Consider the following 72,089-nt stretch of genomic DNA (forward strand, 5'->3'; position numbering starts at 1 on the left):
TTATTCGGAAAATGGTTTTATAAAAGTTTTGCTGAAAAAGTTTTAGTTTGTTTAAAAACTTATGAACTCGACTAGTCTTGACCCGTCGGTAGCCTAAACCCGAACCCGAGTCACCCGAGTATTTAAGCGGAAAATCAAGTATTCTTACACCATCTCTTTCATTTCCACCAACACTTCCCACCCAAACACTCTCATTCTAGAGAGAGAAAGTCTTCAAACTTCAAATCCGAGTCCACAAATCTGTTTGTTGTTATTCTTGGTAAGATCTTCTTGAAAATCATCCATTTTCATAACCATTTTCGGCCTCAAATCGAGCAAAAACACCCATTTTCGTTTCTAGAGTTTTCGGGTCAAAAACCGTCTTGTTTTGGTGTCAAAATGCAGGCTTTTGTGTTTAAAATCACTAGGAATCGATAGCCCTTTCAATCCCGAGCATTTCCATGTCAAAAACTTCGATTTTGGGTCAAAAATCTGGAAAATCTGAAAAACCCGTAGGTTTCTCCGTCGCCCAGCTTGAAGGAGTCGAATCAGACTCATTCGATCGAACCAGTCGATCGAATCAGTCCAGTCGATCGAATAGGAAAGCAACCGAATGGTCTCCAACTCATTCGACCGAATGAGTTTCGTATTCGATCGAACGAGTGTCTATTCGATCGAACAAGTTCCATGTTCGACCGAACGAGTTTTTCCAACTGGTTCGACCAAATGTGTTTCTAGTTCGATCGAGTGTGCCACAGATTCGACCGAATGTGTGTCTATTCGATCGAACGTGTTCCTATTCGATCGAATCAAGCCAGAACCAAGCTGTTTTCGTCTTTAAAACCCAGTTTTTGCTCGAGGCCGCGTAAGCTCGTTTTCTTAGACTTATAGCACGTTGTTAACCTTATATATATGTTCAACTCTAGGCTAAGGAGATCTATTGTAGCACCATCCTAACCCGAGATCAAGGTGAGTTCATAGCCCCTATTTAAGCTTTTCAAAACTATGGGGTGGAAACATGGTAACTTTACACGTTTGGATAAAATCATTTATGCAAACACTCTTTAAACTATAAACTTTTGGATTTCTACACACGTGCGGAAATCCACAAGCTTTTTAAGAATCTATAAACTTTGGAAATCTATGAACATGGGGAAAACCCATCAACTTATGGAGATCTAAGAACATTGGAAATCAATGAGTATGGGAAATTCTATGAACATTGACATCATGGGAATGGGAATCATATTCATATCATCATAGTCATTGTGTCAGCATGGAAATCTAGAGATCAAAGCATCATGAGTTGAATTGGACGCGAGAGTCTATTCTACTCTCGGTAGAACTCGCGACCATGAGTGGCATTCTATTCTCGGTGGCACTCGTAACTCATGGGATTTCATACTAGTCTCGGTGAAATCCATAACTCTTGAGGACCTATACTAGTCTCGGTAGGGACCAAGGGAACCCAGGATTCTTTGGGGAGTCTATCCTACTCTCGGTAGAACCTAGCTGAGTCCTGGATGACAAGAACGAGGTAGTCTTGGTTTAAGTCTTGCGTGGGATCAATCAAGTCTTGTGTGATCATTGAGTTTCATCATCATTCATCATCATCATCATTTATTCACCATCATCTTGGATACTAGTAAACAGTGGGATCTTGGTGTTGGTTTATCTAGTAAACTTAGCATGCTCAAATCTATATGTCCTTATTTATGCTTAACTGCTATGTGCTACATGTACCGTTGGGAGACCACAAATCTTTGAGTAATCTTATCACAAACGACTCTAATGGGAGAATAATAAGCCCGCTGAGAGTCCAGGAGAACATTTCATGTTTTACTTACTACAAAAACCTCTTTGGGAAAACCAAGAGACCTTTTCTTACAAACCATCTTAAAACCGGGTATTATATCCAAACATAGTAGTATAAGTTGTAGGAGTGGTGGGTTAGCCGCAGGTACACCCTATATATAAACCCCTACAACCTATACTAGTATGTTTGTGTATAAACTCTTTTTCTTTAAACCTATGAATTCACTCATCTACTTTATGTAGTTGACAGTTTGTTACATGTTTTCAGGAAATAATGCAGCAAGAAATCCCTAGCAAGTTTAGAGGCCTTAGAGAGATGAAGGCTAGTCTAGGAGTTGTTTGGAAACTTGATATTTTGTATTAAAACAATTTGTTTCATGTTACCTGGATGGTGTAATATTTGACATTTTGGTTATGTTTATGCATTTAGACTTTTATACTATTGTGCTCAACAATCACGACTTAGTCGCCGCGCCTCGATTATTCCGCCATCACGATCGGGGTGTGACATCACGTATTTAATATTTTTTTCTTTTTGAGTTTGTTATTTGTAATTATTCGTAGCGGGACTGATTCTTTCCATATATTTCATCTACAGCTGAATGGAGAGATGGAGCATAATAGTGAAATAAAATCTCGTGTTCATAAACTTGTATGGAACGTCTTCATAAAACATGAAACCTTTGAACACTAATAGCATGAATTGATAAACGATTTCGATTTACCCAAGTGGTTGACTGACATGTATGTTATACGTCATCAATGAGTCATTGCTTACTTCAGAGATTTACCCATGTGTTGTTTAATGAACACGACATCTCGATGTAGAGTTCTAACTCACTTGTCAAAGTAATCAGTAAAGAGTGTGACATTATGCTTGGAAGTTTTAATTGTCAGTCGCCAATTTCAACGATTCTATCAACTACAAAATTACTACACTACCTTTTATTTTTGTTAGGATGTCATAAAATTATTGACCCATTAATTATCAATATGCCATAATATATGTAGGCCATTGATCTATCTTGATCAGGGGCTATAAATAACTTATCGCAATAAAATAATTTCTCACATGAACCATCCTCTCTCTCTCTATATATACACACACACACACATGGTTTGGATCAAATACAAATAAAATTGACGTGCAAAACATGAGAATAAAGTAGAGTAATTATGTAATTACATCATAGAGTAATTATATAATTATTCTACTTGATTCTCACGTTTAGCACGTTAATTTCATTTATACGTTAACTTTTCCTTATATATATATATGGAGAGGATAAAGAGAGAACTCCTTCTTATAGAGATAACTAAAGAACTAATATGATAGAAAAATATTTTTAATTTAATTAAAAAAATATTTTTTATTTTTTTTCTTTCGTATTTCTTATATATTGTTACTCTTCACTAGAAAAAATATGAAAATAATAAAAAAAACTCATTGTAGTACACATATGCGATACATAGACCTTTTTTTATTGCATATGTGCACTAGTGTGTTTTTTATTTGTGCAATAGTGTTGAATATCATATATGCAATTGTTTGTATTGTATAAGTGCAATAGTATTATTTTATATGCAAAAAAAAATAAAAAATTAATATATTGCATATATGAATTAGTGTTGTATTACATATACGCAATAGTGTGTATTGCATACAAGTAATAGTGTTGTATTTGCATATATTCAATACTATGTATTGTATAATGTAGTTGTGCTATATTATATGCGATAAAAAACTATTGTATATATAAAACGCACACTATTATACATATTGTAACACCCCGGCTTTAAGCGGAATACGCCCGGGTGCAACGTACAGATCACTCATAAGCTCGTACACTATTAATAGTGACAATATATTTATTTTATTACATAATTTCACAAGTACACAAATAGTTTGATAACGAGACAAAAAAAACATCACATCTAGTGAAGCAATTATTCATTGAAATAATCCTAAGGTATAACTAATTTTCTTGTCCTGACACTTCATCGTATCAACCTGCAGCACATGTAAAATAATATATTTTGTCAACAACACATGTTGGTGAGTTTCTATAAGTTTTTGCGTATATAAATATACATAAAATGTGTGATTCAACAATCGTCATGCAATAAACATTCAAACATAATGTAAATGAAATCAAGTAGTGTCGTCCTCCCGTTCATTTAGCTGAAGCCGCAGAAGTAAGGGAAATGAGAACCACCTTACGTAAACAACCGAAGTCGTAACGTTAGACGGCGCAGGTACGTCCCGTCGGACCCTCCCACTATGTGTATGCGTTTGCGTAACTTCCACCATAAAAACAGTAAACACGTTTCAAGCAAGTTCACGTATAATCATAAACAATATGCAAGAATAATATTAACACGTACGATAAATGTGAATCGTTTTCTAAATAAGTGCATAACTAACGAAATAAAAACTTGTGACATGCTACACCCCAAAAATATTAAAAGAGTTAAAAAGGGGTTATGAAAAACTCACATGTTAAGTAAGCGAGTCGAGAGCGAAACATGCCTTTAAGCAAGTGAACCGACAAAGTTCGGTTCAACGAACAACCCTAGATAAATAAATAGCTAGGCTTAAAAAGAATTTGTGAAAAGAAATTAATTTGGCGAGGACGTTCGGTTTATGACAAAGCAATTTATAAAGAAAAATATATATTTTGGGTTTATTAAAAAAAGATTTTGGTTATTTGATTTTGTTATGTTAATTTATTTTAGTCTTAGAAAAATAAATGGGTTATAATAATTATTAATTAATTTAGATGAGTCCGGTTTGTTCCAACCGAACAATTAATTAAGAACTAGTTTAACGAGCGGTTCATTTTTTTGTCGGACACGAACCCGGTTATTGGGTCGTGTTTGTGAGCAACATAATTTGAAAAAGATGAAGTAGTACGTTAAAAAAATGTTTGTTCTTGATTATTTCTTTGTAAAAATAAAAGTTGACTTTTAAAGATAAAATTCATAAACCGAACATAAGCAAGCCGATTACGAAGAATGATATGTCTCCATGAATGTCGTTTGGGCTGTCATCATGGAAACAATAGTTATGCGTAATGACAAGAAATAAACATTACCCGGGGATTGGATCACAAAAGAAAAAGAAAATGATAATTCTTGAGAAGTTGTCTTTTGAAAATCAAACTTGAGTCTTGAGAGAAATTGACAAGCTTGAATGATTTTGAGTGTAAATTAGTTGTGCAAAGATTGTAGAGAATGAGTGGGCTTTATATAGGCTCAAAATCGTTAATAACAAGGTCAAAATGAGTTAATTTGATTGCTAGTCAAGAGGCTAGTCATAAGGCTTGAAATATGGTTTTGACTAGTTGAATCCCTTTTATGACCAATTAAATTTATTTTACTCAATTTATAAAATAAAGTTGATATAATACTTATGATTAAATTTGTGACATCATAAATAACAAAACAACATAAAAAAACATAAACAACATCATGAACATAAATACAAAAACAATTCACCATTTTCTTAATAAATAAAGATCGGATAGGTGTCGAAAATTTATAATGGGTCGGGTTTTCGGGTTTCAAAAATGATGAATGTCACAGGATTCACAACTTTGGAAATTTCGTCCCGAAATTAAATTAAAAATAATTTAAAAAAAAACAACTATAAGGAGTTGTTAAAACTTTTAACAAAATTTATATATATATGAAAAAAAATCGATCAATAAATAAATTAATAACAATGATCTTTGAATGACCTGAAAAATGCCAAAAATGGGATGTATGGCAAGAGCACTTATATATAGGATATACCAGCGGCGTATCCACCATGCACTTATCATACTGAATTTGTCCCGATTCCCAAAATCATTCCAAGTTCAGAGTTACTCCACACAACCGAACTTATTATGTTTTCCATGCGAGGACTTTGATAATTACGTGTCGACCCATAATTACCTTTGTCGTCGGATGGTCTACATAATCCGTCCCAATGTGTGGGTTTTAAGATAAATAGACAAATTCTTATATGAAAACTTGGAAATCAAGAACAATAAACTATAAGGATCAAAACTAACAAAAATTATAAACAAACCCTTGAGGTCAAGGATTACGCGAAAATATTTCGGTAAAAAATAATAAATTAAACTATTGAAGTTTAACAAAATAAACGATTCTATTGGGGTTTAAAACGAAATAAACAATGTTATTAAGCTTAAAAAGATATAAACGATGTTATTGAGGTTTAAAACGAAAACGAAACTATTGAAGTTAAAATGAAATAAGCGAATCTCTAGAGTAACACAAAATGATAGAGATAATGAATGAAACATTAAAGCCATGAACATCGCAATAAATAAATGGAATATTGTGGGTCGAGAATAGCTGGGTGACTAACAACATATAACCAAATAAGTCGATACAACGTTGATTTCAAGAATAAGCGACACTTTTGTTGTCAAAATATCAAAATAGATAAAGTTTTTTTTTTTGTCAATAATGACACCCTAAACAAGTGAAAATTTCATATAAGATAAAGTGTCCACGTGAATAAATGCAACATTGAGATTATGAATAACAAAGTGAACAGTTGAAACTTCGAGATTGAGAATAACAAAGTAAAACATTGGACTCAATTTGATTAAGATCAAGAATAACAAGATAGTTCGATAAAACATTGAGCGGGAAAACAAAAAAACAGATATCCAAAACAATTCATATGAAGTAAATATAAAATGAACATGTGACTTTTACTAGATAACTATAATCATAGTCCTGGTTATAAAAAAAGAATCCGTTTAGAGCTAACCGGTAATGGATAGCCAAAGGTAGAAATACGGGTTCTATTAGATAAATACGTACGCAACCATGTTCATAGTCCCAACTTCCACTAAACAGTTACGTTTATGGGAAATCGATCATAGACCACGAGATTGAGGTAACAAAAGTATACCAATTCGACAAAGCGACTATATGTATTATAAATGATGCATGTACTTGTGTGTTTCGTGCTTGAGAGAAAACATGAACGAAAATATGTCAACAATCAATAAATAACCAAACTCAAACACAAATTTCATAAAAACCTTCGAAGAAATTAGATACATAATATTACTTCGATTATATCCAGATAGAATTATATAAAATAAAATTATGCATGAAGAGGAAGTTAAAGAAAAACAAAACGAAGCTTGCGATCTTGTCTTCTCAAAGGTAGGTGGGTTTGAGGTATGAAGGCTAGGGTGAGGGCGGTGCAATGATTTGTTAACTGAAACTCGTTGGCGTTGAGGAAGAGGGGAAGAAAAATGATTTTTAGTATTCATTTTAATTCGTGAAAATCGGTTGCAAAACGTGATGCTTTTATAATTCAAAGTTATAATTTCTTTATGATAAATGAAAGTCCTTAATTAGTAATAAGGCTTGCGAACTTTATGAATTTTTTTTATGTAAATAAAGGATTCCCTTTTGGTGGTGTCCTATGAAAACTTCAGAGAGAATCGCCAAATAAAATGTCTCGTTTTGATAGAAATGTTATAGCGATAATATAATAGTCTCATGAGCTTAGGACTTGTTTGAAACAAAAGATTTTATTTAAAGATTTTATTTAACTTTGGAAAAATATTATATAGATATATATATATAATGGTAATAGTAATAATTATAGTGATAATAATAATAATAATAATAATAATAATAATAATAATAAACATTTGATTTGACTAAAAGTCTTTTTTGTTTTTTTTTTTTTTTTGTAGAAAATCAACTTAATAAATACCTGTGAATTAGCTATTTTAAAATAGCTGATGATTTGAAATTTTAAGTGCAATGTGTTCATAAAATAAATGAATACGGAGAAACATGTGTGGTCTAAAAAAATAATAAGTGTTTGATGAGTAGGAAAATGAATAAGTGTTGGCGCAAGGCTAAGAGTGAGCTTCAAATGGCTAGGGAATGCGGTTTAGAGTGTTGCATGGCAAAACACAAGTTAGGCATTCCTGAGCATTGTTGGTGTGTTTGGGTCAATATAATGTAGTAGGCTTGCAACATTAGCAAATGGTAAAACATAACGTGCGGTAAATGGTTGAGTAATGGGTCGTGGGAAGCATTTCGATATTGTGAGGCGATTGAGTGGTGACGTATAAATGAGCTATACAAAGGCTGTGTGTTCCGTGTAGGGCTATTTTTTCTTTTTTTTGGGTATGTTGGTTTGTGTTGGGTTTTAGATTGGTTAGGGCATATATTTGGTGTTTGTGCTTGTTGTTGTGGTTGGTGTTGATGAGTTTTGATGCATTTGGGTCATCATGGTCAAGATAACGAATGTCTGTTTGAAATTTTGGGTTGTCACTTTACGGGTTGAGTTTCGAGGGCGAAGTCAAGGAAAATGAGAAGACATGTTGCGAAGCGGAAATGGTTACCGTGGCATGGGACGTAAATATGAAATTCGAATTACCAACCAAAATAAACACTACATGAAACATTCGTGAAATCTTAATTACTTTATATAAATCATAAAAATAAATAAATAAAATCACATGAAACAAAATTTGAATTCGAGATTGAAATGTCCGTGACCCAACATGGGTTTTCGCATTTCAATAAGAATATCATAAATAATCAAATTAAAACCATATCAAATTTGAAATCAGAATATCCATGAACCACGATGGATTTTCATATCCCAATACGCACTTAATATAAACAGTAAAATCAAATTGAAAATCGAGTGTTCATGTATCACCATGACATTTCGAATTTTCAGTTAAACCAAGATAATAACTGAATAAAGAAAACAAATTGAAACTCGACTATTCATGTATCACAATGACCTTTTGAATTTCAATTAAAACCATAATAATAAATGAATATATAAATAAAGAAAATGAATTGAAACTCGACTATTCATGTATCACCATGACTTTTCGAACTTTCAATTAAAACAATAATAATAAATAAATAAGTAAGTAAGGAAAACGAATTAAAAACTCGACTATTCATGTATCACAATGACTTTTCGAATTTTCAATTAAAACCATGAATATATAACTAAAGAAAACGAAATGAAAACTCGACTATTCATGTATCACCATGACTTTTTGAATTTCCAATTAAAACCGTAATATAAACAATTGAGTCTTTGAAATCTTACATTGCATGTACCACCATGACTTGTATGCAATTTTTAAGAGTAAGAATGAAACCACTTTCTATTCACAAAGGAAAACAATCACGTTTGATAACTTAAAGTAGTGGTTCTTAGGACGTTTGGTATTATATGTTTTGGCCTAATAAGTTTCAGCATCCTTTCCGTAAGCAACCAGGTCTCGCGGTTGATTGTGATTTATACGCATTGCTTATCCTTAAGTATAATCCTACGGTGTCAAGGATTCGAAAAAAAAACAAGTGTATCCTTCTTCCAGTTACTACATACTCGTCGAGTAAACCATCATTAATGACAACGAAGCATCGAAATATCGAAACATGAATTATTACATTAAACATCACAAATTCGTTGAAAAATATAAAAGATTACAAAATTGCTTAGGCATAATAAGCCTTAGAGTTTGTTTGTGAGTATGTGTAGATGCGGCGTTATAAAATATTATAAATATACTTGAAGCATATGAACAATCTTAAAAGATGCGGGCACATAGCACATAGGGTATACAAGCAATTGGGGCCCTAAAAATAAACTATAACTATTCTAGGTCGTTACGTCTAACCACCGATCTTATAGTTATGACTCTGATACCAATCTATAACACCCTGGCTTAAAGCGGAATACGCCCGGGTGCAACGTACAGATCACTCATAAGCTCGTACACTATTAATAGTGACAATATATTTATTTTATTACATAATTTCACAAGTACACAAATAGTTTGATAACGAGACAAAAAAAAACATCACATCTAATGAAGCAATTATTCATTGAAATAATCCTAAGGTATAACTAATTTTCTTGTCCTGACACTTCATCGTATCAACCTGCAGCACATGTAAAATAATATATTTTGTCAACAACACATGTTGGTGAGTTTCCATAAGTTTTTGCGTATATAAATATATATAAAATGTGTGATTCAACAATCGTCTTGCAATAAACATTCAAACATAATGTAAATGAAATCAAGTAGTGTCGTCCTCCCGTTCATTTAGCTGAAGCCACAGAAGTAAGGGAAATGAGAACCACCTTACGTAAACAACCGAAGTCGTAACGTTAGACGGCGCAGGTACGTCCCGTCGGACCCTCCCACTATGTGTATGCGTTTGCGTAACTTCCACCATAAAAACAGTAAACACGTTTCAAGCAAGTTCACGTATAATCATAAACAATATGCAAGAATAATATTAACACGTACGATAAATGTGAAACGTTTTCTAAATAAGTGCATAACTAACGAAATAAAAACTTGTGACATGCTACACCCCAAAAATATTAAAAGAGTTAAAAAGGGGTTATGAAAAACTCACATGTTAAGTAAGCGAGTCGAGAGCGAAACATGCCTTTAAGCAAGTGAACCAACAAAGTTCGGTTCAACGAACAACCCTAGATAAATAAATAGCTAGGCTTAAAAAGAATTTGCGAAAAGAAATTAATTTGGCGAGGACGTTCGGTTTTTGACAAAGCAATTTATAAAGAAAAATATATATTTTGGGTTTATTAAAAAAAGATTTTGGTTATTTGATTTTGTTATGTTAATTTATTTTAGTCTTAGAAAAATAAATGGGTTATAATAATTATTAATTAATTTAGATGAGTCCGGTTTGTTCCAACCGAACAATTAATTAAGAAAACTAGTTTAACGAGCGGTTCATTTTTTTGTCGGACTCGAACCCGGTTATTGGGTCGTGTTTGTGAGCAACATAATTTGAAAAAGATGAAGTAGTACGTTAAAAAAAATGTTTGTTCTTGATTATTACTTTGTAAAAATAAAAGTTGACTTTTAAAGATAAAATTCATAAACCGAACATAAGCAAGCCGATTACGAAGAATGATATGTCTCCATGAATGTCGTTTGGGCTGTCATCATGGAAACAATAGTTATGCGTAATGACAAGAAATAAACATTACCCGGGGATTGGATCACAAAAGAAAAAGAAAATGATAATTCTTGAGAAGTTGTCTTTTGAAAATCAAACTTGAGTCTTGAGAGAAATTGACAAGCTTGAATGATTTTGAGTGTAAATTAGTTGTGCAAAGATTGTAGAGAATGAGTGGGCTTTATATAGGCTCAAAATCGTAAATAACAAGGTCAAAATGAGTTAATTTGATTGCTAGTCAAGAGGCTAGTCATAAGGCTTGAAATATGGTTTTGACTAGTTGAATCCCTTTTATGACCAATTAAATTTATTTGACTCTATTTATAAAATAAAGTTGATATAATACTTATGATTAAATTTGTGACATCATAAATAACAAAACAACATAAAAAAACATAAACAACATCATGAACATAAATACAAAAACAATTCACCATTTTCTTAATAAATAAAGATCGGATAGGTGTTGAAAATTTATAATGGGTCGGGTTTTCGAGTTTTAAAAATGATGAATGTCACAGGATTCACAACTTTTGGAAATTTCGTCCCGAAATTAAATTAAAAATAATTTAAAAAAAACAACTATAAGGAGTTGTTAAAACTTTTAACAAAATTTATATATATATGAAAAAAAAATCGATCAATAAATAAATTAATAACAATGATCTTTGAATGACCTGAAAAATGCCAAAAATGGGATGTATGGCAAGAGCACTTATATATAGGATGTACCAGCGGCGTATCCACCTTGCACTTATCATACTGAATTTATCCCGATTCCCAAAATCATTCCAAGTTCAGAGTTACTCCACACAACCGAACTTATTATGTTTTCCATGCGAGGACTTTGATAATTACGTGTCGACCCATAATTACCTTTGTCGTCGGATGGTCTACATAATCCGTCCCAATGTGTGGGTTTTAAGATAAATAGACAAATTCTTATATGAAAACTTGGAAATCAAGAACAATAAACTATAAGGATCAAAACTAACAAAAATTATAAACAAACCCTTGAGGTCAAGGATTACGCGATAATAGTTCGGTAAAAAATAATAAATTAAACTATTGAAGTTTAACAAAATAAACTATTCTATTGGGGTTTAAAACGAAATAAACAATGTTATTAAGCTTAAAAAGATATAAACGATGTTATTGAGGTTTAAAACGAAAACGAAACTATTGAAGTTAAAATGAAATAAGCGAATCTCTAGAGTAACACAAAATGATAGAGATAATGACTGAAACATTAAAGCCATGAACATCGCAATAAATAAATGGAATATTGTGGGTCGAGAATAGCTGGGTGACTAACAACATATAACCAAATAAGTCGATACAACGTTGATTTCAAGAATAAACGACTCTTTTGTTGTCAAAATATCAAAATAGATAAAGTTTTTTTTTTTTGTCAATAATGACACCCTAAACAAGTGAAAATTTCATATAAGATAAAGTGTCCACATGAATAAATGCAACATTTAGATTATGAATAACAAAGTGAACAGTTGAAACTTCGAGATTGAGAATAACAAAGTAAAACATTGGACTCAATTTGATTAAGATCAAGAATAACAAGATAGTTCGATAAAACATTGAGCGGGAAAACAAACAAACAGATATCCAAAACAATTCATATGAAGTAAATATAAAATGAACATGTGACTTTTACTAGATAACTATAATCATAGTCCTGGTTATAAAAAACGAATCCGTTTAGAGGTAACCGGTAATGGATAGCCAAAGGTAGAAATACGGTTTCTATTAGATAAATATGTACACAACCATGTTCATAGTCCCAACTTCCACTAAACAGTTACGTTCATGGGAAATCGATCATAGACCACGAGATTGAGGTAACAAAAGTATACCAATTCGACAAAGCGACTATATGTATTATAAATGATGCATGTACTTGTGTGTTTCGTGCTTGAGAGAAAACATGAACGAAAATATGTCAACAATCAATAAATAACCAAACTCAAACATAAATTTCATAAAAACCTTTGAAGAAATTAGATACATAATATTATTTCGATTATATCCAGATAGAATTATATATAATAAAAATATGCATGAAGAGGAAGTTAAAGAAAAACAAAACGAAGCTTGCGATCTTGTCTTCTCAAAGGTAGGTGGGTTTGAGGTATGAAGGCTAGGGTGAGGGCGGTGCAATGATTTGTTAACTGAAACTCGTTGGCGTTGAGGAAGAGGGGAAGAAAAAAGATTTTTAGTATTCATTTTAATTTGTGAAAATCGGTTGCAAAACGTGATGCTTTTATAATTCAAAGTTATAATTTTTTTATGATAAATGAAAGTCCTTAATTAGTAATAAGGCTTGCGAACTTTATGAATTTTTTTTATGTAAATAAAGGATTCCCTTTTGGTGGTGTCCTATGAAAACTTCAGAGAGAATCGCCAAATAAAATGTCTCGTTTTGATAGAAATGTTATAGCGATAATATAATAGTCTCATGAGCTTAGGACTTGTTTGAAACAAAAGATTTTATTTAAAGATTTTATTTAACTTTGGAAAAATATTATATAGATATATATATATAATGGTAATAGTAATAATTATAGTGATAATAATAATAATAATAATAATAATAATAATAATAAACATTTGATTTGACTAAAAGTCTTTTTTTGTTTTTTTTTTTTTTTGTAGAAAATCAACTTAATAAATACCTGTGAATTAGCTATTTTAAAATAGCTGATGATTTGAAATTTTAAGTGCAATGTGTTCATAAAATAAATGAATACGGAGAAACATGTGTGGTCTAAAAAAATAATAAGTGTTTGATGAGTAGGAAAATGAATAAGTGTTGGCGCAAGGCTAAGAGTGAGCTTCAAATGGCTAGGGAATGCGGTTTAGAGTGTTGCATGGCAAAACACAAGTTAGGCATTCCTGAGCATTGTTGGTGTGTTTGGGTCAATATAATGTAGTAGGCTTGCAACATTAGCAAATGGTAAAACATAACGTGCGGTAAATGGTTGAGTAATGGGTCGTGGGAAGCATTTCGATATTGTGAGGCGATTGAGTGGTGACGTATAAATGAGCTATACAAAGGCTGTGTGTTCCGTGTAGGGCTATTTTTTCTTTTTTTTGGGTATGTTGGTTTGTGTTGGGTTTTAGATTGGTTAGGGCATATATTTGGTGTTTGTGCTTGTTGTTGTGGTTGGTGTTGATGAGTTTTGATGCATTTGGGTCATCATGGTCGAGATAACGAATGTCTGTTTGAAATTTTGGGCTGTCACTTTACGGGTTGAGTTTCGAGGGCGAAGTCAAGGAAAATGAGAAGACATGTTACGTCTAACCACCGATCTTATAGTTATGACTCTGATACCAATCTATAACACCCTGGCTTGAAGCGGAATACGCCCGGGTGCAACGTACAGATCACTCATAAGCTCGTACACTATTAATAGTGACAATATATTTATTTTATTACATAATTTCACAAGTACACAAATAGTTTGATAACGAGACAAAAAAAAACATCACATCTAATGAAGCAATTATTCATTGAAATAATCCTAAGGTATAACTAATTTTCTTGTCCTGACACTTCATCGTATCAACCTGCAGCACATGTAAAATAATATATTTTGTCAACAACACATGTTGGTGAGTTTCCATAAGTTTTTGCGTATATAAATATATATAAAATGTGTGATTCAACAATCGTCATGCAATAAACATTCAAACATAATGTAAATGAAATCAAGTAGTGTCGTCCTCCCGTTCATTTAGCTGAAGCCACAGAAGTAAGGGAAATGAGAACCACCTTACGTAAACAACCGAAGTCGTAACGTTAGACGGCGCAGGTACGTCCCGTCGGACCCTCCCACTATGTGTATGCGTTTGCGTAACTTCCACCATAAAAACAGTAAACACGTTTCAAGCAAGTTCACGTATAATCATAAACAATATGCAAGAATAATATTAACGCGTACGATAAATGTGAATCGTTTTCTAAATAAGTGCATAACTAACGAAATAAAAACTTGTGACATGCTACACCCCAAAAATATTAAAAGAGTTAAAAAGGGGTTATGAAAAACTCACATGTTAAGTAAGCGAGTCGAGAGCGAAACATGCCTTTAAGCAAGTGAACCAATAAAGTTCGGTTCAACGAACAACCCTAGATAAATAAATAGCTAGGCTTAAAAAGAATTTGCGAAAAGAAATTAATTTGGCGAGGACGTTCGGTTTATGACAAAGCAATTTATAAAGAAAAATATATATTTTGGGTTTATTAAAAAAAGATTTTGGTTATTTGATTTTGTTATGTTAATTTATTTTAGTCTTAGAAAAATAAATGGGTTATAATAATTATTAATTAATTTAGATGAGTCCGGTTTGTTCCAACCGAACAATTAATTAAGAAAACTAGTTTAACGAGCGGTTCATTTTTTTGTCGGACTCGAACCCGGTTATTGGGTCGTGTTTGCGAGCAACATAATTTGAAAAAGATGAAGTAGTACGTTAAAAAAAATGTTTGTTCTTGATTATTACTTTGTAAAAATAAAAGTTGACTTTTAAAGATAAAATTCATAAACCGAACATAAGCAAGCCGATTACGAAGAATGATATGTCTCCATGAATGTCGTTTGGGCTGTCATCATGGAAACAATAGTTATGCGTAATGACAAGAAATAAACATTACCCGGGATTGGATCACAAAAGAAAAAGAAAATGATAATTCTTGAGAAGTTGTCTTTTGAAAGTCAAACTTGATTCTTGAGAGAAATTGACAAGCTTGAATGATTTTGAGTGTAAATTAGTTGTGCAAAGATTGTAGAGAATGAGTGGGCTTTATATAGGCTCAAAATCGTTAATAACAAAGTCAAAATGAGTTAATTTGATTGCCAGTCAAGAGGCTAGTCATAAGACCGTCCGTAGTGGCACGTTGTGCCTAACGTTATGGGCTATAACGCCGGGGGCACACCGCCCCCCGCGGCATTTTGGGAATTGTTTTTTTTCCAGCGTTTCTATAAAACGCGAGAATGGCTCAAAAATCAAAAACAAATCCGTTATATTACCGTTGAGATTGAACAGAAGCTTCGAAGCCGCCGGAGAAGTTAACGGAGATGATGACATCAGATGCTTCGAAGCCGCCGGAGAATTTAACTGAGGATCTGTTTGACGGTGAAGTTAACGAAGCCGCCAGCGATGGTGGGATTGACGGTGGTGGTTTGTGTTTGTGCTTCATCGCCGCTGAACCTGTTTCTCGATCTTCCGATTTGCTTCATCGCCGCTGAACCTGTGATTGAGATCTGGGTGGGATTGACGGTGTTGACGGCGGGATTGTTTTGTGATTGTGTTTGAGGTTTTGTGATTGAGGTGGGTATATAAAAGTATTTTATATAAAAGTATATAAAAGTATTTTATATATAAGAAGTTTGTGATTGGGATTGTTTTGTGATGGTATTGTAAAAAAAACAAAAAAGTGTCCAAGTGGGTTTCGTGGGTTTTCACTTCGGCCGGAATAATTGGATCCGGTGGGTTTCGTGGTGGTCGGAATAATTGGATCCGGTGGTGGGTGCAAAAAAGTGTAAACGTGACTGGACGCCACGTGGCGCATAATGCCTGGGGGTGGAGAGTTATGACTACAGCCTGTTTTTGTAAAAAATCATAACTCTGACTGGGCGCCACGTGGCGCATAATGCCTGGAGGTGGAGAGTTATGACTACACATGATCTAAGGCTTGAAACATGGTTTTGACTAGTTGAATCCCTTTTATGACCAATTAAATTTCTTTGACTCAATTTATAAAATAAAGTTGATATAATACTTATGATTAAATTTGTGACATCATAAATAACAAAACAACATAAAAAAACATAAATAACATCTTGAACATAAATACAAAAACAATTCACCATTTTCTTAAAAAATAAAGATCGGAAAGGTGTCGAAAATTTAAAATGGGTCGGGTTTTCGGGTTTTAAAAATGACGAATGTCACACATATGCACTACATCGACAATTTTAATAAGGAATAATATCAACTTATTAGAAAAAAATTACAAACTTTTTTTAATAAAAAGTAAAAAATAATTATTTATTAGTTCTTTAGTTCACTCTTTAAAATGAGTTATATCTGCATCTTAGGGTTAAGTTATCGTTCAATAATCGTTTAACGTATGTTTTCTTAGCGTGTGTTATTTTTTAAATTGATGGGTAGTGTAGTTGCGTACTTTTTGTACGATTTGGGATTATTGTAATATATATATATAAATTTTAAAGCAATAGGATATTATAATCAATTAATAATTAAGTATATTAGGGTTTTTTTAACATTTAAGTATACTATGAAGTAATAACATAAAAGAAAAAGCAGGGTGGTGGATTCAGTTAAGAAAGAAAACATAAACATGGAATGGAATGGAAAAATCCACCTCCATGAACTAACTAACTTCTACATATACTCTCCATCATACAATCTATCTGTCGTTTTCTTTTCATATTTCACCAAAATCTTGAATCCAATTCACAAAAATGCCCCTAATTCCTTCTCTCTCTCCTTCCCCCGATTCGCATTGTCTCCTTATTATTCCAGTTTTAATTTAAGGAGACGACGAAAACACAGGGGAGGTGGAGGCCATATTCTTTCTCTAAATTCATCAATCAATCATAACAAACACAAATACAAATACCCACCAAATTTATTTTTTCTCATTCAGGTCCAACAGGTGGTTATCTGCATGCACCCCATTTTAGATTTTATTCAATTCATTACAGGGTTTTTTTTTTTAGTTTTTTTGTTTCAATCATCGCCTTCAAATTGGTGATGTAATTTAGGAGAATCCCATAGTATAATGTATGCTGTAGGGAGGTTAGGTAGTTATATAACCCGAGGGGTTTCCACCGTCTCCGGCCCCTTCCACCCCTTCGGTGGGGCCATAGACATCATCGTGGTCCAGCAACAAGACGGTACCTTGAAATCCTCTCCTTGGTACGTTAGATTCGGCAAGTTTCAAGGAGTTTTGAAGGTCAAAGAGAGGGTTGTAGACATTAATGTGAATGGCGTTGCGGCCGGTTTCCACATGTATCTCAACCCTAAAGGGGAGGCTTATTTCCTAAGGGAAGGCGTTGCTCCCGAGTCAAAAGCCCACGATTGTGATTTTGGTAAGTGTCATTCCCTTATTTCCCACAGTGGCGAATCCTTTTCTAGAACTTTAGGCTTTACTCTTGAAAGACAAGCTCTTAACGATCATCATTTGTCGCATGAAGATGGTAAGTCTGCTGAGATTGCAGCCGAGCTTTTGGAACGCAAGTGGTCCACGAATTTCAAGGAACATGATAAGTACGATGGGGAGGTTATGAGTGGAAAACTTGAGTCGACTTTGGTTTTACACGAGGAACACTTTGTACATAAACCAAGTGATGATAATGATACTGTACATAAACCGAATGACGATAATGATACCAATCATTTTGTACATAAACCGAATGATGCTGATGGCAATGTGGTAATTTGTGAAACTCGTGACGGTAATTTGGGAAACAGTGGTTTAAATGAAGAACTAAGTTGCACGGAAGTTTCATGTGCTCGAAAAGAAAATGTTCAAGACGAGAAGTCAAACGGGCAACTACAACGGGTCATGCTCAAGGATGTGGATGAAAGAAGTCTCGGGTCGGATCGATCTCCATGTATATTTGATCGGGATATTATTAAGGGGAGTCTTAGAAAGTTTCCAAGTGATAGTGATATAATTAGAAGTTATAAACTTATGGAAGGACAAACTTTACCACATACTAAATCACTGCCAAATGTTTTGTGTGATTTTAATGGATTTGATTCTTCATATTGGGACATGCTACGAAAAGATGCTACACGGATCATAAAATACGGGTTTGACCAACCGCTGTCGAAGAATGGTAAGAATGTTTTTTTTAAGTTATATGATTTTATATATTCAAGTGATGGATTATAAGTTTGTGAGTGTGATCATATGCGAGTTAAATTTTGTGCCGATTTCGACCCGCTTATAAGGAAATGGGCCTTTTGGGTTGTGTTTTGTTGACAATGGGTTACATGTAAAAAATTAGCTAAGAGGAGAACCAAATGTCACTTTAGGTGTATTCAAATGGTTACAATTTCATATATCATTTTGTTTAAAATATATTATTTTATTATTTAAAAAACAAAATAAAGGGGTATAAACGAGCTAAGCTCGGCTTATTTTAGCTTTATTTAAAGCTCGAGCTTTACTGGTGAGTAATTTTTCAAGCTCAAGCCTGGCTGGGGCTCTACTGGTTTGTTATTATTAATTAATTAATATATATACATTTATAATGATTTTGTGCATATATTTTAGTTATAATTTTATATATATCATAATACATATTATTCGCTTACGAGCGGCTTGGCTCGTTTACACCCGACCCGTTTTGGCCTTCACGCATATTTACTCTTTTGACCCTCCCCACCACCCTCTAATTTTCACTTATTTCAGGTGATATATCAAATATGGGTGATGACACGGGTAAAAGCTGGAGCCTTTGGCCCTTTGGAAAATCAAAAAGTCAAAGACTGTCTCAAAAAGAACAGGCGTGTAAAAAAGATCCCGACCTTGATAACGGGTCAGAAGCAGGTAGTGAAAAGGACAACTTACCAAAGTCAAAAAAGATTCATTATTTTAAAGGGGTCACACCGACACCCGAAGAATTACAGTCTTTGAATCTTAATGAGGGTAAAAACACAGTAACCTTCAAGTTTTCAACCGCAGTTCTCGGGAATCAACAGGTTTTGATTTTGTTATTGTTTTGTCGTTAGGTAGGCTTGTAAATGAACCGAACATACCCGAGCGAGGCATGCTCGTGTTCGTATTCGTTCATTTAATTGTTATTGTTGAATGTAAACGAAGGCAAACGGCATAACAGAACAAACACCAATTAAAAGTGAGTGGGTGATATTATAATTTCTTAACACTAGATTAAGCTGTAACAAGCCTAGGAAATTTGAATGAGTATATGAACGAACAGAAACAAACAAACTTAAACAAACCTAAATTAACGAAAATGAACTTTCACAAACATGTTGAGGAATTGGGCATGTGCTAATGCTCGCTCTTTTAACTAAATGAACAAAAATCTTTGTTCATGTTTGTTCGTCTATTAAATAAACGAACTTCCAGCTGAATGGTTCATGAACGATTCACTCAACGCTTGGCTTGTTTATAGGCCTATCATTAGGTGTACTTTGATGTGTTTTCTGTGGGTTGTGTGTGTTATATGCTCATAATATGCAGATACTATTCAGGTTGATGCAAGAATATTCTTGTGGAGGTCGGATACGCGCATCGTGATCTCGGATGTTGATGGAACAATCACCAAGTAAGATTATGTTTTATGATAAGATAGGAAGATGTGGGTCCCAGGGGCATTTTGGTCATTATATTTGCACTTAACAGAAAACCTAACAAAAGTTAGTGTTAATACCCAAACTAGTTTCAGAATTAATACCACGAACCCCAACCATGCAACTTTACGATGTTAGTACCCTAGCCTACCCAAACTCGTGTCATGATTAATACCACGAATCCCAAACATGCAACTCTACGAAGTAGTACCCAAGCCTGTTACTTTGCTCAAATCACAGGGACCATCTGTGTAATTAACTCTACATTTTATGATAAAGATTTTAAATAATAGTTAGACGCATGAATTCTTTTGCCTGGTTATGATTAAAAAGCAGCGGTCTTTCTCAAATTAGGTTGAATAATGGGTAAATATGCCATTTTGTTTTACGTAGAGGTGGTAAACAGGTTGTGTACATCGGTTGACAGGACGGATTCAACACGACATGGCACACGTATTCGCGGGTTGAGACAAACTAGACCCGGTTAACCTGATTTTTTTTTGTATTTTGCATATTAACCTGATATGAACCTGAAAATCATGTCAGGCACGTGAACCCAAGCATGTCTCACCTATTCGCTAGTTGACACAAACACAGCCCGTTTAACCCGACTTTTTTTTTTATATTAATACGATACGAACGAACACGACACACATATTCGTGGGTTGACACAAACATGGGCCATATAACTTTGAGTTTTTTATTTTATACTTTATTTTGCATACTCACATGTTGCGAACCCTAAAATCATGTCAGACATGAAACCGTACAAGACAGACCTATTTACTGGTTGACACATATAAGGCATGTTTGTAAAGAATTTTTATCTTCTTACATATTAATACTAAAAATGACAAATTTTACATCAAAAAATACAAATGTATATAATAAATTAAATTTACAACTATAAAAGCATATGCTGGTTTCTCTTTTCTCTTATGAATTTTTTGCATAATATACCTGATCAGGTTAGGTTATGAAACAAACCACATTTGTTTACAAAACTATTAAATAAACGGGTCAACTTGAAACTTACCCAAACCCATTTATGTAGACTAAAGCCAAACCTGTGAATTTCATGTTTGGTTCAAATCGTGTTTTCGTGGCTTTATTTTTTTTATTTAAAGAGGAACCAAAAATCTCCTTATTTGATATTATTTTGATCTTGTTTTCTACAGGTCAGATGTTTTAGGACAATTCATGCCTTTGATGGGAAAAGACTGGTCACATATTGGTGTAACAAATCTCTTTTCGGCTATTAAGGTTTGCATATGTATATATTTAATCCTATTAAATACGTTCATAATAATCAGTACGAAAATAAGATTGCCGCTTTTATTTTCTTTATCAAGGGTATTTTTGAATTTGGACTAATAGTCAAATATACTATTTTTCTGGGCAATTGGGAATTTGGGATTTGGCTTAAAAAGAATCGTGTCAAAATGGGTCAACAAGTTTGAAAGTCAACAAAAGTGTATTTTAACATATATGACATCTGACACCCTAAATCATTATAATCAGAAATTTATATTAGTATCACATCCCTACACACTTTTATAAGAAAAGCAAAGCTTGAAAGTTTGCAAAAAAAGGTGTTTTGAGTCAACCTGACCCGACCCGTTTCAAGTGGTACCAAAAACTAGATTTAACCCGCACTCGTATTCCACCTCCACCTTCAAGAGGGAGTAATCGAGCCTAGCCCGAGCTTGTTTAAGTTTGAGCTCGGCTTGTTTAACTTACTAGAGCTCGAGCTTGACCTTGCCTCGTTTCGAGCTTTATTTCTCAAGCTCGAGCTCGGCTCATGAGTTGTTTTTCAAAGTCGAGCATGTTTCGGGCTGACATTTCTATTATTTATTAAATAATTTTTATACATTTGTATTTATTTTTATATAATTCTATGGTTTTATATTTTGTATACAGCATAATATGTATAATTTAGATACTTTTTTGCCAATGGGATGGTGGTCCATTGACAAAAACAAGGCCTTTAAATGCCTGAGTTGGGAGAGGTAGGTCTTGGGTTCAAGTCCCACAAACAACAAGAACTAAAAAAATTCGTTGTTAAAAAAAATTAGATATTTTTTATTGCAAATATATATGTATAATAATAATTGTTATATAAATATATATTATATATTATACAAATAATAGGCTTTTAAGCTTGCGTGCCTACTCGAGCTCATTATTTGAAGCGGGTTCGGTTATTAAACAAGCTTATTTATAGGCTCAGGCTCGGTTAAGCTAGGTTTGGTTCGAGCTTTTATTGAGTTGATCTCGAGCAACTCACGAGTGGCTTGGCTCATTACACCCTATTCAAGACATTATGGTTTCATTGTGTTTATTTTATGTCATAGGAAAATGGATATCAACTTTTGTTTCTTAGTGCTCGGTCAATTTCTCAAGCAGATGTCACCCGGCAGTTCTTAATCAACCTCAAGCAAGACGGAAAGACTTTACCCGAAGGCCCGGTTGTTATTTCTCCCGATGGGCTTTTTCCATCACTGTTTCGTGAAGGTAAACAAAAAAGTCAAACATTGACTATAGCAAGTCATATGAGTTCTTCTTTGACTTCAAAATTAATGTTAGTTAATTACTTTGGTAAAAAATGATGGATATATATATTTATTACTGCATAAACATTGGTTAGAATTAGAACCTGATTTACTTGTTTATAGATTATGAATGTGAATTGTACGAGGCTTGACTTTTTGAAGTCAAAACAGAGTCTTAGAGTTTATTCTTAATTTTGGCAGTTATCCGAAGAGCACCTCACGAGTTCAAGATTGCTTGCTTGGAGGTTAGTTGTTAGGCTGTTAGCTTTTCACACACACACACACGAGATGGCAAGACGGGTTGATTGGGTAACAGATTCATGTTAAAATGGGCCAGGTTTAGTACGGACCTGGTTGGGTCGGCCCACTAAGTTTTTGGTTAATTTTTATTAATTACAAATGTGTTATTATAATCACATAAACAATATTATTACAATGGAAATCTAAATCTTTGAGTAACAGAATTAGGAGGTTTATGTTTAAAAATAACGATTTTGGGTTTGCTTTCGGTTTTGCTGTAACCAAAAACTGAAAAAATCGATTTTAAGTAATATATAAGAAATTATAATATGTTATAGCCCAAAAATTTTAGGTTTAATAATTAGTTAACAATAAATTTAGGCCGAAAATCATTACTTTGGGCCATTTTATTGGCCAATCTTTTTTTTGGCTCAAAAGATTTAGGCCCAAGTGGTAAACCCAATAAAACTAAAACCAAGTCGAACTCATTGTAAAAACCAAAAACCGAACCCAAAAAAACTGAAACAAAATGGCTGTTAAAAAACTCAAAAACCGAATTTTTAGTTTTTGGTTCAGTTTCAACTGTCTGATTTTTAGCTGAATTTTTCTAAAATTTACAGGATATCAGGGTGTGTTTTCCAGCCGATTGGAACCCGTTTTATGCAGGCTTTGGAAATCGAGACACTGATGAGTTTAGCTACCTTAAGGTGGGAATACCAAAGGGTAGAATATTCATCATCAATCCTAAGGTACAAATTAATTAACTATTTACTAATAATAATTAAGGGTTTTAGTTTGTTTGTTAAATTAAGTATGTTTTCATAATAGGGAGAGGTGGCTGTAAACCGAAGCAACGAGACAAAATCATACAATTCCATTCGTTCAATAGTCAATGGAATTTTCCCACCCAAATCAGAAGAACAAGAAGAAGAAGAAGAAGAAGAAGAAGATACACAAAAGGTTTTTATATATTTTTTTAACACATTTACATGAAAATGGGTCGTAATTTGACCCATCTACGAGGAAATGGGCCAATTCAAGTCATATTTTTTATAATGTCTGTAAACAAACCGAACGAACACGAATGGGGCATGTTCATGTTCGCTCGTTCATTAAATTTAACTGAACATACGATTGAACACGGGCAATTAAACAAACTTGGTTTTCTTGTTCGTGTTCATTTATGTTTGTTCACTAACAGTAATTTTAAACGGCTGCACATAATTGAACATAGATAACTGCTGAGGCTAAAACATTATTAAAACTAGACTAAATTGTAACGAGTGATATTTTATTGTCATAAATTTAAACCCCGAATTTTAACGGACGCAAATGATATATGTGAATATATACACAAGCAAACCTAAACATGCATCAACTAACAGACATAAACGAACGTTCATGAACAAAAATGAACGAATGAGACAGATGTTCATGTTTGTTTGTTTAGTTAAGTGAACGAAAATGTTGTTCATGCACGTTCGTTTATTGAATAAACAAATGTAAACGAACTTTCTGTCGAACGGTTCATGAAAGGTGCAATTTGTTTACAAATCTAGTTCAAATCATAAATAGGTCAAAATTTATCTAAGGTGCATTCAAATGTTCTAAATCAATATATTTGAATCATATTATATTATTTTTTTAGTACTATAGTTTCTAAAATCATATTTAACATAATTTTTTTTCTCAAACTCTAGTCTATACGACGTGTTATACAACCCTCATGTATGTTTCCAGGACGACTGTAACTAATGGAACTTGTAGAAACTTCTACCCGAGTGCGTTGGACCATACATACGATAAGAGATGGAGCTAGGTATTTATGATATTACGTTTCGGGGCTCAAATGTGTGGATAGAATCATTGAGAAAACGAAACAATGTAATGTATTTATAGTTTATACTCAAGGAGTACGTGATGTAATGTAATTATATACCCTAGAGTTGCTAGCATTTGAACTTATGATATTGTCTATCCAAAATTCAAACTAACTAGCCATTTGCCATATAGTTAGAAACTTTAACTTGCACATACATGTTACTAAAAACAAAATACTAAATTACTAAACTAACGCACGCACAATTTATTAATGATTAAAAACTTGTATGATTTGTTAAAGGGTGGTTACATTCAAACACCACCCATCTGGTGTGTAAATAAGTCTATACGGTTCGTGTAGGGTCTATACGAGTCGTAGAGCCCTATCTTATTAACATATTATGGAGGTTTACGAGCCGTATAGGTTTTCTGGCTCGTATAGCCCACTTACCTTGTCTGACCTATACGAGCCGTATAGGCCGGGTCTACACGACTCATATAGACAACATGCCAGCCTGTACTTACCCTGAAACGCTCATGTTGTTCGTAGGTTGTTTGATTAGTATGAAACAAAATATTTACTTTTATATTACGTATTTCTATTTTATAACCAACTTATATGTTATTTTTAACATTTTGTAATTTTAAAGTAATCTCAAAGTTATCAAAAAAAAAAACATATACGAGTCAAACAGACTCTATACGAGTCATATTATATGGCTCGTATATGGTCTATACGGTACAAGGGAATAAAAGTTGACACTCCTGACCGAAAATCACTTGACTCCGCACCTATACGACTCGTGTAGAGCCTATATTAGTCGTATAGGCTCTCCTGGTGTTTGAATAACTTTCCCAGGTGTGTGTATAACCCAAGCCTTTGTTAAAATGTTATTTATTGAGCAGTCAACTTGAGCCTTTACCGTCCCTCAACGTTTTACACTTTTACTGAAGATTAAAACGATAACATTCTATTGATGAAAATGACAACACGCTGAAACCCGGGAATCCCCCCACTATCCGCCAAAAGCAACTGTTGTGATCCAAATATAAAACCCTCAACAAACCCTCTCAGCTGGATAAAGGTGTTCTTAGGATATTTCATTTGTCCCTCAACGTTCCCTTCCCTTCGTAATGTAAGAACACTAATTTAGTTGTTTGTTTTGTGGTTTCAGTTTTACAATAGTTAGATATACATTTGAAGTAAATTTAGAATGGGTAATCCCCAAATTTTCTATTCTAGACTTAAATATCAAAGAAATGTCCAAAGTTTACAAAAGTTCCAAATTGTCCACTTTTTTAATGTCACCGGCGAAAGTTTTCTCGACGAGGCGACGGCTTTGTTAGCCAATCACAAGCTTCCACATGTCCGGAATTCTAGTGGCACAACAGGTTTTTGGTGGGTTGTGTTCCCAGCGGGCCGATGGTCTGACATCGGTCAAGGGGAAGTTTTTACTGATGATTTGTAGTAAAAAGTGTTCAAGGTTAAAGCATTCGATAGCTACGGAAAAGGGGGAGTCTGTTAGTGTATGATTTGTTGTGCATAGCCGATAGAATAAGTTAGAGATCGTCTAGTCTTTATGTTAAATGTAATATGGCCATTCGCTATGGATTGTATAGCGAATTGGTTCATTCATTATAGACTAGGCTATTCCTTAAGTTATGAGCCCATTCGTTATGGATATATAACGAATGGATGCCCACTCGTTAAGTTATTCTCCATTCATTATGGATACATAATGAATGGGTGCTCATTTGTGATGGGAATACCCATTCATCAGAGATGTTAATGAATGGGACCTAGGCCTATATATGGGCAGTTCCTATTCACAATTGAGTAGAAATCTGAGCCTAAATTATTCAAGTACCGTTACCGTGCCGAATTCTCTATAGGATTAAGTTATTCATAATGTAATCACCATTAACGTATATATAAAGTATCTGTTTAAAGTATCGTCTCGTGTGTACGTAACATATTATGGAACTGGATCATGTTTGCATAACGTTAAAGTAACGTTTCCACAATTGGTTCATGAAACAGCCTTTTGGTTTTGATGTTTCTTACTATCCAGACGGTGTTTACCATTTAAAATAGGCTCTTTGTGGTCTACACCAAGCCCTGAGAGCTTGGTTTGGCAAGCTTGCTGATCATCTTACAAATAGTGGTTCCAAACAAGGAACTGTGGACTGTACTCTTTTCTAGAAGACGTCGGAGAAGATATGCTCCTTGTCCAGATTTATGTTGATGACATTATATTTGGCTGAACAAACGACAAGCCACATAAGGAATTCAAAAAGTCGATGCAGACCAAGTTCGAGATGAGCTCGATGGGGGAGATGAATTTCTCTCTAGGGTTGCAGGTTCAACAGTCTGAAGACGGAATATTCATTCATCAGACGAATTATGTGAACGATGTCTTGAGCCGATTCAAGATATATGCCTGTAAATTCCCTTCGACTCTTCTTCCCGTGGTTCACAATTTGTCACATGGCGAATTGGAAGATACCGTTGATTAGAACCTTTACCGAGGTATGATAGGTTCTTTAATGTATCTAACTGTGTCACGTCCTGATATTATGTTTGCTATTTGCTTGTGTGCCAGACATCAAGCGAGTCCCCAAATGACTCATATGGTGGCGGTAAAGCGTATATTTCACTATCTGAGGGGTAATCCTGACATCAGGTTATGGTATCCCAAGGTCGATTGAATGATCAGGTTGTTCATGAAGATGTGTAACGAGATTAAATGTAAAGATATGTTTTCTTTACCTGTGTTGATGGATAACTGATGACTTGTTGTTGATTGTTGATAGATTGAACCATATCATATGCTAGTTAGATGATCGAGATGATTACCTGGAGTTGGTTACTTTGAGGGGGATATCTGATACGAGAAGTTTCGAGTTATTGGTTTGCTTCAAGAGACTAAAGATCTGTCTATCCGCAAAAGCCCGAGAATCATTAGTTAGGGGGGAGTTTGACTAATGACTATTTGTTAAAAGTATTCAAGGTTAAAGTATTCGCTAGCTACGGAAAAGGGGGAGTCTGTTAGTGCATGATTTGTTATCCGTAGACGATCGAATAAGATAGAGATAGTCTAGTCTTTATGTTTAATGTATTATAGTCATTCGCTATTGATTGTATAGCGAATGAGTCCATTTGTTATTAGACTAGCTATTCATGAAGTTATGAGCCATTCGTTATGGAAATATAATGAATCCCATTCTTTAGACATAACGAATAGGAGATCATTCGTGATGGGAATACCCCATTCGTTGGAGATGTTAACGAATGGGGCTTAGGCCTATATATAGGCAGTTTCTATTCATAATTAGGTTGAGATCCGTGTCAAAATTATCCAAGTACCGTTGCCATGCCGGATTCTCTCTTGGAATAAGTTATTCATAATGTAATCACCATTAAAGTATCTATATAGTATTCGTTTAAAGTTTCATCTCGTGTGTACGTATCATGTTTTGCAAATGGATCCTGTTCGGATAACACATAGTAACGTTTCCACAGCTACCTGTAAATTTCACCATTTTGCTTAACCTCAAGTTTCGTGAATGCACCAACTGTCGTCGTTTTGGTCACCTCTTTATCACATGTTGTGAATTCAACCAACCCATGGTTCCACTATTTACCTCACCTCTTACCGAACCCCAAACTTTACCTTATGCTAAGCCATTTACTCAAGCACCCCCAACTATGAGAGCTTTTTACAATTGTGGAGATACTAGTCATTTTCGCAATGCATGCCCAAGCCTCGCACACATGAACCAAATTCCATCTTAGCCAACGCAAGCCACTCAATATCAATCTTACCAAGCCCAAGTCTACCCAACCCAAATCACTCAAGCCCAATTCAACAAATCCTAAGTAAATCAACTTCAACAAATCCAAGCTCAAACCATCCAAGCAATTCAAGCCCAAACACATTAAACAAATTCAAGCCAACCAAATTCCAATCAACCAACCAACCTCAACTAACCAAGCTACTCAAGACACTCTAGGTCATGCGTGTAGCAGCAGCGGTTTCCAATTCTAAGTGTCACCTTTCAAGAATACATGCTACACAAAATACGTCAATTTTATTTTACTTTTCTAGTTCATTTAATTTTTCTTTTTTTATCCATTTTAGTGACTCTAAATTTTCAATTTTGTTATGAATTGAAATATATGTTTATTTATGTTTGAATTCAATGTCCTATCTATTATATCGGTTATTGCACAAATTTATTATTACACAATTTATTTTTACAATTCAAGTGGTCTATGACCGTTTACTTACCGGGACTATGCACATGGTAATGTACACGGTTATCTAATAGCAACGTATTTGTATCAACAACTACCTATGACCAATAACGTTTTGGTTTTCGAGATTGGGACTATGAATATGTGTTGTACATATTTATCTAATAGAAGTCACATGTATAAATTTCATTTCGATATTATTACATAGCTACCCCCATTCCCCCAAAACTCACCTCATTCTCATGGTACTCTTTTACCCATCCGATTTTAAAATCTTAATTTCAAACCTCATCTATTATTATATTTCTTTAATCATGTGATTTGTTTGCTTATATGGATAGTTATTCATGAATTTTGTCGTCGTCTCCAATATTTCTATGCATCAAATGTGTAAACTACCTATTTAACTTAAAAATTTCCTCCACATATTTAGTTCATTACGTTGTAATTACTTTCGATGGTTAACTTTAACTATTTTGTATTTTTTCAAAGTTCAATTTCTAGTTATTTATGGTCATCAAATTTCACACTTTTATTTAATTACATTGTTTTCGATTAAATAATTTCATTTAAAAAAAGCATTTTCCTTTTTTCGAGCCCGCACAACGGGACGAACTATGTGCATCATGCGACGATCTAAATAATTTGAGTGCACACATAATTATCAAAGTCCATGCCATGGAATTCATAGTGAATACGGTTGTGTGTCTTAACTCAGAACTTAGGGTGATTTTGAACAACGATACAAATATCGATGTGATAAGGGCATGGTAGATATGCCGCTAGTACGTCCTATATATAAGTGTCCTTATCGTATTTTCCGTTTGTAGCATTGTTCGGGCCACTCAAAGATATGCGTTATTTTGACTATAATAATAATAATAATATGTATTTATGAAAATTTCTCTCTTGACTCTTATTTTTCTTCCTTTATGTTATGTTTTTCTTTAATTTCGGGACGAAATTTCCAAAAAGTTGTGAATTGTGTTACATTCATTATTTTTCAAACCCGAAGCCCAACCCATTTATTATTTTATTTAGTTTCATTTATTATTCAAACGTTCGTTATTAAATAAAGTCTATGATTTAATATTTTATGTGGTTATTTATTTTGTTCTGCGCCACTCACATTAGTTTCGTTTATTTGATAAAACATTAGAACTTTTGAGTTATGTGCAATAATACCCCTCTATCTAGGGACCAATTAGCAAATCACAATTTCAATTCCCTCATTCTCCTTCCCTGCACCATCAATACCCACCATCCTTACCATCTTTAAACCTTAAAATCCGGCCAAAAATACGAAAATGATTATTAGCAAATAATTCTTGATCCTAAACTAGTCCCATCGACACCTTAATCTAGGAAAACAGTGACTAATTGACAGTTATGGATTCGTTTTTAAAAACCTTAACAAACCGGCCTAACTCGTCCCTAATACATTATAAATACACAAATAAAATGCAGTTAAACCCCACCACACCTTCCTCAAAACATCACGACTCAAACCCTAACTTAATTGCAACTTACGATCTTGTCAAGAGCAATATCGAATTAAAGTTTGAAGCCGTAACCCTAGTTCATTGTTCTCCACCTTGCCATCCTCATAATCGGTAATTAAAATATGCGTTTGGTTTGTTTTTATCCAGCAAACGTTAACCCTAATTCAGTTTTTACCAACTTTAATCAATTAACCTGACTGAATCCTAGGTTTTGATTTGAGGAAGAACAAAAACTGGATGCAGTGTATTTAAATTATCAGTTTCACCATTTAACAAATTAAAGTGCTGGCCTAATGGCCAGTGCACGTTTTTTAACGTGTGAACCGGCCTGGGCCATGGGTTCGAGTCCCCCGACCTGGTATTGAATTTTAATTTTTTTTATCAAATTTTTTTATATTATTACATTTATATAAAATTAAGTGAACATTACCTTGATAAACCAAACTCCGGATTAATGTATTTTTGTTGTTTTGAACATTTATTTCTTAATTAATCTATAGCATATATATATATATGTATGTATATAAATATGTGTTTTTGTGTGTGTGTATTTTATAATATTTTATTTATTTATCAATAATTATTATTTTTTTATTTATAAAAAATAAATGCAAATTAATAATAATAACAACAACAATAATGATAATTAAACTACTAATATTTTAATTTTACTTCAAACCCTAAAATCCGTCGCAAGTCTTGATTAATTATTTCCTTTATAATTATCAATTCATTAACAATTAGAACTTTTGTTGATATATCCGAGGAGTTCGACCGTTTCTGTCATATTTTTTTTATCGCCATCGCATCTTCGTTAATCAACTCGTTATGGTGAATTTACATACCCCCTTTTCCATCTTTTATATTTTGGGGGGTAGCATGTATACCTTATTCACTTTTACTGATGTTTTATTACCACATCTATTTAAAAAGCAATTCAATATTATGATTAATGCATGCTCTTTGATTATGATCTATGTGTTTAAATGTTTATTTTATGTTTGGTGGTTGGTTTATTTTATTTTTGGTGGTTGGTATCTTATCCTCATATATTCTCATCTAATATGATCATACATTTACCCAAGTTCGTTGATTTTGTATCAATATGAACGGGCCCACATCTATTTAACTTTTTACATTTTCATAAGATTTGCAATGCTCAACATTTACACATGAATTTTAATTTACCTATCTATATATATAAAACTAAAACTTATGTATTCTCATCAACATTCGTGTTGACAAACTCTATTTTTATACACGCTGCAGGTACAAGTAATCAATATTGTTCAAGACCGAAGATATTAGTTTTACGTTACGTATTTATTTAAAATACAAAAGTATGATGTATTTGTTTTTGTTTATTGAACTTGTGTACTTGTTAATGTTTATAAAATTAAATATAATTATTGTCCAATCAATACGTTACGCACCGGCATGTTCCGCCGCCTTTGGTGGGGGTGTGACAAGGAAGACCCTGACATGAATACATAGTATAATTCTGATGAAGGGATTCCCTTTTTCACAACTGAGCATTATTAAGCAGCTGAGGAGTGTTTAAGGAAGGAAAAAGAAAAGAGTAAGGGTAAAGAGAAGGACAAGGATCATGAGACAGAACAAGCTTCAGATGGTACGTTCCAGTATAATGCTAAGAAGATGAATTAGTGGATCTAGACATTGCGGTATGCTAAAAAACACTACTTTCAATTCAAAGCCCTAATTTCTGCATATCAAATGAATAAGTTTGTTGCCATGAAGATTGTGAAAGGTGATATTGTTTCGTTGATGTACGTGTCAGAGCTTAAGTTTTGTACTGTGAAATGGGACAATCATATTCAGTATTTCAGAAACATTACTGATGTTATTTCCATGCCACAATGGTATGTTTGTACATTGGCATATAGACCATTCATGAATCGTTGGAATTGTGCAATTAATGGATTTGTTCTATCATCAAATTGTTCACGAAGCAAATTATGGGTTTATTTTTTTCAAGCCTCAGATGCCGACAAGAAAGTATGTCGATGAGATTGATTTGCGCACCAGGTGGAGATAATTGGTGCTGAATGTGAAGCCGCCTCATACGTTAAAGAAAGTCCCTTTGAAGACTTTACCTCGAAGTCTTTATAAGAGATTCAACAGGTGGTACTATGATGATATGACGGGTGAAGCCTTAATTGTTTTGGGTTCTGGCGCGAAGACAAAGTTTATTCTTATATGGGATCTGATGTGGCTGGTCAATCTATCTGAGTCAGAAAACGACGTGTTATTCAATAATCTGATCAAATGGGCACAAATCAAAGACAATGAGCTAGCCATGCAATTCCAACTTCTTGTTCGAGTTTTTCATGCTTTTGGAATTTATAGATGTGTCGATTGGAAGACCAGAAGATTCAAGATGTGAAGACCACAAAGCTCAAGACGAGGGACAGTTGTTGATACATCAATTTACGTCTCCTTCTATGTTTAAAGTATTTTGTAATTGATTAAAGTAAAGGGGTTGGTTTATAAGTTAATGTAAGACTCATTCGCTATTTGATATATAACGAATGAGATTAGTTTTGGGCTTCATTCATTAGAGATATTAACTAATGTGATGGTTAAAGTATTAGGGCCATTCATTAAGGTTGTTTAGCAAATGGTGCAGCGTGCTCATTCGCTATGTATGTATAGCGAATGAGTCACCATCTATAAATACCCATGTAACCTATTTCGTATTTAACAATTCTTATTTTTATTGAAATTCCTCTCGTTACTCTGCCAAAATTCACTCTTAACAGACACACACACACATACACACACACACACACACACTAATACACGATAAATCTAATCAAAGTTCAAGCAATCATGTCAAAGACTAGATTGTAACATTCGTCAATTTTTCAAACACAAAAACCCGGCCCGTTTAAACTTTTATAATTATCAGGACTTTGGAAATCAATAATTTAATGATTCTTTTGATCATTGATTCTTTTTATTTCACTTCCCACCACTCGGTTTTAGTTTCATTTATTAATAAAATATTAGAGCTATCATGAACGTGCAAAATCCAACCTTGTTCATGTTTTATCCAAACTTGTTAGCCATCCAAACCCGAAGGACCATTCTGAAAATTATTAAAATGTTATTTCAATCCATCCTTTTCCTCCTCAGTCAAGACCGATCTATTCACTCAAACACAACAATAAGTCTCATAACAAACAACAGCGTGTTGACATGACGGTTACAAGTTCTGCTTTTGTGAAGATCCAAAGAATATTAAAGTCAGAATCAATAATGCTCAAATTGTTGCTAATACGAACAGAAAAGTAAAAAACACACAAAGTAACTCAAAAAATTTCCATTAATATTGTGAAGGATACAATGAAAATTAGTTAGGATTTCTAGGTGGAATGTCTGTATTATTTGCCAGCTTTGTCGTACAGAGGTATTCTTTTTCAGGAAATGACGGCCGTCAAATCATAATATTCGCTCTGCGCCCATTGCCATAGGTGTGCCCTAAAGTTTCCTTAAATAGGCACACCTAACATCTTCTAGAAACCCTAATGATTGATACATTACATATTCAAACGTGTTCAAAAATATTACAAGTGTAAACAGGTCTTCGAGTAAGCTTGTAAGCTTTTGTCCTTGTTGAGCAACCTGGTAACCATCAGTGTGCTTGGAACAATTCTCCGAGTAAGCTTTACTTAAGATATTTTCTGAAAATATCTTTCAAGCAGACTTCAATCTACTGGTCATATCAAACTTTGCACGATATAAATCCTACGAGCAACCTTGTTCTTCATGAATCCCTTCAACCTTTTGTTACTTAACTTATTTGAGCAAGTTAAGTGTGTTGGTGACACTGTAGTTTGCTCGATGCTGAACCTTGCTCGTTGGACATCCTTAGTAAATTATTCAATAAACTTCCTTCAAGTATGTTGGGATCACTGTTTATACATGGTTTTAGTTTGGTTAAGTCAAGAGTTTGCTATGAAACAAACCTTGCCCAACTTGAAGAACAACCTTGCTTGATGAAGTGTAGTTTGCTCGAACAAACACTTAGAATAATTTCAAAAGATAACTTTGCTCGAAAGAAAAATACTTTGCTTGAATTAAGTTTAGGTTTGCTCGAAGGCTAAGTTTACTCGTTTTCCACACCTAGCCATTTCAAAGGAGGTTGAGAAGATTCCAATCTTTCTTTTGTCGAATCTTAATACTAACAATCTCCTCTAGATTGGAACAAACTCTGATGCACCAAAACACATGTTGGTTACATTACATACACTTTTCAAAATACACATCAAATTTCAAAAAGTAAAAATTACATTACTTCAAGAAAATTTACATATTCAAAATGTTGTCACATGGACATTACACATCAAATTCATATAGAAAAATAAAAGGCCTTCATCTTCTTGAGCTACCAGCCTCCGATCTTCTATCAAACATGACAGCTGCAGCCTTTTGTTAGAATAAGGAGATCTCCTTGTGGTGTGGATGTTGAGACGATAGATTCCATCTGATTATGTCATCAAGATCCTCCACATGAAGATACTCCAAGTCAATGTCATGCTCTATGATGCCTAAGGCCAATCCATTAGAATTTCTTAAAATGAAAGATTGGGATTTTTCTTCAAAGAATATTTTGGTAATTTTCCCATCTTTTTGGAGTTCACAGTTGGGCCTCATCATCTGATGCTTTTTTTTGGGTAAAGGGTTAACCCGGTGATTCGATTAAAACTTCAACCAAAACAAAACAAGTAGTATGACAGAGTATCATACTAGTTCATGTAAACGACATGCCAATTACACGAAAAAACCCACCAGCCAAGCTAGACCCCCCAATTACAAAACACAACACCCGTCCACTATATTACATGTTACACAGTGAAAAAAAAAAAGAAAAACAAACAAAGACTCAACCATAGCCGTCCCCAATACCAGAAATCTTCCATTTTTGCCATACACGGTTCTTCGTTTCCGTATTCTTGAACTTTAACGTGATAATCTTCAAAGTTATGGTCTTCATAATCACCTCCCTAAGTTGACGGGGAGTTCTTCTATCAGCCGTAAAGAGTCTTGAGTTGCGCTCTTGCCATATAAAATACGAACACGCTGCTACTCCAATCTTCTCAATAATAGCACTAGCCGAGCGATTGTTTGCTCGGGACACCATATAATCAACAATATTATTTCAGCTACTATCCACATGATCCATAACAAACATTGGTCTCATTTGATTCCACACCTGTTTAGAGAAAATACAATCAAAAAATAAATGATCATGTGAGTCAGGACCCCTCGAGCACAACGAGCAGCACATGAGATTCAGATTTGTCAAGCTTGTTGCATCCCACTCTTTCATTCTATCTTGCGTCTTCAACTTCCGTCTAAGAACCTGCCACATGTGAAACGCATGTCTCGGAATACACTGATTAAACCATACAGTTTTTGCCCAATTCACCTCAGGTTGACTCACCCGAATCGAATCCCAAGCAATAGCGGCTGAAAACGCCGTATAATCCTTTCCAAAAACTCGCCAAACCAAAGCATCTCTTTTATTCGGATCAATAATAGGTATTGGAATATTAATAAGGACTGGAAATAAATCATACCAAGCAACCGGCCATCTCCAAGTCCCAAACTCAACCAACTCAGCCACATTAGAGTCCAAATCAAAACTAGGTCTAGCAATAATCCTTGGAGTAATAAAACCCCGTAAAGGGCTAAAGTCATTCCACCTATCACTCCAAGCATTCGTATCCATACCATCACCAATAAGTTTCCATATAAACTGTCTAAAGGTCTCACGGATCTTAAGGATCTTGCGCCAGCCCCAATTTCATCATCTGATGCTTCATGTTTATGCACTCCTTCATTGTAGCCAGAGGATTAGAGGATCTTCTTGTTTGCTTGTAGGATAATTCAGTCATCCTGATATCACTCATCCTCCTCTGTCTCTTTGTTCTTTCAGCTTGAGAGATCCTTTTCTTGTTTAGTAAAGGAAATCCCTTTCTAGATTGTTCTTTTAAGAACTTAGAAAGTTCATTCCTCTATTGTCCAGCAAATCTTTTCCATTTCTTCCAGTGTTCTCTCTTGTAATCTTGAAAGTCATCTTTGAATATAATATTCTTCAATTCTTCATTAGACATGATCATATTCAAGGTCTTTGTCCTTGAATCAAAATAAAGGTTCTTTGGTAGGTCCACATCTGAAGGTGGCATTTGTTGTCTCTGCAGATTTGACCTTGTAGTTGGAATGGGGACACTTACAGTGGAGACCCTTGGAGTATATTGTCTTTTGGATTGAGGTCTTCTCACATGCCCCTTTTGTTCATATAGTTTCACAGTTTCAGCCTTTTTCATCATGATTAACTTCAGGTAATCCCCTTCTTCTTTAGATAAAATGTTGATTATCATCATTGTGTTTCTATCAATTTGTTCTGTTGGAGGAGATCTTTCCCTTTGAACTGGTTCCCCTCTCGGTCCACATTGGAAAGACAATAAGTTTCTTTGTTCTTCTTCCAATTTCTCCCAATGCACCTTTTCAGTATAGAACAGTTCTTTAAGTTGTGCTTTACCAAGATTATCAAAGACATTTAAACATTACTTTGCTTAACATGAGTTGTTTTAGAGTCCTGATTCTATTTTTATCTTGCCATGGCAATAGACTGACTCTTTGTACTTGTTTCAGCATGTTCTTATTTCACTTTAGTTATACGGGAAGGAGCTTAAGATGGTTTATCTGTGTTATAGGCTTCTTTCAACTCCTTCCTATTATTGGCAAGTTCCGACTCATAAAGTTCTTCCTTTTGAGTTTCAGTCAGTTTATTGAACTGATCACCTACTCCCATAGCTTCCATCAATCTTTCAAGAAAAGATATTTTTTCTTGTGATAGTCTCTTTTTCTCCTCCTCAACCAATCTCCTCTGTTTAAATTGCTCTACAACATCAGTTTCTGCTTGTATTTTCAGTGAGAGTTTCTTAAATTGTTCTTTTACTTCCCTTCTGCTCATGGCATCAACAAGTTCATAATTTAGTCCATGATCAATTAGGAACCCACACTTTCCTCCAAATCTGCTATTTATTTCTTTAGTTCTTTTTTCATCATCAGCAAATTTTCTTTTTCTTCTCTCATTCTCTTTTTCTTCAATTCTTTCTTTTGAGGATTTGTAAATGTTCTCTAGATTTTCATAGCTTATATGACTTAGTTGTTTCTCAGAGAACTTGTGGAGTCTGAGGTATTTTAGGTAATGTTGTATAAGTTTGTTTCTCTTCTCCCTCATTTTTCTCACATCCTCTCTCTTCTTTTCAAACAGCGAGTCCAACTCCTCTTCAGTCATCTCTACCAATTTCTCAAACTCAAAGCCATGTCCCATCAGATGGATAACCTTGGGATCTTCCCTATTTATTTCATCATGTTTGGCTTGGATGTTTTCCCTCTGAATATATGTTAAACCCACATGGGGAGAATCATGAGCCTCTTCTTTGTTTTAATCAACGTCATCATCTTTAGCATCTGTCAAGTCATTTACAGCATCAACCTGGGCTCATTCATATAATCATCAGGCTTCACAACCAGCAAAGGTACAACATTTTTTGGTCTTTTCTATTCCTTGGGCATAGCCTCTTCAGGAATGTTTCTAACCCCAAATTTTTTTCACTTTCTTGTGTATCTTAACAAATCAGTCGGCCCACTCTTTTCATCTTTCTTAATCTCATCAATTATGCTCTAATTCATCATTTCACTGGCTTTCTTTATCATTTCATATTGAATAGTCTTTGCACCCAAATCAGTCACCAACTGCATATCATATTTTTCAACTTCAGGTTCATCAATGGGAATATTCAATTTAGGCTCAGAGGTTATGGGTTGACGTTGGGGGTTTTGGGTTGTTGGAAATGATAAATAACAATAGCAAGAGCATTTTCATCATCTTCTGCATGTTGCAACCTCAACAACCCTTCAATAACTTCTTGATCAATTTCCCCCTAATTTTTTTCAGTTCACTCTCTTCCAACAAAATTCTTTGTTACCCCCATTTCTTTGCCAGTCAAAAATATATTAATCATTTCCATTTGCATCAATTCTCCCACAATATTATCATGTCTTTTAATCCCTTCTTCAGTCAATTCATCCACAAACAGTACCTCATCACAGTATTCAATTCTTTTATGTCAAGGGTTGTAGCTGGCCTTCATGTTCTGCCACTGCCTTCCCCTTGATTCTCCTCCTTTTATCTTCAATGTTCTCCAGTCTAGATGGGCCTATTTCCCTCACCACCGTGGATGGGAAATCTTCTGGGAAATCATAAATTTCTTTAAATAAATCATTTAATTCATCATCAACTTCTTTTTCTTTGGAGGTTCCTTCATTCGTATCATCATTCAGCTCTTCAGTTTTGTCGATCAAGGCTACAGTCTCACCTGAGATCACCATCTCCTCAGTGACATTGTCAGCCTCAACTGTATTATCAGTTTGCACTTCAGTCAAATCATCATCAACCTCATTTTCAACCTCATTTACAACAATGTTTTCAACCACCAGGTCATTATTACCTTCTACCTCATCATTCACATCATCCATGTTCACCTCAGCAACATCATTCACATTGTTTTCATTTACATTGTATTCCTTAATCACATCATCAAAGACATCAGCCTCATATCCTCCTCATCATCCCTACTTTCCTTTTCCTCCTCAGTCCTATACATATCTCCAAGAATTTTTAAAACATCCTCTTCTTCATCATCACCAGAAACAGGTAAATTCCCTCTGTTTTGGTGCATCTGAGGTCTTCTCAAACTCAGTCACCAGGGTTTGAATTCGTTGCAGAGCCTGTTCTAGTTGAGATTCAAGACCAATTTTTCTCCTCTTCAATGCCTCATTTTCCCTATTTAGATCGCAGTTCTCAATAAGAACAATTATGTGTCTATCAAGAAGACTCATTCTAGCATCAGGGGATGGAGAGTTTATAGGTGAAATATGAAATGGATCAGGTATATGAGTTGGTTGAGTTACATGGGGTGGGATTTCAATGATATTTTCACTGGTGCTTGATAAATGATTTATGGTTTGAATTGTAGGTGTATGAGTATGTATGTTTGTGAAAGATAGTATGTGTTGTTGGTCAAAAGTTGGGCAATGTATTGGTGATTGGTTGTAACACCCCGGCTAAAGCGGAAATGCCTGAGTGTGACATACAGATTCCTCAAAACACATGTGATTAAGTGAAAATATTATCATTAATTCATTCCAAAGCATCAAGTACACAAGTTATTTCAAATGAACAAACACAATGGAAAATGAACAAAGCAAACATCTTTTTGTTTATTATTTTAATAACCTAACTTCTAGTATCCTTGTCATTTCATCCTCTAATGAGAGTACATGTAGCATATATATAAAATAAAGTCAACTAATTGAATAGTTGGTGAGTTCACACAGTTTGAATAATATATAAGAACCATACAATTCCATGCAAACTTGTGAAAACCACATAAGGATTCTTTACACTAGAATCAATGGTCTATGAGTGTAAAGAATAAATGAAGGTCCTTTCTAGTTGGGATTGTGCACCAACGTACTCAGATCGGAGTCCCTTTTCCACTAGAAACAATGGTCCACGAGTGCAAAGGGGGGCGTATGATCATACTTATCGAAGAAATCCATGCACGTAATAATTGAGCAAGTAACAAGTAAACACACAAGTCCATGATGCGAATTGTAGTTTGTAAATAATGAATAAACGAAATTGTAATTTGGATAAGATATATATGCTACCCCCAAAGTAATAAACGAGTAAAAAGGGTTGTGAGAAACTCATCTTGATGTTGAAGACAAACTTGATATAAAACCAAAAGTGCGTAAATGAAACCGAGGCAATTGAACGTCACGAACTAGAATTAAAGTACAAAATTAATTATTACTAACGACTTGAAAAGTAAATAGATCGGGTTGTCGGGAGTTAGAAGTGTTGAATGTATATTTTATTATGGAGTTGGATATTATAATCTGATTTTATACATTAACAAATTTTAACGAATTTATTAATATATTATTGATTTAATATTAGTTTACATTACGAGATTAATATCAAGTTGGAATATTATAAAGGTTACGGAAATATTGTTATCAACGATATATTTTATTTTGAAAACGAAAGTGTTAACGAATTATAAAGTTTAACGGACGATAAATAAATATACAAATATTTTACGAGTTTAAACGAGTCTTGACGAGTTTGAAAGATTGGGTTTTTGTTGACAAAATGATAAATATAGATTATAAATAATTTTATTTAACCTAAAATAATTTTATTTATTTATTATGATTTATATAGTAGTTAGCATAAAGGGTTTAAAAAAAACAAACAAGAAAAACATTGCATTGACTCGGGTTCGAACCCGGGTCACCATTGTGACAACACATGGGCACAACCAACTGAACTAGCTAATTTGTTTGTTATTTTAACCAGAAAAGGTAAATCTATATTACACACTCAAGTTCATCATCTTCCTAATGAAAACCCTAGATTTCAATCCGTTAATCCGTTCCATGTTTGGTCAATTAAGTTTAGGGGTTTTATTAGTCGCTTAAAAACAATACAAATACATGTAATTTTTACCTCTAATTGGAACGTTTGAGGTTAACTGATAGTTAATGACATCTTACTTATTTCCGGCCGTTAATAGATTAAATTCGCGTGTGATTACATGTTATTACGAGTTATTATTGTTGATTATGGTTTGCCGTTAGTGGAGAATTACGTTGAATCAATTATTAAAGTCGAAAACGCGTTAAAAAATGGAGAAACGGCTCGCCGAAGCTTCGCTGGAAAACCGCCGGAACGGCACCGGAAATCGAGGATGGTGGGCTGTTGTTGTCGCGTTATACTATTATTATTATTATTATTAATTTAAATACAATTTACATATTTAGCCCCTGTACTTTCGTTTTATATTAAAACTGAAGTTAAAGAATGTTTACAAATTGAACCTTGTTCTTTTCAATGTTATATAATAGTGTAATAAAATGTTATGGATTATTTTTATATTATACCCGGCTAGTTTTCGACTCGTTTAAATATAGACATTTAATATCGGAGATTCGTTATTGAACAATACGAAATAGATACACAACGACTAACGACTATAACGCGTCATAAATATTATTAAATAAATAAACAATAATTATATATATAATAAAAGAATTATACCAATACATCGAAACATCAAAATGATTCGGTTGAATTACACACATAAAACGTAACTTGAAATATACATTTATATTTATACATATATTTATAAATAAAACCGAAAATTTGAAACGGGTCGGATTTTCGGGTTTGAAAAGTAACGAATGTTACATTGGTAAGGTGTGTTGGGTTGGTTAATAAGATGGGATGGAATGTATTCTGGTATGTAAGGTTCATGGTCAGGCTGGTCTTGGGTTTGGGTTGGTGGTGAAGTAGGTGGTGATGGAATGTATGGTTCATATGTTTGGTCATGGTGAGGTGGAGAAGGTATATATGGCTCATGGGTATGATTTTGGGATGGAAAGGGGGTTTATGCTAATTTAGGTGGTATTAAAACAATGTTGTCCATGATCAATTCATTTTGAATTTCATTATTTCTGTCTCCCCCTTAACTTGCTTTACAATCTCAGTTACAACTGCATTTATAACATCATCAACATTTATATCTCCTCTCTTTCAGCATCATGTTCATCAACAAGATTATCTCCACCATCATCATTTTCATTATCAGAATCCGACATGTCATCATTGTTGGGTTTTAACATGATTATCAAAGTCATATAAACCCATTTATATGAAACCGTTTCTATAAAACTTATTATATATGTAAAATCGATCAAGAAATTAGTTTTAAATCTTGTTATTTATATTAATATAAAACCGATTTTATATGTAAAAACCCAAGCCCCGGATCGATATAAGAAATTACATGCTTACCAATGTAAACAACCATAGTGTGTTTATATATTATACCTTCAAGACTCCAAGAAATGAAGGAGATGATGATTTGAAAGGCTAGTCTTCAAGGAGAGAAGATAAGTCTCAAGCTTGTATACCCACAAGCATCCAACAAAAAACCTTGTATGAAAGGATTTGTTAACACTTTGCACACAAAACTCTTCCTTTTTGTGTTTCTTCTTCCTTGGCCGTTTTTGGAGAGAAGAGAGAGAGGAGACAATATTGCATGCAAAAGTTATTATAATGTGTGTTGTGTCCCTAGAAATATATGAAAGAGAAAACCATTTTAAACAAAAGGGTGGGAATCCCCCCCCCCCCAAATGGCTGGTCCTACCAGAAAATATTTTCTCTTTCTTTCTTGGCAACAGACTAATACCCCATGTACTAGTCTCGTGACTAATACTCCATGTACTAGATGCAGGACTAATACTCCATGTACTAGTCTTTGGTCTATTGAAACTTTATGAAATTTAACAATTTTAACATGTCATAAGTTTCATGCAATATATCCTAACCATTAATGAGGCTCGTGTATTACACGGGTAATTGATGAAAAAATTTAAACTTTAACCATTAAGTGAAATACAGTCAACAAATTGATCATATATTGTTAATATAATTACAATTTACATTAAAATTAAAAAAACTACATAACTAGATTACACAAATATGTTACAAATAAGTAAAAACTACCTTTTACACTACATTTGTGATTGTATTAGTAGGTATACATTCTTTATTCAAAATCAAAATTTATAGTCCATGTCTGCTTGTAACTTTTAATAAGGTAACATATAGGTCTGCTTATAACTCTTGATATAGCCACGTATAGTTGTTCGTGTGACAAAAAAGGTTCTTCAAGTACATACCAACTCTAGATAAATGATAATATATCCATGAAACTAAAAAAAATATTCATACACATAAAATATCATATCTTTTAATCATTTGATGTCATTTGAGAACATCTGCTAATGTTTATTAAAAAAACATGATTATCCAAAAAACCATATTACATGAACTTTGATGATATAATCATCCTTAGAATATTCAAAATTTTAAATTATTTGATCATGATAAATTTGTTGTCATTAATATTTTTAATGACTTTATATTTTACAATTAAAATTTGTATAATCAAGGAACATAAAAACCAAAAATTAAACTATAACAAAATGGTTTGTTTCATTTCATATGAATGTAATTGTCTGGAAAATGACAAATACATACTAACCTTAAAACCATGTTCAAATAATAGTGATTATTCTGAGTTAGAAGAATATTAGAATATTTAAAGTTGCATAAAGGGAAGGTAGTGATGCTTATTTATAATAGGTGAAAGTAGGGCTCTCACTTTTACCCGGAACCTGACACTCAACCCAAGAAAACCTGTACCTAAACCCAAACTAACCCGACCCGAGAAAATGGAACCCAAGAAAATACTAACCCGAACCTGAACTGAAGTAATTCGGGTTGGTGCTTGGGTCTGGATTCTAGCTTTCGGGTTAACCCGAATAAACATGTAGTTTTAAAATCATGTATATTTTTAGGGATTAATGGCTAGGCCTTAGCCGTTGGCGTTATCAGGATTTAGTCCAAGTCGATTGTTCTCATTCCAAATATTAGATTGTTTATTTTTTATTATTTTGAATATAAACCATAATAAACACTTTAATTATTACTAACCAACATGTAACACTAACATAACCTCAATTCGTTGTACATGTATAAAATAAATTAATAAGTTAATATAATATTAAAATTTTGTAAATAACTAAGAAAAAGATATTCTAGGTTTCAAGATCCTAAATGATTTTTGTAAAACGAAAATAATGGAATGGGATTGAAACAATTTTTTTGGTTTAAAATATCAAATGTTTTTAATTAAGTAATTTATCTTATAAGACATGTTATATTATATATATATATGTGTGTATAAAAAAGTATAAATCAAGTCATAAAACATATGTATCTAAAGCATTTTGGTCTAAGTTATGGAATAAAATATTAAAAACTAAATATTGATCCTCTTATTGCTAAACCCCTTGACACTACACAAAAAAGTCATATAAATAGATGAAAAATAGTTCATATAGTAAATCTTTATACATATGAATTACAATTATAATATTCCACTTTAATGATTTAATGTTAAACACCAAGATATATATAATAGGTATTCTCCATGTTTGTAATATTTATACAAAGTGTTTGTAGAAAATTAAAATAATAACATTTCCTGAGTTCAATTGCAGATGAGAAAATTTTAAATCCGAATTTGAAACCAATCTTATATAAAAAATTATGCACCGCTGTTCGAATCCCAACTTAAAAACAAATTGTAGTTACCATACAAATCCAAATTCTTCAAAAATGATGCACCTTTATTTTTTTTAATTTGCAATTACATGTGACTTTCAAATTTTATTCTGACAGTCCTGCAACGTCAATTTTATATTTCCTCATTTCACCATTACTATTATTGATTGAATCAGTTAGTATTTACATATCATAAAAAATAAACTTGAATTAATATATTAAAATAATTTAAAAGATAAGGACCATATATTGAAATTGATTGAAAAAAGATGAGGAGGGCAATGAGATTGACAAGTGGCAAAAATGGCAGTCTTTTATTAGAATAGATAGATTTAACCAACTTAAATAATATCATAAGATAATTTCTCTAAATAAACTATCCATATAATTTATTGATTCTTCAAGTGCAAATATTTTGAAACCCATTTTCTAAATATCATAAGTGTTAATATTTATTTGTTAGATCATATCTACAATAACTATTATGGTGTTTGTCTAGCTTGTTATAGGGTATGACCCAACTTGGATCATGTGTCTTGGGCAGACCGATTCCAATAATCTCCCACGTGCAGAAGATACATAGAAGATTGATGCAAGTAGAAAATACTGCCTAACAATGGTTTACTACCCCTAATACGTATATGCAAGTAGAAAATACTGCCTAACAACAGTTTACTACCCTAATACGTATGACGAAGTTCCATTCATTAACATCATCCCTTTCAAGTCCCTTACTTGAAATGATTTAGGTGAATCTATCATTTATCCTTTTGCCACAGATGTCATGTCAAATCCAAAGACACAGAGTTGTAACATCCTAAAATATTCTAATATTAAATAAAGAAAGTCGCATTTAGTTATCGTGCGTTGATAGTTAATTAATACTAAATAAAGAAAAGATCATGGATTGGGTTTAAGTATGATGGATTAAAGGGTAATAGGCTTTAGGTCCGTGGGCCTTGGGGGATATAGATATCCTCTTAAACCACCCTAAAACCCTAAATCCTCATTTCTTTCCATTTTAATCTCTACACACTCCAAACACACACACATACCACATATACGGCCGAGAGAGAGATGAGCGAGATCCGAGAGTGAGTAAACGTTAGTTGTGATTAGATCTTTGTTATTCGAGTCTTATACAAGATCTAGAGTTCCTAAACAAGCTAACCAAGATCAAACGAACACGTAAAGGTATGTCTTTTACCTTAAAGTTTAAGTTTTTATAAATGTTTAGTCTTAAAACTTAGAACGAGAATAGATCGGGTGTAAATGAAACGTAAAGTTTTGAACTTGATGCTAAAAACGAACTTAATGGACCCTAGACCTAGTAGTATTAAACGTTTAGCCTTAACGTTTCATGCTTTATGTTACAAACGGGTCAAGTTTGGGCCGCAATCGGACTAGGGAATGGCTAGGACTAAAGCCGAGCCATAAGCGAGCGGATTAAGGGTGGTAAAACGCACGTTTTGGGTCGATAAACTAACCCTTGCAGCAGTAGCAGCTTGCTGCGACAAAGTTTGCCTGCAAGCAAGTTCGTTGCACCTAAGTTCGCGTGCAGTAAGTTCGCCGTAACTAGGTTCGCCGCATAAGTTCGCCGGACACCAAGTTCGCCGGACACCAAGTTCGCCGAACACTAAGCTCACCGAATGTTAAGTTCGCTGAATGTTAAGTTCGCTTAACTTAGGTTTGCTTAAGTTAAGTTCGCCTAACATGTATATTCGCTTACATTTAAGGTAACGAATTGGATAGCGAATCAGAATCAGCTCGACCCTAGCCAGGGGCTCTGCCCCTTGGACCCTGCTAGGGGCTGCCGCCCCTAGAACCCCGTTGCCAGGGGCGTTGCCCCCGGACCCCCGTTCGTTGTGGGTTATATAAGATAGAAATACGATACGAGTAGTAATAGTTAATTGATACGTGTAATTGTTATACAGTTAGTCGTGCTCAACTAAGGAAAGGGATTACCATTAACGGTGAACGTAACCGCATTCAGGTGAGTTTCTAGCCCCACTTCCTTGTTATGTTTTCGGGTCTGTGTGCATACTCGATGTGATTAGTTAATACACTTACCTTAAATGGTAAGTGTATGCCTTATATGATTTATGTACGAATGAATGCTTGATGATACATGAACGATCTTCGGATATTGCGTGTACCGTCAAGGGATAGTTTAAAGTTATGATTGATATATATATGTATGATATACAAATGATGTATGTGCTATGGAAGTTATAATTAAGAAGGTATAGAAAGGTAGAAAGGTATGGAAGGTATGGTTAGAAAGGGAACGAACCCTAATAATACCCGCGAATGAAGGGAACGGATACTAATAATATCTGCAAATGTAGGGTATGGACTCTAATAATATCCGTGAATGTAGGGAACGAACCCTAATAATATCCGTGAATGTAGGGAACAGACCCTAATAATATCTGCGAATGATCTAGGACGAGGTATATGTATATGTGTATGTATAAAAGGAAAGAAAGAAGGTATGATAGTATGAACGTACGATGGAAGGTAAAGAACTATGTATGTATATGTACTTTCGGGTACGTGTATATGAATGTGTAAGGACGCATTGTATGTTACCTGATTAACTAGAACTCACTCAGCGTAGCTGACTTTTAGTATGCACGCAGGTGAATAGAATGAGGCAGCTGGCTTGAGCGGGGCACATGGCAGAAGAATAAGAGTCTGGCATTTGAATACTTGTTATGTTATGTTTTGATTTTGAAAGACAAGATGGATGTCTTAAGACATGTTATGACTTATTATTATAATGTTATGAAAGTTTTAATATTCCGCGTATGTTTTTATTAACTCTGATGATTAGAACTATGTTGATGAGTAAATCCAACATCCAAATGTGAGGCACCGGTAACGAGGCCTTACAAGAGTGATCATTCTTTGTTGATTTGTCTTAACAGGCCATAGACATCTTACTCTCAACGAATAAGAGGGACAAATCCCCTATTGACTACTTACGTCTCTCACAATCACCTCGTACCATACCTATTCTTAGCCTTATGTATCGTCATGTTTCAGAGCAGCGAAGAACTAAGTCAAAGCATTATATTTGATGAATATCAAGACCCAATATGTATCTCAGGTCGGAGGATACTATGACATTCACCTTTACTCAAATTTACTTATGATCACCAATCACAAGGATTCCATGTAGTAACATTTGAGGGGGGGGGGGGGTCAGTCCAATATTATATCCCATAAATACCTATGAACCTTGGTGCAAACCCTTGCTCTATATTCATACCTTATGAATATCTACCAATCCAAGTTGATAATAGTCTTACCTTCATATTTTTGAATACAAATATGAACGACTACGGACATTTAGAATAGTTAACTTATTCAAGGATTTAAACATTCTAAAATGGAACATAACTCATAATGTTATAATCATAAACCATAATCATATGAATGAGTTAAAATAACAATTGTCCGATATCCAAATACAAAATAGATCAAATCCAATCACAAGAATATCAAAGTCCTAAGGCGCAAGTATGACCTGTTAGTACACGGTTTTGCATCTCGAGTCTTTGTAATTATCATTTTGTATTTATCGTTTTATTTAATGTAAATGTTATTTGTATTAAGTCTAGTTCGTTAATGGAACTGTCTAGTTCGTTAAGGTTGTTTAACGAACTAGACCATTAAGTTAAGTTAACCCCTGATTCGTTAAGGATGTTTAACGAATCAGGATGTGGTTCGTTAAGTTTATTTGTTTAATGTATTGTAACGAAGTGGGTGGTTAGTACGTTACGGAATGCGAACTTGACCCATCTTCCTATATATAGAGGTTCATCCTCTTCATAATTCAAGTTTTTGAGATTTAATATATCGAACCTCTGTTCAGATTTCTCTCAAGCTTCATCTTAATTAATATCTCCATAATATATATATATATATACATACATATACAATTGATACTAATATATATACATAATATATAATCATTAAGAGCATCATGAACTAGATCCGATTGTTATTAGATCCTAGATCAGAGATAGATCCGGGTGTTTACAAGTGGTATCAGAGCTTTCGGTTGTTCGATTGCTTGTGATTTAACTGTTAATTAGTGAATTAAAAGAATGTTAATTGTTATATTGGTATTATAGTGTGTACGGTTTGAGTTTGGATCAAATTCAGTGTGAATTTAATTGGGATATGGATTGAATTGGTTAGATATGTGTTTGTTAAGATATTGGGAAGTTGTTGTGATTAGGAATTGGTAATTGGATTGAGTTTGTGTGGTTATTGATTTGGATATGTTTTGGCCGAAAATAGAGGAGTTGTTTTGGTCAAATTGGTTATGAGTTAAGGTTATTTGGGTTACGAGAGTTTTGGTTTTGGATTCGCGTTGTGATTCCTAGCATTTTGATAGGTAATTATGTGTGATTTGGTGAGTTATTGGACGAGTATTACCGATTTGGTTAAGTGGTTTTGTTTTTAGTTTTCCAGATTTTCTTGAAAATGGTGATGAAGATTTGAAGATCTTCATCACCTATTGAAGATTCTTCTTCGTTAACTTTAATTCGTTAGATTTAATCAATTCGTCATCTGATTCGTTACCTAGTTCGCTGAATTTCTGATTCGTGTCATTCAATTCGTGTGACATGTGTCCACTTCGTTAACCTTAATTCGAACAACCTTTTGCCACGTTCAATAGTTGTCAGAGTTTGTTATAACCACTTTAACAACCTAATTCATTATAGTTGATTCGTTATCAACTGTAACTAATTCGTCACTTGATTCGTTAACCTTACCTTAGTGATTCGTTAAGGGAATTCAGCAATTCGTTACCTTAATTCGTCACGTTGAATTCAGATTCATTGACCTATTTCGTCAAAATAATTTGTTAATTTTGACTTGATTTGTTGACCCAGTTCGTTATAACCTATTTCGTGTTACACTGTTTCTGATTCGTGTGACACTGTTTCTAATTCGTTATCATAGTTCGTGACTATACACTGTGCACAGTTCGTTAAGATACTTTCAATTTTGATCCTTGAAGTTTGTGTGTTTTGTTATTTTTCAAAATGGTTGGTATGTACGCATTAGCTTCCCAAAATATGCTTATGCAACAAACGTTACAATTGGACTTGAAGATTGGATCTCATTCCAAGTGTCCTAGATTGATGAAATTTAGTGACTTTGCTAAATGGGAACCCCGTTTCCGTGCTCATTTGGGTTTTGTGCATCCTGATTGTTCTTATTGTTTGGACGAAGTGTATATTGTTCCCATGATCAGTGATGAGACAATTGGATTTACTCCCAAATCTATCTCACAGTATTCTCAAGAAGAAAAGAAAGCCTTGGAAATTGAAACGAAAGCATACTCAACACTTACAATGGCATTACCTGAAAACATATTTCACCAAGTTGGTAGTATCAAAATCTGTGCTTCATTGTTTCAGCACATTCGTATGCGAAGTATGGGTAACACTGCTGAAAGCAAGAAAGTGATGTTAAATTTTCAATTTAGAAATTTTAATTTGCTTATGGGTGAGACTGTTGAAGAGATGACAACACGATTTAACCATCTGATAGCTTAAATGGACAAGATGAAGTTGGAAACATCTGAAGTTGATAAGATTGATACCATCAAGAGTGCTTTACCGAGTTCCTACTCTACTTTCTTAATGGTATTGAAGGAAAATAATTATTTTAGTAATGAAGATTTGACTGCAACTGAATTCATGCAAAAGATCAAAGCTCGTGAATACGATCTTAAGTGTCAAAAGTCTTCTAAAGAGAATCAAGATCCAACCTTCTATAGTGGAAGTATGCCTTTGAGTTTAACAATTTCTCCAATCACCGCCTTTCTGACCTGCAATAATCTATAGTGATCCACGTGCTTGTTTCTACACTGCTGGAAGTTCTGGGTCACCTGGTGTTTCTAGTGCCTCTGGAGGATCTGGAAATACAACTCCTGCAAATCAATTCTCATCACAACCAAATGTGAACATGAGAGAGGCTGAACAAAACTTTGCTTTCTTATCAGCCTTCATGACTTCTTATGAGAATTTGGTTAGTAGTAAAATTGCCACTAGTGATTTGACTGATGAAGATTATGACCAAATCGATCCTGATGATTTGGAACTCATGGACTTAAAATGGAATATAGCTATGATTTTCAAAAAGGTGAAAAAGTTTATGCAACGAACTGGCAAAGATCTTCCATCATTAAACAAGAAGTTGGGTTTTGATAAGTTAAAGGTTAAGTGCTATAACTGTCAAGAGTTTGGGCATTTTGCTAAAAATGTGATAAGCCAAAGAAGGAGTATACGGGTCCCAGAAAACAAGATCAGAATTCATCTGGAAAAAGTGGAAATGATGCAGGAAAGTCTTCTGGAACTTAACCATCTTCTTCTGAGTCACAAGTTATGCTTTACAACATGGATGGAACTGATTGGTCACAAAGATTGCTATGCAATGACAATCAAGTTAATCTAGCTATGTTCGAGTCTAAAAATCGTCAAGATGCAAGTGGGAGTGAGCTATCGTCCGTCAATGAAACTGAGTTTGATTTTGACGACTCGTATGAAAAGCTTCCAACTAATTTTGCTTGCATGGCCAAAATCAATGAGGTTAGTCCTTCTGTTTCTTGTGTTGAATGTGAGAAAAAACAAGCCTAAGTTAGATTCCTTGAAAAATCACAATGAATGTTTAGTGAAAGAAATTGCTTCACTTAAGGATACTTATCGACAATCTTTAGAATCTCAGATGAGATCTAGGGAGAAAATTGAAGCCTTGTCGACAAGTAATCATGATCTCAAAGCTGAGTTATCTGTTAAAATGACGATTAACGATAAAAAATTTCAAGAAATCTTGAAACATCTTTCTAAGATAACCGAGCTTGAGAATGAAGTTCTTGAGTTGAAAAACAAGTTGGGCAAGTTTAGAAACTCATCAATTTTGCTAAATGAGATAATCGAAGTACCTGGTAAGCAAAAAGATTCTAAAAAGGGTATAGGTTTTGTTGAAATTCCACCACCGTTTTACCATCGACTGAAAAACCTCATGTCGAAAGCAGCAAAGTTTTTGTTGAGAATGTTGATAAAGTCATCATTGAGGATGTGTTTGAACATGAAGTAATACATAAGAACAAGAACATTCCAAGTTCTAATCACATTCTTTATGAACCTCATGAATTTGAGGAGGGTGTGTATGGTTCACACACAACTCAGGTGAGAAAAGAATATCATGATAAGTTTAAACCAGTGAAAGTTAAGAAATCAGAAAAGGCCAAAATTTCTGATGAGGATTTGTTACGTTTCATAAATCCTAATGTTTCTAAGCCATCAACTGGTCGTGTGTTTAAATTAAAAGGAATAGACACGACGTTCACTGAGAAAGACATTCCGATTAGCATCATCAAACCGGAACTGATTGAAAGTGTCTTTCACAATGAAACCTCCAAGATTCAAGATCTTGAACGTCAGTATGCTTTTGCCAAAACATCAAACACATCAGATCCACTGGTTAAAGCTAAACAAGTCTTAAAAAATGCTAAGAAAGTTCAGTTTGTAAAATCTACTGGAACTGACACTTTGCAAAGCTTTTCATACTGCTCTAATTATGATTTCTATTTGAAAAAGAAATCGGTGTCGTCTGATGATTTGGCTAAGAGTTTTACTAAGAACGTGAGTCATCAACCTTCTGTGGCATCTGTTTTTGCTAAATCTCAAACTGATCGTGTGGACATGCGAAGTTGTTTTCTTTGTGGTCAACAAGGTCATGTTGTGAGAAAATGTGGACAGAAGAAATAACAGAATCTTCATCCATTTTTTAAGGACCACTCGAAGCCGGTTCCTTTGATAAAGGAGATTTTGAAGCAACCTTTGTCTTGTAATGATGATAATCACATCATGTTCTCAAATGTGAATCCAAGAATGTTTGTTCCAACCGAGCCAATATGCAAGAGCGTGAACTCAAATGTCGTTCAAGCAGCCTATCTGAGACGTAAGTCTAAAAGGCCAGTAACTTATTCTCAAATTGCTGAACAACATTTGAATTCGGCTAAGTTTAATGTTTCTCATGAAAATCAAAAGGTGCCCAAGACTGAGGCCTGGGCTGCCTTTTTGAACTAATCATTTTCTTTTGTGTGTAGGGTACATCCAAGACCATATATGGTGAAAGATGGATTATGGATAGCGGATGTTCTCGTCATATTACTGGAAATCTCGACCTCTTAACAAATTTGAGAAATATTCAAGGGGGTTATGTGGCGTTTTGTTGGGAATTCCGGGAGTATGATTACACAAGAAGGTGAAGTTTCAAATGGTCACATTACATTTGAGAAGGTTAATTATTGTGACAAGGTAGATCATAACTTATTAAGTGTGTCGCAAATCCGTGACAAGAAATACACTACAATATTTACCGATAAAGAATGTCTGATTCTGAAACCAGGATACGTGATTCCCGATGACATGGTTGTCATGCGATCACCTCGATCGAATGATATTTATGTCTTAAATATGTTTTGTCTAAAGTATCAACATCGATCGAAACATGTTTTGTCTCAAAAGCAACCGAGAAGGACTCTATTCTATGGCATTGTAGAATGGGTCACATTCATGTTCGAAATATGAATTATTTAATGGTGAATGATTTAGTTGAAGGTGTGTCTTTGAAGAACTTTAAGTTATCTGATCACTGTATTGCTTGCAAGAAAGGCAAACAGAAGAAAAAGTCACATCTGTCTAAGTTATTGAATTCCATTGATACTCTTCTTGAGCGACTTCATATGGATTTTTTCGGTCCAGTGAATCGTGCTAGTATCTCTGGAGAATGGTATTGTCTTGTGGTTACCGATGATTATTCAAGATACTCATGGGTCTTATTTATGAGCTCGAAAGATCAAACACCTGTTCTTTTTCAAAATTTAATCACTAAGATCGAATCACTATACAAGCAAAAAGTGAGGAGAATTCGAAGTGACAATGGTACTGAATTTAAAAGTACTGTATTGGATTTCTTTTGTGTACAAAAGGGAATTCATCTAGAATACAGTGCCCCATATGTACCACAACAAAACGGTGTTGCTGAACGGAAAAATAGAACTTTGATTGAAGCTGCTAGAACTATGATTGTTGATTCTAAGCTTCCTGTCCAATTCTGGAATGAGGCGGTGAATACTGCGTGTTATACGCTCAATCGGGTTCTAACTGTTAAGAGACTCAAGAAGACGAGTTATGAGCTTTTGAACAATAGAAAGCGTAACTTAAAGTACCTGGAACCTTTCGGGTGTCCTTGTACGATGTTGAAAAAGGATGTGGGTAAGTTTGATGAAAAAGCTATCGAGGGGTATTTCTTGGGTTATGCTTCTCCAAAGAAACGAGTATTTAATTTGACTTCCGTTTGTGTTTAGGAATGGTACCATGTGGACTGTCAAAAGTATACCACACCTTCTCAAGGGAAAGGTCCCGACTGAATGTTTGACTATGATGGTTTTTTTAATTCATTTACTCCAACTACTGAGCAACCAGATGAAGACCTGGTTCGTGCATACTTTGAAGATCAATTGGTAATCCCAAGGTTTTCAAGTTCTAATGATATTGAAGCTCCAACTGTTGCTTCAACTGAAGATCCTCGTGATGACTCTCCAGTTTACTTTGATAATGCATCTACGTCTTCTGATGATAATCAAGTCGTTGATCAAGTTATTGAAATTGATAGTGATGATTCATATCATGAACTTGGAGAACATTACACTAACTTATTCGAAAATGTTGCTGTTCCTGAGAATCCCACTCTTAGGATTCATAATTATCATCTAAAGGAAAACATCATTGGAGAACTTGATATGGGCGTTCAAACACGTCATCAAGTTGCTTCGTCGAGTGAAAATAATGTATCGTCTGCTTATGCGGATTTACATTCGTCTGGAATTGTAAATATTGCCAAATTCACTTGCTTTCTATCCCAAGTTGAGCCAACGACGCCTCGTATGGCACTTCAAGATCCATCTTGGGTAGAATCTATGCAAGAGGAATGGCAACAATTCGCTCATTTGGGTGCTTGGGATCTTATAGATAAACCCGCTAGAGTTAAGAAGCCTATTCCAACTAAGTGGGTATTTAAATGCAAAAAGGACGATCATGTGATCGTGAGAAACAAGGCACGACTTGTGGTGCAAGGTTTCCATCAACAAGAGGGTATAGACTACACTGAGGTGTATGCTCTGGTTGCAACATTGGAAGCTATACGTATTTTTCTGGCCTATGCGGCTTACAAGAATATTAAAGTCTATCAAATGGATGTTAAAAGTGCTTTTCTCAATGGTGAACTACATGATGAAGTGTTTGTGTTACAACCTCCTGGCTTTGAAGACCCTGATTATCCTGATCGAGTTTATCGTTTAAACAAGGCTCTGTATGGTCTACATCATGCCCCGAGAGCTTGGTATGGCACGCTAGCCGACCATCCAATGGCTACTTCCCGGATTTTGTTGGTATCGACTTGTCATGCTTAAAGCGCATGACACATCCAGTTTAGTGCATATCATTGCATACATGATGGATCCATCCAATAGCCGAAGCGTATGGGATTCCTTTCATTTTCTCTTGCTCATCCTTTGAGATTGGATACTAAGTCGCACTCAATATCGTTCCTCTTTGAATAGGTTCCAAACCTTTCTTAGAGTTCTCCATCTTGAACATTTTCAAGATTTTATCAATGTATGCACTTTGGTTTAAACCTATCAACCGCCTTGATCTATCCCTATAGATCCTTATTCCAAAAATATGGGCGGCTTCACCAAATTCTTTGATGGAAAAACAACTCCCACGCCAGGATTTTACACCTTCCATGGTTGAAATGTCATTTCCAAAATATAGTATGTCATGATGCTCCCACTAGCTATCTTATACACACAAGCCTCATCAGGGTTCTTGATGAATCCGAATTTCTTGACCTCTTCATCAAAATGGTGATTCCAACTTCTAGAAGCTTGTTTCAATCCATAGATTGATTTCTTTAACTTGCATACTTCTTTAGGATGTTGTGAATCGACAAAACCTTTGGGCTGAACCATATAGACATCTTATTTAAGATGTCCATTTAGAAAAGCGGATTTGACATCCATTTGCCAAATCTCATAGTCATAATAAACAGCTATGGAAAATAATATCCTAATAGACTTTAGCATTGCCATGGGCGAAAAGGTCTCGTCATAATCAACCCCTTGAGTTTGAGTAAACCTTTTGCTACAAGTCTTGTTTTATAAGTATCCAAGTTTCCATGCATATCGGTTTTCCTTTTGAAAACCCACTTACTTCCAACCGATTGGAGTTAAGAGGTGGTACAACGAAATCCCATACTTGGTTGTCATGCATGGATTGCATCTCAACGTTCATAGCTTCAAGCCATTTGTCACAATCGGATTGTGACTTTGCATCATGGTAAGTGGTGGGTTCATCCGAATCTACCACATAGCATCCACCCATGAAAAATTCATATATTTCGGGTGGATTACTAATTCTACCAGATTTTCGAACGTTTTGTGTGTCTTGATCAACCATTTGATCATTCTCAACAACCTCTTGTTGAGTGCTAGTATCAACCAAACGTGTATCGGCTTGTGGTTCTCGATCCTCCTCGAGTTCCACCATTCTACGAGTTCCTTCTATAAGGAACTTAGTTTCCAAGAACTCGGCCTTTCTAGCAATGACACATTTTTCTCGGTTGGGTTGTATAAATAATATCCCATAGAGTCTTTGGGATATCCTACAAAGATACACTTAGTGGATCGGCTTTTAAGTTTGTTTTGGGTGTTGTGCTTAACATAAGCCTCACAACCCCATAACTTTAAATATGATAATGATGGAACCTTCCATGCCATATTTCAAACGGTGTCTTGTCCATTTTCTTGGTTGGTGCCATATTTAGAATATGGGCAGCCGAGAGCAATGCGAAACCTCAAAATGATAGAGGCAATGTTCTTCTAGCCATCATAAATCGAACCATATCCAATAGAGTTCGATTCCTCCTTTTGGACACACTATTATCTTGTGGTGTTCCGGGTGGAGTGAGTTGTGAGATGATTCCACAACTCCTAAGATGATCTTGAAAAGCATCATTAAGGTATTCACCTCCTCTATCCGAACGAAGTACTTTGATGGTTTTATTGAGTTGATTTTCTACTTCATTTTGGAAGACTTTGAACATTTCAAAGGCTTCATATTTGTGTCTTATCAAGTACACATACCCATAACGACCATAATCATCGATAAAGGTAATGAAGTATCTTTCACAATTCCTTGTCATTGTCTTAAAATGACCACATACATCCGAATGTATGATACCTAATAAGTCTTTTGCCCCTTTCATTAGTTCCCCTAAAGGGTTCCTTGGTCATCTTTCCATGTAAACAAGATTCACGCTTATCAAATTAATCATCATTTGATTCCAAAAGACCATTCTTTTGAAGTTTACTTTTGCGACCCTTGTTTGTGTGACCAAGGCGACAATGCAAAAGATAAGTCTTACATAAATCCATTTTGAGTTTCTTGGTGCTTGATTGGTACAATGTGTTATCAAAGGATGTGTAATCATGAACTAATTCATGAATTCCATTAGACGGCATTGCTTTAAAATAAAAGACATTATTCATGAATATACAAATACCATTGTCCACAAACTTTATATCATAACCATATTGTCTTAAAAGAGAAACGGAGATAATGTTCCTAGTCAAACTAGGACCATACAAAATGTTTTTCAAAACAACTTCCAAACCATTTGGAAGCTTCAAAATATAGTCTCCTTGGGCTTCGACATCAACCTTTGCTCCGTTGCCCATGAAGAGACTTGTATCTCCTTTCTTGAAATGCTTATTTCTTTTGAACTCCTGCAACAATCTGGTATCCAATACCCATGTGTTAGAAGAAATAACATTAAGATCAATATGGATCATGAAAGTTGCACCCAAGGTTTGCCCCGCATCCCTCTTTGCTTTCAACTCTTTGAGATAGGTTGGACAATTCCTCACCCAATTTCCTTTCTCAACACAACCAAAGCATGGGTCCTCTGAGCTAACCTTTAGCTTTTCTCCTTTGGTTTGATTGGTTCTGCTTTATCCTTTCCTTTGAACTTACCCTTGATGTGTTCCTTTCCTTTGGCAACCTTTGCCTTAGATTCTGGGTAATGCCTCTTCTTATTGCCACCTTCATTGATTGTGAGAACCGGTAAAACCTCTTTATCCATTCCCGGTTCGGCCGTTTTAAGCATTGAATGAAACTCACCAATGCTCTTGGTCCCATCCATTCATGTTGTAGTTAATGAAAAAGTCTCAAACCTTTTAGTTAGACCATTAAGGATCATATATGTGGCTAACCCTTTTGGGACATGACAATTTAGCCATTCGAATCGATCAATGCGGCTTTTCATATTAAGCACATAAGATGAAACCGATTGGGTTTCTTCTATATGACATGCATGAAACGATCGAACCGTTTCGAAGCGTTCCACCCTAGCTTGAGTAAGGAAAATTTCCTTAAGTTGGGTGATCATGTCATATGCCCATGATGTTCAAAATCCTTTAGAATCTTGGGAATCATAGTTCCCAACATGAGGAAAGAAACTTGCACCGAATCCTCAGTGTATTTCAACCCAATCGTTATAGACATCTAAATAGTCAATGTTAGGTTCATCGGGAATAAGATCGTCCAATATGTAGGATTTCTTTTCTTTTTTGAAAACAGTTCTCAAATTTTGATACCAATCCATAAAATTGTTATAGTTAAGATGATCCTTATCAAGTATAGCTCTTAGTGATAGGTTATGCACGGGTGGGATAATTGTGTTAGGTGGATTGTTGATTGCAGACGTCTACATAATTTAACAAAGCTCAATTTTAGTGTTTTCGATATTAATTAACTAATTTTAACCTTTAATACCCTTTGTGTATTTAAAACAATTAATGATTAAAATCTAGAACCCAACGATACATTCACATAGTAGTTAGGTGACCTTTATCCTACTATTGAATTAACAAGGTAGTCAACGTTTGACGATTGCAACCCTTTGCAACGTCTAGTTTTATGGGATCGATAAAACATCATATGTTTAGTTGGCATGTTTAATCCCATCAAAACATGCTTCGGTTACTCTATTCACATGGTTTCCAAATCAAGTCGTCCTACTTACACACACATGTGAATTTGACATACAAGTGGTTAGGTAACCTTTATCCCACAAATATGGCAAACCCACCTCAAACTCACAAGTTTTCGTGGTTAGGTGACCTTTATCCCACATCGAGTTCCCAAGTGATTAGAGTGTTGTATAAAAGGATGGTATTAAACTTGTTTTAAAAGGGATTTACGTTTTTTAAATTCTACATTGCAAAACTATTTATGTACCATGTATTTGCTTGAATTCAAACGTATGGTACTTTGTTTGAAAACCAATTTTCAAAGTTCCTTTTAATATAACCCATTTTATTGTGAAATCATTAACCTTTAATAAAACCAATTTTATTATCTAATGATTTCCAAGGAACCAACTTTATGCAAGTTGTTGATATTAAGTTTGTAAATTATCCTTACCCAAATAAGATAAAACAAAATATATATAAATCTACAATGCAAGCATATATAAACAACCACAAGTTCATAACCATAGCCTCCTAATCTTGGCCACACTTGTTAACCGAAACAAGTGTGCCAAAAGTCTCTCCTAGGGACCAAATGAACAAATGCATGTCCAGGTGAACAAAGGCATGTCCAGGTGAACAAAGGCCTGTCCAAGTGAACAAAGTCATGTGTCGGTGAACTCCCACTTGATTCCGCATCCAAATGCCTCAAGTGTCGACTTTTGTGTTGTGACCTCTCTACTTTATTTGGGCTTCTTTTTGGGCTCCAACTTCAGCTAAGCTTCATGGGCCTCCAAGTTTAGGCCTTGGTTATTGGGCTAGAATCCCATCTTGGATTATGAGGTCCATTAAGGCCCAAAACCAAAACTGTAACTTTGTTGCTTCTTCTTTTACAAATAAAATATATCCAAATACATTTTCTCTAGTAAAAGAAATACAACTAATCTACTTATTATTACAAACCAATATGTTGCATTCTTAGGGTCCCCATACGTGATATGCCTTAACGTGTTTGCACCCTGAATTATATTACTGATTATAGGGGCTTTAATATTATTTAATGATTAGATATTATTCTTGTACACAAAAGCACACACAACTCCTACGCTAGGCCTCCCTCTAAATCATTTTTAAAACTCCAGTTGTTATTTTAAATTGGGAAATTTCTTAAGAATTCCCACCATTTTTACTCCCCTCTCCTTGAAGATGATTCGTGTAATGGATATGTAGTAATTGTAAGGGGGGGGGGGGCACACTTGTTCTTTTAACCCTTGCCACCAAGGCTTGCGAGCTTAAGGAAAAGCAATGCGCATAAATCTCAATCAACCGGGAGACCTTGTTTCTTTCCTGAAGGGTTCGACGGGGGTGTGAAACTTATTAAGCCAAAGCATATTACACCAAACATTCGTGAATCTACATACATCATTGTATCAAACGTGGTCATGTGAGGACCACATCCTTAAATCGTAACCGAATTCATGGTGATACGTGGCTAAACTTGGTTCTCCCTTATGTTTTTTAGTTGAAAGAATGGGTGGGAAAAGCCATGGTGATACATGGATACCCCAAACATTCACATCAAAGCCCTCATCTCGATTTTAATCAATTTTAAATTTGTTGTTGGAAAATTAAGCCATGGTGATACATGGATATTACATGTCGGATCCGTATTGATTGCTCACACTCACAATAAAGTCATAACCCACACAATAAATGTGTCGACAAGAGGGTTAATGACGGTTGCTATTTTAGGTAAGAAAACTGTTTGTTAACGGCGGAATCAGAAACAAACAGGGTTGTTGCTCAAGGATTAATAAATATAACAAACACAAACAATAACTCAAAAGATTTCCATTTATAGAAAATGATTCATACAAGTGTTAATCGAATAGGGTTTCTTGTATGGAATGTTTGATCCGTACTATTCTAAGACAGCCGCCACACTCAATCAGGTATATTCTTTTTGGTCCGAAAAGTGTAAAGTGGCAAAAAAACGTTCGTTGGAGGGGTGCCCAAGATCATTCTATTTATAGGCCAGTCTCCTGACAGCTGTCATTACTTCTAGAAACCCTATTGATTGGCACATAAATAAATTACATATTCAAAAGTATATTAAGTGTAAAAACAGGTCTTCGGGGTAGACTATGTGTCATTTGTCTTCACCGAGTAGGCTATGTGCCTTTTGTCTTTTACGAGTAGACCTGGTAACCTTGAAATGTGCTGGTGAACAGTTCTCCGGTTAGACTTTACTTAGAGTATTTTCCTAATAAAATACTCACCTAGCAGACTTCAACCTTCTTGACCATAGCAAACTTTGCTCGATATGGTCCTACGAGCAGTCTGTTCTTCATGAATCCCTTTAACCCTTTGTTAGAAGATAACTTATTAAGCAAACCATAGTGTGCTGGTAACACTGTTTGAACTGTGCTGGTAGCACTGTAGCTTGCTCGGGGTTGAACCTTGCTGGAGAAAGTACTTAGAATATTTTTTGATCACTTTCAACAAGCATGCTCGGACTACTATTTATTAATCAAACCTTGCTAGATCTTCCAAATACTTTGCTTCAAAAGCTTGGTTTTGCCAAGAGTTTGATAGTAAGCAAACTATGCTCAGTTTAAAGAACACCTTTGCTAGATGAAGTGAACCCTGCTCGCATTAACACTTAAGAAGACTTCAAGAAGATAACCTTGCCCGATAGGGAAAATACCTTGCTAGGACAAGTAAAACCCTGCTCGGATGTCCAAGTGTGCTCGTTTTCCATACTTCGCCGTTTCATAGGAGTGTTGAGAATATTCCAATCTCCCTTAAACATCCATAAGTCATTTCATGTCAAATTCTTGGCTCAACAATCTCCCCCTAGTTGGAACACCTCAGCTGTCCCAAAACACCTCTAAGGTTACTTACACTTAGTATAAATACACATTAAATCAAAATCAAATTTATATATCAAACTCCAAAGATTAATAGTTGAAAATTTGTCCAGTGGACATTACAAAGCAAACCCTATTCTAATAATCATCTTCTCTTTGCGTGGTGGGCTGCTTGTCTTCTTCCAACTATTACTGGTCCTGCCCTTTCCTGAAAGATGGATAGAATTTGATACTGAGGGTGATTCTCTGGAATTGTCAACTCCACTATATCCCTCAGATCTTCTCTGTGCAAAAAGGTCAGATCTTCATCGTTTTTAATGACCCCCAATATAAGTCCATCTGAGTTGCGAAGAATGTAGTAGTCTTCTCTGCTGTTGTAGTCCACTTGAGTGATTCTACCATTCTTCTGCACCTCGTAATTGGGTCTTGTCATGCGCCTTCTCATACTAATGCACGTATTCATGTTGGAGAGTGGATTATTGTTTTTGACTTTGGAGAGAGAGCCAAACTCCGCATGCCTTATGTTGCTCATTCTCTTTCCTCTCCTTGTCTTTTCATTTTCTGTCAGCTTCCACTTCTTTCTTTGATCCAACAAAGGAAATCTTATTTCAGCTTCACTCTTCAAGAATTTTGACAACTCATTCTGTTGTCTCCCAGCCAACTTTCTGTTATCATGATAGTCATATAGTTCAAGTTTTGCATTTTCTCCAATTTACTCGTTTCAGAGTTATTTCAGAACATAAAGTAATTTTAGAAATAAATCTTAGTAAAATGAAGGAAGCTTACTCGAAATACAAGATTGATCGAGAAATAAATCACAAGACTAATAATCAAGTATACATTATTATCAAATAGGCAACCTTACTAGGAATCAATTAAGAATCCCCAAAATAATATCTCAGACATATTTCTAATTGACAACCTTGCTCGAATGTCTGACTAACCCAAACCTTACCCGAAAATGTATAAACAGTTAACAAATAATCATTCAAGTACACTGTTGTATAGTATGCCCGAGACATTGTTGAATAAGCAAAGTGTGCTAGAATTGAGTTCTAGTCACAAAGTGTACTCGTATAGCAAAATTTGAACAATTAGCAAGTATGTTAAGAGAACACATGAGGATTTCAAAGTGTACTCAAAACATAAAATGTGCCCGGTAAACTAGGTTTGCCCGAAGACACTTGTAGTTTTAAAGAAACATATTCAAATTCACATAATCATCAAGTGGGCTAGAATTTTAAGTTTAAATGAACATAATAAGACAAATTCAAGAACACACTCAAAATCACAAAGCTTGCTAGAATAAATTCAAACAATCAAACAATCACATAAGTGTCCTAGATTGTCTTAAAGCATTAAAGCTTGCTGGAAGTAACATATTCATTCGCAAAGCTTGCTTGTGAACACTGTATATCAAATAGCTTGCTTGAAAATAGTTTGACTTTCAATCAAAAGACAAAGTATGCTAGAAAGTCTTAACTATATGAAAGCTTGCTAGAAAACATATTCACCAATATTCAGATATCAAGCCTGCTCGGAAGGTTGAAATTTCAGATAAAATAGTAAACTCTATCTGAAAAGTATAAAAACTTCAAAGTATGCTCGATAAGGATAAACTTATACCAAAATGTCTAAGTATGCTCGAAAAGGTTATAAAACATCAAACCTTACTCGAAAATACATATTCAAACCTTTAAGGGTAAAATGCAACACTTTTTGACTTAAACCAAATATTAAACATATTTATCTTTAAAGATCATTGTTTATGAGCAAATGGTGCATTTAGAGATCAAATTTCAGTCATGTTTCTTTTCAAAACAAATTATTTCTTTTTCAGAAAAGATCTCAAGTATGGGATCATATTGACTAAGTAGCTTTCTCAATACTTCATTTTCAGCATTATTATGACATTATAAACAGGTTGCATGCCTAGACTTAGCATGAATTTCATTTCCTTGGTGATATGATTATTGTTCAATTAGGTTGTATAATACTCAATGGATAACACATATTGTTTTCTGATGTTCCATATCTATTCTCAAGGCTTATTTGGCTTTCTCCAGATCACCCTGATTTGACTTTGACCCCCTGGTTTTGGTTAAAAACTTTTAATGACAGAACTTAATTTTTTTAACTGTGAGCACATAACAACATTGTGTTATTTATACTTTACTTTTTGCTCATCGATTGTTCTTGTCATTTTCATATAAATACATCATTTCGGGGACCAAATACCAACGGGCTCGTGTTTGACTGGATAATCACTTTTCTGCCTATCATTCGAAAAGATTTATCTTGGAACATGCATGGACAACAATGTAACTCCACATTAAGCTTAGTAGATTCTTTATGTTTATATCACCTTAGATTTTACACATCATGGGAAAGCAATCATACATGTTAATGACTGTACTAAGTGCCTTTTTTAGTCTATTAAATCCATATGAAAGGTTAAGTAGTCTATGTACCATCATTTCCCAATTCCCAAAAACAGATTTAGTCACCCCAAGTACTCTTAGCTTCCAGGTTAATGGCTGTCCTATCTGTCTACATGTAGTCAGCAGGACCAAACACATAAATAAATACATGTCCTTTTGGCTTAGAGTAAATGGCATAATTTTAAGTGAAAGAACATATTACAATTTCCCCAAATGTTTTTAGTCTTTGGATTAATGGCTATCCTATGAATCTACAAGCAGATGACAGGACCATACATATACAAGTATATGCTTCCTGACTTGGGCAAATAACATAGTTTTAAGCAAAAGTAATTCTTTTGAGACTTTTCTTTAAAACCTTCTTTTAAGCTTCTATAAAGCTTGAAATGAATAGTATTATCATATCTCTACACGATTAACAACTTGCTCTGTGTTATCAAAAATTGTTTTGATCAAAAATTTTTCTTTGCAGTTTCAATTTAGCATAACATTTTGACATGAAAACACATTTCGACACAAAGACAAGCAACATATTCAAATCATGATCATCAATGACATCATTAAAACAAGCAGACTTCACATCATGTATAGTCTAATTTATCCTAGCAGCATCATTAGATCAGGTGTCTCACATATTCAAACATTCAAATATGACATCAGATAAGCATATAGTCAAGTAATGTATATCAAAATACCTATCATGACATCCTACAAGTCAACTGATAAACAAGCAAAAGCATCAAAGATACCTAAATTTGCACATATAATCACTTAAGCACATATCAGTTAACATAAAAAAATATCATAATCAAACACACTCACACAACATTCACTAAGATTTTGAGAAGATAGTCAGTTTGCTCAACAAGCAAATATCTTGAATCACACTTCATTAGAGTTGATCATCCCTAGGGCTTTCAGAAGAAAGTTGAACCTGGTTCTATCAAGTGGTTTTGAGAATAGGTTAGCCAAATTATCACTTGTATCAACTCTTTTCACTTCAGTTAAACCTTTTTCACTGTAGTCCCTTATGAAGTGATGTCTGATTTCAATGTGCTTAATCTTGAAATGTTGCACATGATTCTAAACAATAAAAGATGCTGCAGTATTATCAATGTAAATAGGGGTGTTTAAGAAATTCAGACCATAATCCAGCATTTAATTCTGAATCCAGAGGACTTGCGCACAGCAGGCAGATGCAACAATATACTTAGCTTCTGCAATTGATATTGACACTGTGGTCTGCTTCTTGCATTGCCATGACACCAATCTATCACCCAAAAAATGACACCCTCCTGAAGTGGACTTCCTTCTCATATTGCACCCATCATAGTCACTATCTGTGTAGGCAATTAGATCAAATGACTGGTTCTTTGGATACCAAATTCCCAAATATCTAAAGAAAACGTTAACTGCATTCATGTGAGAAACCTTAGGACTTGACTGGAATCTTGCACAGACACATACAACAAACATGATATCAGGCCTTGAAGCAGTCAGATACATCAGTGATCCAATTTTTGCTTTGTATTCATGTTCATCCACCGGCTCCCCCTTTTCATCAGCTATCATCTTTTCTTTTGGATCCATAGGAGTTGAAGCTGTCTTAAGATCAATACACTTGAATTTTTCTAGTATGTCCTGCACATAATTAGACTGGTAGATGAAAATCCCATCAGCCTTCTGCTGAACTTGCAATCAAAGGAAGAAGTTCATTTCTCCTATTGAGCTCATACTATACTTGGATTTCATTACCTCTTCAAACTCCATACACATCTGTTCATTGGTTGACCCAAATATGATGTCATCCACATAGACTTGCAACAAGAGTAAATCTGTTCCTTTCTTCTTGTAAAAGAGGGTCTTGTCAATAGCTCCCCTTTGGAAACCATTTTCAAGTAGATGATTTGATAACTCATCATACCAAGCTCTTGGAGCTTGATGCAATCCATACAAGGCTTTGTTTAACTTATGCACCCTGGTGGATACACTAGGTTCTCAAATCCTGGTGGTTGAGTTACATACACCTCCTCTTCTATGTTTCCATTTAGGAATGCACATTTGACATCAAGTTGGAATACCCTTACATTCTTTGAGGCAGCATAACCTAGGAAAATTCATATTGCTTCAAGTCTTACAACTTGTGCAAAGACTTCCTCAAAGTCAATTCCTTCTTCTTGTAGGCATCCTAAAGCCACAAGTCTAGCTTTGATCTTAATCACAATGCCCCTTTCATCTCTTTTATTCCTAAAAACCCATTTGGTTCCAATTGCATATATGTTTCTTGGCCTGTCCACAAGTTCCCAAACATGTAGATCTCTGAATTGAGCCCAACTCCTCTTGCATTGCTTCTACCCAACTGTTGTCCTTTAGTGCTTGAACAATGTTCTTTGGTTCTATTTAGGATAGAAAGCAGGAGTACCAACATATGTTTGCGGATTCCGCATGACTTCTTGTAACTCTTTCATATATATCTCCAATGATGTTTTCAGAAGGATGATTCTTTTCAACATAAGGGGTTTGAACTATCATATATGAAGACATAGTAGTGTTAAGATTTGATTCATTGAGATCTGGTTCTTCAATCACCAAATCAGTTGTTGCATTATCAACTTCAGGTGCTTCCTCATTGTTCTGTCCCGAGGTAGATGCACCATTGTTTCCTAAATTTAATCTATCAAATAAATCTTGAAACCTTTCCCCTATGGCAGTTTCTTCTTCATCAGTTTGGTTGCTTGGATCTTCCTGATTTTGAACTTGATCATCTTGCACTTGATTATTATCTGCTTGATCTTGTTCTATACTTTGATTGTTCACTTGATTATTGTTTTGAACTTGCTCAATATTTGCACTTGAGGGATCCTTTATGAATGTATATTCACTTTCTTTACTTGCAACCTTTTTCCATAATTTTTCCAAATCCAATGTTTTCTGATTTGACTCTTCAATCACACTGGTTTTGTAAAATGAATCATCTAAGTCTTCAGGTTAGATCTTGAAGGACTTGATCAATTTCTCAAGGTCAAACAGACATGCTGCACCGTCAACTGTATTGAACTGATTTTCATTAAAGACTACATCAGATGATTCAATCACAATTAAATGATCTTTCACATATACCCTGTAGGCCTTTGAGTGTGTAGAGTAGCCAACAAAGAAGCAATCCAAGGATTTAGCTTGAAACTTATTTAAATAATCATTGGTGTTCAAGAGTGAACATTTGCATCTAAAAGGCTTGATGTAGGGCTTTCTATTAAAGAAGATTTCATAAGGAGTCTTGTTGTGACTTTTGTTAAAAAGTACCCTGTTCTGAACATAGCATGCTGTATTAGTGGCTTATGTCCAAAAAGTAACAGGTAGAATAGCATCTGCTAGCATGGTTCTTACAGCTTCAATGAGTGTTTAGTTTCTTCTTTCTGCAACACCATTCTATTCAGGAGTTCTAGGAGCTGAGAATTGTTGAAGTATTCCTTTGTTGTTGCAAAATTCTTTAATAACTCCATTTTTGAACTCAGTAGTATTGTCACTTCTCATTACTTTAACCCTTTTATCCAGTTGATTCTCAATCCCGTTTACACAATTCATAACCAGTTCAGCAGTCTCATCCTTTGTACTAAGGAAATAAACCCAAGTATATCTTTAGAAATCATCAATGATCACCAGACAATATCTTTTCTTCCCAATGCCTGGTACACTCACAGGACCAAAAAGATCCATGTGAAGCAATTCAAACACTTGATCAATTGATTTGATGAGTTTAGTCTTGTGAGAAGACTTGTGCGGCTTTCCCTTTTTACATGAGACACATTTTTCATCCAACTTGAACTCTCTAGAAGGTAGGCCAATGACATGCTCACCCTTGACTAGTTTGTTCATATTCTTGAGATTGACATGACACATCTTTCTATGCCATAATTTTGACTCATTTTCAGTGGGTTTAGAAACAAAACATGTACCACCCCTTGACTAATTTTGACACATCTTTCTGTGATATGCTCAAAAGATTATACTGTAGTCCCTCGACATAGAACACATTGTAAATGAGACTTTACCATTTGTCAAGATACCCTTTCCAACAATTTTACCTCCATTCTCATCACTGCCAAATGCCACTGGACCTTAAAATTTCTCTTCATAGTTAACAAGTGACCTTTGTCACAAGTCATGTGCCTAGAAAATCCACTATACATATACCATACTTTATTTAGTGGAGTGGACTGTTCCTGCACATTTTAAAGAGAGTAATTAGTTAGATGATGAACTGCAAGTTGATTCAACTTGCAAATCATTAGAATCAGTAACAATTGATGCATTGGTTCTGAGAGGAATGGGCTAAGGGTCTTCATGGGTGATTTTAATGTTATCTGAATTGTCTATTTCATAACCACATTCTGTTGGAGTCTTCACAAAAGATGTTGTGCTTTGATTGTCATTTACTACATAGTCCTTTGTGTCAGAGTAATCTCTCACATCCTTATTCTTCTCCTCCTTATCTTCAACCTTAGGTTTCAAAAGAAATCCTTGAGGTTCAAAACCTTGTTTCAACAGAAACATTTCATCACTAGTTAGTTCAGTTGGTTTCTTTCTAGGAAAGACACCTTTGATTCTTATCTTTTCACTACTTGGTGATCCTTGAGAATCATCAGACTTTACTGATTTTGTGTCTTGTTTGGGGATAATTCTCAAGGGTTGAAAATTCTTCTTGACAACTGTTTCAGATATCTTGGGAAATATACTTCTTTTGAATGGTTCAGCCACATGTTTATTTGGTTTCACATCAACTTTCTTTTCCTTCTTAACCTTCTCTACAGCTTTCAGATCATTTTCACTCATGGTCTCCATTACACACTCCTTTTCTTTTCCCAAGTATTCATCATACTTCTGTTTATAAAGCACAAAGATTTGGCTAAACTTTGTCTCATTGGGAACATGAAAAGGCTTAAAGTTGAATCTTTCATAACAAGAATCAGTGTGGTGACCATATTCATCACATTTCTTGCACCACACCTTTCCTTTGAAAATTTCATGAGCACTCCCTTTCTTGAATCTCTCACTTGGTCTAGGTGGTTTCCCCAAGTGTTTTCTGAGTCTTCAGACCATCAAAGTCAATTGAAAAAGGAACAAACTCTTCAATATTAATATCTTGTCTTTCAGTCTTGCTCTTAACAAAGATGATTTCTTCATATTCATAGGCTCTTCATCTAGGCTTCCCTTATGCCTTGACTGCCTCTTCTCATATTCTTCCATAGTTTTAACTTTCCCAATATCAAACACTTCATGACTAGAGAAAACTGGGTAAACTGGGATGAAGTTGTCACCAGCAACTGTTTCGGTTACCTTCTTCTTGTTGTTGTCACTTATATTTTTCAAGACAGCCTTGCTAGGTGGCCTTACCGCATTATAGCTCACCTTTGTCCTTTCACATATGCCAAAAGACACACGTTCTCTCTTCATTCTTTCATTTTGTTTCTTCATCTTTGGTGTCATAGGTGGCAACAATGGAAGTTCGTCTATTGATTCTTGTTTATTCAGTCTTCTGTTTCTTGCTGCAGCCTGAATTTCTTCATCAGTGATCTGATCACTTAAGTCACTTAAGTCATCTACATTCAGATCATCAGAATCAAAGTCATCCTCAGAGATTTGCACTCCTATTGACTTGTCCTCTCTTATTTCTTCCTTTACTAGAAACTCTCCCACTTTACTCACTTCAACTTCTTTGTAAAGATCAACAAATTCTTCTTTGTCTTGAAAGGCATCTCTAAATTGTTGAAGATATCCCTCTCTCTTTTCTTTTTCAACTTTTAACAAATAATTGTTGTTGAATGGTGGTGGAACAGCTTTGTATTTATCTTCCTCTTTTACTTGGTTCAAGATACCACAAATGTTTCCTGTGGAAACCAAGTTCTTTAGAAATTCATTCTCAACTTGTAACTTGGTATTCTTCACCTTCTCTTCAACAATCATTTTTTTAAACCATCAATATCAGTCAGATACCTTGACTGAGTCATATAACTGCTCACACAATCATCTTCAAGACTTTTTATCTTTTCGGTATTGATTAAATCACTTGCTTCATACCCATTAATGATGCTTTGTTTTCTAAAGCATTCACTCTCCAACTTACCTACCTTCACATTCAATGCATCTATTGTTTTAAGTAAGTCAGTTGAAAAAAGTGAATATACCTGTGAAGTAGAAGATTCAGCTACATTCTCAATCTTGGACATCAAAGCAACATTAGCCTTTGTGATGTCATCTGCATGATCACTCAAATCAAAATTCCTTCTTGTTGTGCAGCAACAGCTACATTCCCTTGATTTCTAGGTTGATTTTGATTGTTTCTGTTGGGGTTAGTTGGAGCAGTTTGAGGGTATTGATTACTTTGGTAATTTTGATTTTGAGGTACAACTTGTTTATTATTCATTTGGGGCTGCTGATAGTTATTGAAGTTATTGGGATTGTTGTTGAAGTTGTTGTTTCTTGGCTGGTTCTATTGGTATTGCAGCTGATCTCTTGGATGTCGGTTCTGGAACTGATTCATTTGAAAATTTCTAGGCTGGTTGCATTCTCTAGCAAAGTGTCCAAGTTGTTGGAAATTGTAACAGATTTCCTTGGACTTATCAAAGCCTATCCTCTCATTTCGACCAGAGACTAGAGACCTTCTAGTCCTGTTGAACATCCTTTTGCTTCTAAGTGCAAGCATTGCAGCCTGCCACCTCAATTCCATATCTTCAAGATCATTAGCATTTATTTGTTCCAAATCATCTTGAATAACACTTGTGTGGATCATATTTTTGGCTACAAATGCATTGTATGACTCAGTGAACATAAAGAACAATGCTTGAGTTTCACCCCATGACCACTGTTTCCATTAGAATAAGGTAAATGTCCACTTGCCATGGATGCAAAGTCATTGTCATCTATGAGTTGAACATTAAACCTTGACGGATTTCCTTGGTTACTAGTACTTCCACCAACAAATGCTCTAGGTGTATCAACACCATGTTCATCGAGTTCCTCTATGATGGGAATCTGTTGTTGGTTCTTGGTGGATAACTTTCCCATAGGTGCAATAAGGGCATTGGACACCTGGAAACATGGCTTCTCTTCCTTTATCATTTCATTCTCAATCATCTCTATCTCGGCAGCCTGAAGAAAGCAAATTACATCATCCAACTTGAGTTGTTCAAAATTTGGTTTTTGAAGGATGAATTTGCTGGCTGTATACTCCTTTGGCATTGAATTCAGCAACTTTGTGGTCAAATTAAAGTCTGTCATCACATAATCAGTTGTTCTCAGGTCATTCACAATTGCTAGAAATCTCTCAAGAATTGATTTCAATCTTTCTCTGTCCTTGTACTTGAATCTCTCAAGCTGTTGCTTGAGTCATTGTTTCTTGATATCTTTCAGCTCAGTGTTACCTTCAAACATCTCTAGGATAACATCATACATAGCCTTAGTTGTTGTGTGATGAGCAACCTTGGTTAAGATTTCCCAAGACAGTCCCAGCTTGATCATAGCTAAAGCCCTGTCGTCCACCTTCCTCATCCTATGATGCACGGCAGTGTTAGGGTTTGCACCATCAGCTACTTGTGGACCATTCTTGATTAAATTCCACAAGTCAACATCGTTATACCACACAGCAGCCTTGAACAATACTTTCCATTTGGTGAAATTTTTCTATCCGTACAGTCTACGAATTTTGTTAGTGGAAACTTCTTGCTCTTCAAAACCAGACATTTTGGTATATTGAAAAACAGAAACAGAGAATAACTAAAACAGAGTAAAAAT

General features: G+C 34.6%; 2 protein-coding genes across 2 annotated transcripts; one reads left to right on the forward strand and one right to left on the reverse strand.

The window, feature by feature from the left end:
- The first annotated feature begins 17,578 nt into the window (after window positions 1-17,578).
- Window positions 17,579-32,964, forward strand: LOC143622139 (phosphatidate phosphatase PAH2-like). The gene is made up of 10 exons (XM_077093372.1): window positions 17,579-18,704; window positions 19,283-19,572; window positions 20,089-20,162; window positions 21,366-21,450; window positions 22,542-22,701; window positions 22,941-22,984; window positions 23,600-23,728; window positions 23,808-23,939; window positions 32,319-32,440; window positions 32,703-32,964. The coding sequence occupies exons 1-10, from the start codon at window positions 17,642-17,644 to the stop codon at window positions 32,962-32,964; spliced, it is 2,361 nt and encodes a 786-aa protein (XP_076949487.1). The 5' UTR covers window positions 17,579-17,641.
- Window positions 32,965-35,742: 2,778 nt separating this feature from the next.
- On the reverse strand, window positions 35,743-36,315 carry LOC143622140 (uncharacterized). Its single transcript, XM_077093373.1, has one exon. It carries the CDS (start codon window positions 36,313-36,315, stop codon window positions 35,743-35,745), a length of 573 nt encoding a protein of 190 aa, XP_076949488.1.
- Between the last annotated feature and the right edge of the window lie 35,774 nt (window positions 36,316-72,089).

This window comes from Bidens hawaiensis, unplaced genomic scaffold, assembly GCF_021521415.1.
Source record: "Bidens hawaiensis isolate Kalapana, Puna unplaced genomic scaffold, B.hawaiensis_p1.1 tig00003047_1, whole genome shotgun sequence".
In the NCBI taxonomy this organism is placed as follows: Eukaryota; Viridiplantae; Streptophyta; class Magnoliopsida; order Asterales; family Asteraceae; genus Bidens; species Bidens hawaiensis.

Coding starts and splice junctions, on each gene's coding strand:
- LOC143622139 (XM_077093372.1), top strand. CDS start 17,642: ATGTATGCTGTAGGGAGGTTAGGTAGTTATATAACCCGAGGGGTTTCC. Junction 23,940..32,318: donor AAGAAGAAGATACACAAAAG/GTTTTTATATAT, acceptor GTTGCCATGAAG/ATTGTGAAAGGTGATATTGT. Junction 32,441..32,702: donor GTTATTTCCATGCCACAATG/GTATGTTTGTAC, acceptor GAGATTCAACAG/GTGGTACTATGATGATATGA.
- LOC143622140 (XM_077093373.1), bottom strand. CDS start 36,315: ATGGATACGAATGCTTGGAGTGATAGGTGGAATGACTTTAGCCCTTTA.